This window comes from Nicotiana tomentosiformis, chromosome 7 (genome assembly GCF_000390325.3).
Source record: "Nicotiana tomentosiformis chromosome 7, ASM39032v3, whole genome shotgun sequence".
NCBI lineage: Eukaryota > Viridiplantae > Streptophyta > Magnoliopsida > Solanales > Solanaceae > Nicotiana > Nicotiana tomentosiformis.
The window spans coordinates 130531570-130603658 of NC_090818.1; positions in this window are offsets into that span (position 1 = coordinate 130531570).

The window sequence follows — 72089 nt, forward strand, 5'->3', positions numbered from 1 at the left end:
TTAGAGTCCCATGGGGTGGATTTTACTACTTTCCAGCTGGAGGGTAGGGCCCGTAGTTTGTGGCAGTCTTATCTACTTATCAGACCAACGGGTTCTCCTCCCATGACTTGGGACCAGTTTACACAGCTATTCTTGGACAAGTATATTCCACCCTCTTAGAGGGAAGAGTTGCGAGGTTAGTTCAAGCAGCTTGAGCAGGGTCAGATGTCAGTAATCAATTATGAGGCGAGATTCTCTGAGTTGTCTCGCCACACACTTATGATACTTCCTACTAACACAAAGAGAGTGCAGAGATTTGTTGCGGGGTTGCACCTTGGTATTCAGGCTAGTATGGACCGAGAGGTTTAGATAGGTATTGATTATCAGTTAGTAGTGGAGAATGCTCGGAGGATTGAGGGCTACCACTAGAGGGGTATAGGGCAGATGCAACAGTACAAGAGGACCCATTTCTCTGGAGAGTTTATAGGTGCCCCGGCTAGGGGAAAAGGTCAGTTTGGGAGGGGTTAGCCTAGCATGCCCACATATCCAGCACCACCATGTCCTCGGGGTGCTCCAACGCGACCCTATTTTAGTGCTATGCTAGAGAGTTCTTATCGCCCACCATCTCATCAGGGTTCTTCTAGTGCCTATTTCAGTGCTATGCCGGAGAGTTCATACCGCCCACCAGCCATCCATAGTTCTTCTAGTAGGTATTCAGGCCATCAGGATCAGACTTCAGGGCAGAAGTTAACAATACCGAGAGGTTGTTACGAATGCGGGGATCTGGGTCACATGAAGAGAACCTGTCCCAGACTTCGAGGCAAGGCAATACAGTAGGGTCATCAACCCATAATTGCAGCACCAGCCGTCCGACCACCCAAAGGTGGGGGACAGACGGGTAGGGGCTATCCTAGAGGTGGAGTCCACGCAGGGGGAGGTCATCCAGTTATTGTTCAGCCAGGTGGAGGCCCGTTAGCCGGTGCCCCAGCTAGATTCTATGCTTTTCCAGTCAGACCAGATGCAGTGGCCTCAGATGCCGTGATCACAAGTATTATTTCTGTCTGCGGTGGGGATGCTTTGGTATTATTTGATCCAGGGTCTACCTATTCATATGTATCATCTCTGTTTGCTCATTTCCTGGGTATTCCTCGTGAGTCCTTGGTTACTCTTATTTTTGTGTCCACTCTTGTGGGCGATTTTGTGGTTGTGGATTAGATCTATCGGTCCTGTGTGGTCACATTCTGTGGTTACGAGACTAGAGAGGACCTTCTGTTACTTTATATGACCGACTTTGAGGTCATCCTGGGCATGGACTGGTTATCCCCATATCACGCCATCCTTGATTGCCATGACAAGACTATTACCTTAATAATGCTAGAGTTGCCTAGATTGGAGTGGAAGGGTTCGTCTGTCAGTACATCTAGTCGGGTTATCTCTTTTCTGAAAGCTCGACATATGGTCGAGAAAGGTTATTTGGCTTATCTAGCCTATGTTCGGGATACCACCGCAGAGTCTCCGGCAATTGATTCAGTGCCAGTAGTCCGGGAGTTCGCCGTTATGTTTCCTTCTAACCTTCCAAGAATGTCACCAGATCATGATATTGATTTTTGTATTGACTTGGATCCAGGCACTCAGCCTATATCCATCCCACCGCATCATATGGCTCTGAAAGAATTGGAGGAGTTGAAGGAACAACTTGAGGAGTTGCTAGCGAAGGGGTTCGTTAGGCCGAGTATATCACCTTGGGGTGCACCCGTATTATTTGTGAAGAAAAAGAATGGGACTATGCGGATGTGCATTGATTACCGCCATTTGAACAAACTCACCATTAAGAACAAGTACCCGCTGTCGCGTATTGATGATTTGTTTGACCAATTGCAGGGTTCTAGGGTGTTTTCTAAGATCGACTTGAGATCGGGATACCATCAGTTGAAGATTCGGGACTCAGATGTTCCAAAGACTGCCTTCCGTACTAGATATGGCCATTATGAGTTTCTAGTGATGTCCTTCGGGCTTATATTGATTCCTTTGTTTATTGTGTTCATTGATGACATATTGATTTACTCACGTAGCATGGAGGAACATGAGAAACATTTGAGAGTGGTGCTTCAGACCTTGAGGGAACAGAAGCTATATGCTAAGTTCTCCAAATATAAGTTTTGGTTAGATTCTTTGGCATTCTTGGGGCATGTGGTATCAGGCGAAAGTATTAAGGTGGATCCCAAGAAGATTGAGGTGGTTCAGAGTTGGCCTCGTCCTACTTCAGCGACTGAGATTAGGAGTTTCTTGGGGCTAGCAGGTTATTATCGCCGATTTGTGGAGGGCTTATCATCCATTGCAGTACCTTTGAATAGATTGACCCAGAAGGGTGCTCCGTTCCGTTGGACCGATGATTATGAGGTGAGATTTCAGAAGCTCAAGACATCTTTGACTACAACACTAGTTCTAGTGTTGCCTTCCAGTTCGGGGATGTATACGGTGTATTGCGATGCTTCACGTGTTGTATTGGGTTGTGTATTGATGTAGGAGGGGCGAATTATTGCATATGCTTCACGTTAGCTGAAGCCCCATGAGAATAATTATCTTGTGTATGATTTGGAGTTGGCCGCGATTATTCATGCTCTTACGATCTGGAGGCATTATCTATATGGGGTGCCTTGTGATATTTACACTAATCACCGCAGTTTGCAACACTTGTTCAATCAAATGGATCTCAATTTGAGACAATGCAGATGGCTTGAGTTACTGAAGGACTATGACATCACTATTCTTTATCATCCGGGCAAGGCGAATGTGGTCGCGGATGCCTTGATCAGGAAGGCAGAGAGCATGGGTAGCTTGGCATTCATTTTGGCAGAGGAGATGCCACTAGCTTTGGACATTCACTCCTTGGCCAACAGACTTGTGAGGTTGGATATTTCAGAGCCCAGCCGAGTTCTTGCATGTGTTGTTGCCCAGTCTTCACTATTGGATCAGATCAAGGCTCGACAGTTTGATGATCCGCACTTGGCAGTTCTCAGGGAGACAGTACTATAGGGTGTTTCCAAGGAGGTTTCTATTGGCGAGGATGGTGTCCTGTGACTCCAGGGTCGCCTATGTGTTCCTAATGTCGATGGCTTGAGGGAGAGGATCCTAGAGGAGGCACACAATTCTCGATATTCCATTCATCCAGGTGCTACGAAGATGTATCGGGACCTGAGACAACATTATTGGTGGCGGCGGATGAAGAAAGACATAGTTGAGTATGTAGCTAGGTGCCTAAATTGCCAGCAAGTTAAGTATGAGCACTAAAGGCTAGGTGGCTTACTCTAGCAGATGACTATACCGGAGTGGAAATGGGAACGCATTACTATGGACTTCGTAGTTGGGTTGCCACGGACCTTGCGGAAGTTCGATGCAATTTAGGTCATTGTTGACAGTTGACCAAGTCAACACACTTCATTCTAGTTGCAACTACTTATACTTCAGAGAGGTTGGCCCAGATTTATATTCGGGAGATAGTTCGGTTGCACGGTGTGCTTATTTCTATCATATCAGACAGAGGCCCTCAGTTCACTTCGCATTTATAGAGAGCCGTACATGAATGAGTTGGGGACCCGTGTAGAGCTCAACACTGCATTTTATCCACAGACCGACGGGCAGTCGGAGCGGACAATCTAGATCTTGGAGGATATGCTCAGAGCATGTGTTATCGACTTTGGGGGACAGTGGGATCAGTTCTTGCCTTTGGCAGAGTTTGCTTACAACAATAATTATCAGTACAACATCGAGATGGCTCCATTTGAGGCTTTATATGGTCGATGATGTCGTTCTCTGATCGGGTGGTTTGAGCCCGGCGAGGCTAAGTTATATGGTACTGATTTGGTGAAGGATGCCCTGGAAAAGGTAAAGTTGATTCAGGAGCGACTTCACACAACACAGTCCATATAGAAGAGTTACGCTGATAATAGTCACGTGATGTATCATTTATGGTAGGCGAGAAGGTTCTCTTGAAAGTCTCGCCGATGAAGGGCATTATGAGATTAGGGAAGAAGGGCAAGTTGAGCCCAAGTTTGACTTTGGTCAACATTTTTAGTAAACGACCCCATAATCGGGATTTGATGATTCCAATAGGTTTGTATGATGATTTCAGACTTGGGCGTATGTTCGGATCGGGTTTTGGATGACCCGGGAGCGTTTCAGCGCCTAATAGTGAAAGTTGGTTCTTGAAGGTTTTAAAGGTTCTTTAAATTTGGTTTATAGCGGGTTTTGGTGATATAGAGGTCCAAACGGAATTTCGAGACAAGGAATAGTTCCGTAATTCCATTTAAGACTAGCACGTAAAATTTGGTGTCATTCCGAATAGTTTACGTACGTTTCGGCGCATTGGAAGTAAATTGAAGAACTTGAAGTTCTTAAGTTTGATTCAATTGGTTTTGGAGTGCGATTATTAGTCTTAATGTTGTTTCGGGCGTTCCGAGAGTTTGAGCGAGTCTGTTTTATGATTCAAAACTTGTTGGTATGTTCGAGCGGGGCCCCGGGGCTCCCGAGTGTCAATCGGACGAGGCTTGAACCAAGATGAGAATTTGGAGCAACAACTGATGCACCAGATCTATCAAAACCGTACCTGCGCTTTGTCAGCCGCAAGTGCGGGCCAAGCCTCGCAGAAGAGGCCAAAGGAGGGCAGCCCAAGTTCCGTAGATGTGGCCCATCCTTCGTAGAAGCGGGACAGTAGAAGCAGGTACCCGTCTGCAGAAGATGCCCCAGCCGGCCCAATGAATTTCGCAGAAGCGAACCCTTGTCCGCAGAAGCGAGGGCGCAAGTGCGGCCCGGTGACTGCAAGTGCGGAAATCGCTGGAGGCAGTGAGCCTCATTTATTACGGGTTATGACCATTTTATCACATTTTTTCTTCCACTCTTGGTCGATTTGAGAGCTTCTAAGGAGGGGATTTCGACCTAGCTTTGTGAGGTAAGTAATTTCTTCTAAATATGAGTTTAGTACATATATTATGGGTAGATTTCCACATGAAAATTGGTAGAAATCATGGGTTGAGATGAAAAAATACCTAGAGTTTAATAAAAATGAGATTTTACTACAAAAATGATTATGAAACTTAGTGAAAATCACATATTATGTTCCTAAGGTTATGGGTAACAACTTTCTTCAAATATTTTCGGAATCCGGGCGTGTGGCCCCGGGGGGCCCGGGGGTGAATTTTAGGAATCTTGCAATTTTGGTTGGGTAATCACTTTAATAGTGGAGATATGAACTTTTGAGCAATAGATTGATCGATTTTTATAATGTTTGGCTAGTTCCGAGTCGTTTGGCATCAAATTTGGAGGTTTGAGCGCATTATTGAATTGGGAAGTAAGCTTTGAGACGAGGTAAGTCTCTTTTCTAACCTTGTAAGAGGGAACTTATCCCATAGGTGAACTTAATTAATGTGTTGTTATTTGTGGGGGGCTAGGTACGCACGAAGTGACGAGAGTCCGTATGTAGCTACTATTCCTGTTTATGTCCGGGTAGTTCTTGGTTTACACCATGCTTTTGGACACCGTTATTTGATTATATTTGTTAACTGTATTAAATGGAAATGAGTTGAGAATTTTTAAGGATTTAAAAGCTTCAAGTCGAACCATCTTTATTTTGAAAAAAATCAAGGAAGGGTTATGATTTATTGATAAATTTATATTTGACTGCGTCACATGTATGATTCGCGAGCGGGGTAATAGATACATCTATGGTTCGCGCCGATCGACCCTCGGCAGTGCACATTTTACATTTTTGTTGTATCGGGCCGAACTTCCTTGATGGTATTCGTGTGTGATAATAGAACTAGAAGTTTTTTTCATAATCGGTATAAATTCATTGTTTGTGTGATCACATGTTTTAAAGGAAGGAAGTGATTCAAGCTCTTAAATATTTCTCAAGACTTTGTTCAGTTATTTCTTGTTCCGAGTCGGCGAGTCTTATTGTTGTATATCATGCTTAATTAGAATTTCATATTATCATGTTATTGGGCCTAGTAAGTGTCGGAGTCGACCCCTCGTCACTACTTCTTCGAGGTTAGACTAGATACTTACTGGGTACATATTATTTATGTACTCACGCTATACTTTTGTACTTAATTGTACAAGATCTGAGGCAGGTGCATCTGGTTACCAGTCTTGTGCGCAGATTTGATCCCCATCTCAAGACTTCACTGTGAGCTGCCTTCCGAGCCGTTCTGCAGCAGCTGGAGTCTCCCACTTACTTGTGACACCAGGTCTTGGCACACACGCTAGTAGACTTATGATTTTGTTTTTGGATTTGTTTACATGATTACGATTTGTATCTGTTTGCTTCCGTTTAATTATGTCACATTCGCAAATTTCTAAATCTCTTTAACAAATGAGGAAATGTTATCCACTTAGTACTTTATTTCAATCGGGAAACCATTAGTTTGATCAGTACTGGCTTGCTTAATAATGGTGTTGGGCGCCATCACGACCTAAGATGGAATTGGGTCATGACAGGCCCGCTCCACAAATAGAAAACATTTCAAATAACACAAAAATTCTCGTTTATAGTCAAGTGTTCCATTCGCAACTTTAAGTAGATGAATTTAACTTTTTACAATTCTTTTATCAACTTCCAATATGACTTAAGCAATTAACTCAACAAGTAGGAGTGCAAACATTTCGAGTATAGCATGGTATGGGTCCTAGACTACCCGGACGATAGCATAATTAGTAGCTACTTACGGACTCTCGTCACCTCGTACGTACATAGCCCCCACACGTAGGAGCACATATTAGTTATAGTTTACCTATGGGGTTAATTCCCTCTTACAAGGTTAGAAAAGAGACTTACCTCATTTCAAGGCCTACTTTCCGGTCCAAGATTTGTGCCTCACCCTCAATTTGGCGCCAAACGGCTCGAAACTAGTCAAATGTTATATGAAATAATTAATACATGCTTAAAAGTTCATACCCTAACTATCGAAATGATTTCCCAAGCCTATTTGCAAAAATCCTAAAACTCACCCCGGGCCCACATGCCCGGATTCTGAAAATGTTTGAAAATAATTGTTACCCATAACTTTATGAACTCAAATATATGATTTTTACTAAATTCCATAACAAATTTCGTGGTTAAATCTCATTTTATCAAAAACCTTGGTTTTCATTTAAACCCATGATTTTTCACTAATTTACATATTATTAGCTACCCTTAATCTATGTATTTAACTCAAGATTGGTAGAAATCACTTACTCCAAGTGATAAGTGAAATCCCCTCCTTAAAAGCTTCAAATAGCCCAAGAGTGAAAGAAAAATGTGATAAAAATGGCCTAAGTCCCGTATTAAATGAACCCTCACTGCCCAACGATTTTCACACCTGCGGTGCCTTGGCCGCATTTGCAGTCTCGCACTTGCGGCAATTGCCTCGCAGATGTGTTTTTCCCTCACCTGGCTTTACTCCGCATCTGCGGACAGAAGGGGCTGCTTATACGAGCCTAGCCGCACCTACAACCACAACTCTCGCACCTGCGGTCACGCAGGTGCGCCCAATCTTCCGCATCTGTGGTTCTGGGCTGCCCTCGATATTTCGCTTTTGGGGCTCGTGGCTCGCATCTGCGAGCCAGCACCTGCGGCTGACCAAGCGCATGTGCGATTATGATAGATCTGGGAGCTTCAACTGTTGTTCTAAGCTCCCAACTTGGCCCGAGCCTCGTTCAATAGGCACTCGGGGTCCCCGGGGCCCCGCCCGAACATACCAACAAGTTTAATATCATAAAACGGACTCGCTCAAACTCTTGAAATGTCCGAAACAACATTAACACTAAGAATCGCACCCCAAAACTCATTGAATCAAACTTATAAACTTCAAGTTCTTCAATTTACTCCAAATGCGCCGAAACGTACATAAATTACCCAGATTGACTCCAAATTTTGCGTGCAAGTCTTAAATGACATTACGGAACTATTCCCAATCTCGAAATTCCGTTTGGACCTTGATATCATTAAATCCGCTCCAGACCAAATTTAAAGAACTTCTAAAACCTTCAAAGAACCAACCTTCACTATTAGGCGCCAAAACGCTCCTGGGTCATCCAAAACCCGGTTCGAACATACGCCCAAGTCCGAAATCATCTTACGTACCTATTGGAACCGTCTAATCCCGATTCCTAGGTTGTTTACTATAAATGTTGACCGAAGTCAAACTTGGCTTTTTTAGCCAACCTTAAGGAACCAAGTATTCCGATGTCAACCCGAACCCTTTCAAATCCCGAACTAACCGTCCCGCAAGTCATAAAATAGTAAAAGCACGTACATGAAGTCTTAATTAGGGGAACGAGGTTCTAGAAAGCAAAACGACCGGTCGGGTCGTTACATTTTCCACCTCTTAAACAAACGTTCGTCCTCGAACGGGTTTAGATTCATACCCAGAGTGCTGAATAAGTGTGGATATCTTCTCCGCATGTCCTCCTCGGACTCCTAGGTCACCTCCTCGATTGGTTGGCCCCTCCACTGAACCTTTATCGCGGAAATCCTCTTGTATCTCAACTGACGATCCTGCCTATCAACAATGGCAACTGACTTTTCTTCATAACCTAGACTCTCATCTAACTGAATCGTGCTGAAGTCTAACACATGCGACAAGTGAGGATGATACCTCCAGAATATTGACACGTGGAAAACCTGGTGAACTCCCGATATACTGGGAGCAAATCAAGATCATAAACAACCTCCCAACTCGCCCCAACACCTCAAATGGGCCTATAAACCTTGGGCTCAACTTGCCCTTCTTTCCAAATCTCATAATCTCCTTCATCAGTGGGACTTTCAAGAGAACCTTCTCACCCACCATAAACGATAAATCATGTGCCTTCTGATCCGCGTAACTCTTCTGTCGGGACTGAGCTATGTGAAGCCGCTCCTGAATCAACTTTACCTTTTCCAAGGCATCCTTCACCAAATCAGTCCCTTACAACCTAGCCTCGCCGGGCTCAAACCACCCAATGGGGGAATGATACCGCCGACCATATAAAGCCTCGAATGGATCCATCTCGATGCTGGACTGATAGCTGTTGTTGTAAGCAAACTCGTCCAAAGGCAAGAATCGATCCCATTGCCCTCCAAAGTCAATCACATATGCTCTGAGGATGTCCTCCAATATCTAAACTGTCCGCTCCGACTGACCGTTGGTCTGCGAATGAAATGCTGTGCTGAGCTCTATGCGGGTCCCCAACTATCTCCTGGATATAAATCTGGGCTAATCTCTCTGAGGTATATGTAGTCATCACAGGAATAAAGTGTGCCGACTTGGTCAATCTTTCTACAATGACCCAAACTGCATCAAACCTCCGCAAAGTCCATGGCAACCCAACTATGAAGTCCATGGCGATGCGCTCACACTTCCACTCGAGTAAAGTCATCTACTGGAGTAGGCCTCCTGGACTCTGGTGCTCGTACGTAACATGCTGGCAATTTAAGCATCTAGCTATATACTCAACTATGTCTTTCTTCATCCGCCGCCACTAATAATGCTGCTTCAGGTCGCAATACATCTTCGTAGCACCTGGGTGAATGGAATATCGGGAACTGTGCGCCTCCTCTAGGATCCTCTCCCTCAAGCCATCGACATTAGGAACACATAGATGACCCTGGAGTCACAGAATACCATCCTCGCTAATAGAAACCTTCTTGGCACCACCCTATAGTACCGTCTCTCTGAGAACCGCCAAGTGTGGATCATTAAACTGTCGAGCCTTGATCTTCTCAATTAGGGAAAAATGGGCAACGACGCATGCAAGAACTCGGCTGGGCTTCGAAATATCCAACCTCATGAGTCTGTTAGCCAAGGACCGAATGTCCAAGGCTGGTGGCCTCTCCTCTGCTGAAACGAATTCCAAGCTACCCATACTCTCTCCCTTTTTGCTCAAGGCATCCGCGACCACATTTGCCTTACCCGGATGATAAAGAATAGTGATGTCATAATCTTTCAGTAACTCAAGCCATTTGCGCTACCTCAAATTGAGATCCCTTTGCTTGAACAAATGCTGCAAGCTGCGATGATCAGTGTAAACCTCACAAGACAACCCATAAAGGTAATGCCTCCAGATCTTAAGAGCATGAACAATCACGGCTAACTCTAGGTCATGCACGAGGTAATTCCTTTCATGAATCTTCAGCTGACGCGAAGCATATGCAATAACTCGCCCCTCCTGCATCAGTACACAACCCAAACCAACGTGTGACGCGTCGTAATAAACTGTATACATCCCCAAACCAGAAGGCAACACTTGAACCAGTGCTGTAGTCAAAGCTATCTTGAGTTTCTGAAAACTTGCCTCACAATCCTCGGACCAACGGAACTGAGCACCCTTCTGGGTCAATCTAGTCAAAGGTGCTGCAATAGATGAAAAGCCCTCCCCAAACCGGCGATAACAACCTGTTAATCCCAGGAAAATCCTGATCTCAGTCACCGATGTGGGACGAGGCCAACTCCGAACTACCTCAATCTTCTTGGGATCCACCTTGATACCCTCGCCTGATACTATATGCCCCAAGAATGCCACAGAATCTAACCAAAACTCACACTTGGAGAACTTAACATATAGCTTCTGTTCCCGTAAGGTCTGAAGCAATACTCTCAAATGCTGTTCATAAGGCTGGCAAGTGGGCCGGTCCAGGATCGTGACCGGCCCAGGATCGTAACCCATGTGGGTAGTGGGCCTAAACGGGCTGAACCGTTTAAGACCGGGACCGGGGGAGGTGGGCCTGACAAGTAGGCCGGTTCTTATCTTGAGGTCCGCGAGACCGGACCGGTCCTAGCGGGCCTAAACGGTCCCAAATGGTCCCAAATGACCATAATTTTTTAAAAACAATCTCCCCGTTTGGGCATTTAAAATCTAGCCGCTCTGCCAAAATAGCCGTTGGCTATTTATAAAATAGCCATTTAACCCCCCTCCCCCCAACTTTGTTTTAACCCCAAACTTTTTATAATTATACTTTTCCCTATTTTTAACTATATATACCTCCTCATTCTTTCATTTTTACTCATAAAATCATCAATCTCTCTCTAATTTTCTTCTATAGTTGCTTACTTTATTGTTACAATTTGTGAAAAATTGTGAAGTTGGTGAATTGAAGTCTTCAACGATAATTAATTTTCAACAAGTTGTTCGTCAATACGGTAAACTCGTTCCAACTCTTAAGTTTTAATATTATAATTTTGTTTGTTTTATTTACTTTGTATTGCTTGATTAATTAAGATGGCTTATTCCTTAAAAACAATGTGTAGTAAAAATAAGGGAAAATCCAAGAGTCGTGAATCTAGTGGCCAATCTGTTCCTCCTCCATGTCACTACCCAAAATCCCAACCTGTCGTGATGACACCTATCTCGATACTAGGCAAGCCGATAATTTCGATAAACCACAATTCCTCTTAAGTTTAAAAATGCAATAATTTAATACAATACAAAATCTCACAAATACTGACATGAACACTCCCCAAAACATGGTGTCACTGAGTACATGAGCATCTAATATGAATACAAGTCTAGAAAATACGGTCTATAATAGTCTGAGACCAAATATAGTAAACAAGGAGATAGAGAAAGAGAAATAAGGTCTGCGGAACGCGACAGCTACCTCAAATTCTCCTGAAAACCAACTGCGCGAAATGATCAGCACCCGCTATATCCGGGAACACCTGGATCTGCACATGAAGTGCAGGGTGTAGTATGAGTACAACCAACTCAGCAAGTAACAATAATAACTAAGGAACTGAAGCAAATGACGAGCTACACAGTTATAGTTCACTTTCAGTAATTCCAGTAAAGAATAAACATGCTTTCAAATCCGGCAGTTTAAGTCAAATCAATTTTATACAATTCAATTTTATGTAATCCGGATATAAAATCTTTCAGAAATTTCACAGTAATGACAAATAGCAACCAAGTGGTATCCCAGGGTTTCATACCCTCAGGACCAGATTTAAAATTGTTACTTACCTCAAAACGTGAAATTCTTTACTCTGCTATGCCTTTGCCTCACAAATCGGTCTCCGAATACCTTGAATCTAGTCACGAATAATTCTTTTCGGTCATTAAAATTTATTGGAATTAATTCCATAAGAATATACTAATTTTCCATAAAAATTCGAAATTTAGCTCAAAAATCGCCCGTGGGGCCCACATCTCAGAACTCGACAAAAGTTACAAAATCCGAAAGCACATTCAACCACGAGTCTAACCATACAAATTTTATCAAAATCCGACCCCAAATCGACCCTCAAATCTACAAATCTTATTTTCAAATTTCTAAGTTCCAATCTCTGATGTAATCTAGTCGGATTATTCGATGATAATATAATATTATGGAGTAGAAATGATTACAAGGGACTTACCTCAAGTTTTTCTTGAAAATCTATCATAAATTGCCTCTCCTCAATCTCCAATTTGTCAAAAATGGCGAATGGGACCAAGTCCCTACTTTATAATTCTGCCCAGACTGCCTCGGTTCTGCTTTGATCTTGGCCTTCGATCGAGATCCTCGATCCTGGGCCGCGATTCTGACCCTCGATCCTGGCACTCGATCATATCCCTCGACCCTAGCCTTCGATCTTGTCTTCAACCCCGATCTTCGATCGTGGCCCTCGACCATGAGCTCGATCGTGGCTTCGATCCTGATTCTCGACCCTGCCTTCGATCGTGGCCCTAGACCCTGGGATAGATCATGGCTTGAGATATTTGAGAGGCATCGACCTCCACCATGTAGTGGTGCTGAGTTAGCGAATACCCAAGGTTTTCTGGATAAGTATCAGCGGATGCTTCGGACATAGGGTATTCTAGAGACCAGTGGGGTCTCATTCACTACTTTTCAGTTTTCTGGGGTTTCCTTCAGATGGTGGGAGTCTTATGAGAGTTGTAGGCCAGTCGGTGCAGCACCCCTTACCTGGAAGCAGTTCTCCGATCTATTCCTGGAGAAGTTCGTACCTCATTCCCGCAGAGAGGAGCTGTGCAGGCAGTTCAAGCAGCTTCGTCAGGGCAATATGTCCGTGACACAATATGAGATGAGATTTTCAGAATTGGCCCGTCATGCTATCTGGTTGATTCCCATAGACAGGGAATGGATGAGGAGGTTCATTGATGGCCTCACTTTTCAGCTACAATTACTCATGACTAGAGAGAGAGTGTCTGGTGCTACTTTCGATAAGGTTGTTGACATTGCTCGTCAGATTGAGATGGTTCGCAGCTAGGAGCGGGTTGAGAGGGAGGATAAGAGGCCTCATAGTTCCGGTGATTTCAGCGGTGTTCCTTCAGGGGGTCAATTTTACCGTGGTAGGGTCCGTTCTTACAGACATGCCCAGGCGGTTCGTCCAGCTCATCGTGGTGCATCAGCTAGACATGGTTCTTACAGTGCTCACTCAAGCTAGTCTTCATTCAGTTTACTACCAGCGCAGAGTTCTCATCATGCCTCATCTAGTCAGGCTTCTACAGGTAATTCTTCGGGTTATCACTAGCAACAGTTCCGTCAGATGAGGGGTTGTTTCAAGTGCGGAGAATTGGGTCATTTAAAGAGAGATTGTCCTGGATTGTTGAGTGGGGCTCCACAGCAGAGTTCTCGACTAACAACACCAGCACCAGTAGTTACACCACCTCCCAGCCAGCTCGGGGTGGGGGTCATGCAACTAGGGGTCGCCCAAGAGGGGGAGGCCGGTCAGGTGGCGGTCAGACTCGATTCTATGCTTTTCCTGCTAGGCCAGATGTTGTTGCTTCACATACAGTAATCACAGGTATTGTTTCAGTGTTCCATAGGGAGGCTTCTATATTATTTGACCCTGGTTCCACTTATTCATATGTATCATCATATTTTACTCATTATTTGGACATGCCCTGTGCGCCCTTAGTTTCACCTGTTTGTGTATCTACACCTGTGGGTGATATTATTACTGTGGACTTTAGGTCATGACAGGTCGAGATAGGTGCCATCACGACAGGTTGGGATTTTGGGTCATGACAAGTTGGTATCAGAGCCAGGTTACATAGGTCTTATGAGTCATGAGCAGGTTTAGTAGAGTCTTACGGATCGGTACAGAGACGTCTGTACTTATCTTTGAGAGGCTGTAGAACCCTTAGGAAAATTTCACTTTCTTGTATTCTGTCGTGCGAATTTGTAGATTTTTGAAACTAAATTTCTGCTATTCTATTCTCTTACAGATGGCGAGGATACGTATTACCGGATCGGACGGTCAGCCACCAGTTAGGGCCGTGAGAAGTCGGGGTCGTGGTAGAGGCCGGGGTTGAGGTAGAGGTTGAGGTATAGCTCATACCATAGTTGAGCCAGCACCTGTAGTACCACCAGTTGCTCCAGCTCAGGAGCATATTCCGAGTATAGCTGAGCCAACAAGATTAGCTCAGGCACCAGCTGTGCCCATTGAGATTCCAGGCCTTCTGAAGACTTTGGTCCAGATATTGGCAGCCTGCACTGGTCTTGCTCAGATGGTTTCGGCTCAGGCCGCACCTGCCACTTCTCAGGCCGGGGGAGGTACTCATAGCCCAATTACATGTACTCCAGACCAGGTAGTGCAGGGACTTCAGATACCGGGGGCACTACCAGCCCAGCCGGTTGCTGCTGCCTCAAGCCCCGGTAATTCCTGTTATGGCAGATGATGAGTAGAGGAGACTTGAGATATTTGAGAGGCATCGACCTCCACCATTTAGTGGTGCTGAGTCAGAGGATGCCCAGGGTTTTCTGGATAAGTATCAGCGGATGCTTCGGAGAGCGGGTATTCTAGAGACTAGTGGGGTCTCATTCACTACTTTTCAGTTTTCTGGGGTTTCCTTCAGATGGTGGGAGTCTTACGAGAGGTGTAGGCCAGTCGGTGCAGCACCCCTTACCTGGAAGCAGTTCTCTGATCTATTCCTGGAGAAGTTTGTGCCTCAGTCCCGCAGAGAGGAGCTGCGCACGCAGCTCGAGCAGCTTCGTCAGGGCAATATGTCCGTGACATAATATGAGATGCGATTTTCAGAATTGGCCCGACATGCCATCTGGTTGATTCCCATAGACATGGAACGGATCAGGAGATTCATTGATGGCCTCACTATTCAGCTGCGATTACTCATGACTAGAGAGAGAGAGTGTCTGGTGCTACTTTTGACGAGGTTGTTGACATTGCTCGTCAGATTGAGATGGTTCGCAGCCAGGAGCGGGTTGAGAGGGAGGATAAGAGGCCTCGTAGTTCCGGTGATTGCAGCGGTGTTCCTTCAGGGGGTCAGTTTTACCGTGGTATGGGCCGTTCTTACATACACGCTCAGGTGGTTCGTCCAGCTCATCGTGGTGCATCAGCTAGACATGGTTCTTACAGTGCTCACTCAAGCTAGTCTTCATTCAGTTTACTACCAGCGCAGAGTTCTCATCATGCCTCATCTAGTCAGGCTTCTACAGGTAATTCTTCGGGTTATCAGGAGCAACAGTTCCGTAAGATGAGGGGTTATTTTGAGTGCGGAGAATTGGGTCATTTAAAGAGAGATTATCCTAGATTGTTGAGTGGGACTCCACAGCAGAGTTCTCGACCAACGACACCAGCAGTTACACCACCCGCCCAGCCAGCTCGGGGTGGGGGTCAGGCAGCTAGGAGTCGCCCAAGAGGGGGAGGCCGGTCAGGCCCGATTCTATGCTTTTCCTGCCAGGCCAGATGTTGTTGCTTCAGATGGAGTAATCACATGTATTGTTTCAGTGTTCCATAGGGAGGCTTCTATATTATTTAACCCTGGTTCCACTTATTCATATGTATCATCATATTTTGCTCATTATTTGGACATGCCCTGTGCGTCCTTAGTTTCACCTGTTTGTGTATCTACACCCGTGGGCGATATTATTACTGTGGAATTTGGGCCGTGACAGGTCGAGATAGGTGCCATCACGACAGGCTGGGATTTTGGGTCATGACAAGTTGGTATCAGAGTCAGGTTACATAGGTCTCACGAGTCATGAGCAGGTTTAGTAGAGTCTTCCGGATCGGTACGGAGACGTCTGTACTTATCTTTGAGAGGTTGTTGAACCCTTAGGAAAATTTCACTTTCTTTTATTCTGTTGTGTGAATTTGTAGATTCTTGAAACTAAATTTCTGCTACTCTATTCTCTTATAGATGGCGAGGACACGTACTACCGGATCGGACGGTCAGCCACCAGTGCCACCAGTTAGGGCCGCGAGAAGTCGGGGTCGTGGTAGAGGCCGGGGTCGAGGTAGAGGGCGAGGTATAGCTCGTACCACAGTTGAGCCAGCACCTGTAGTACCACAAGTTTCTCCAGCTAAGGAGTATATTCCGGGTATAGCTGAGCCGACAAGATTAGCTGAGGCACCAGTTGTGCCCATTGAGATTCCAGGCCTTCGGGAGACTTTGGCCCAGATATTGGCAGCCCGCACTGGTCTTGCTCAGGTGGTTTCGGCTCAGGCCGCACCTGCCATTTCTCAGGCCGGGGGAAGTACTCATACCCCAGTTGCATGTACTCCAGACCAGGTAGTGCAGGGACTTCAGATACCGGGGGCACTACCAGCACAGCTGGTTGCAGCTGCCTCAGGCCCCGGTAGTTCCTGTTATGGCAGATGATGAGCAGAGAAGACTTGAGATATTTGAGCGGCATCGACCTCCACCATTTAGTGGTGCTGAGTCAGAGGATGCCCAGGGTTTTCTGGATAAGTGTCAACGGATTCTTCGGACAGCGGGTATTCTAGAGACCAGTAGGGTCTCATTCACTACTTTTCAGTTTTCTGGGGTTTCCTTCAGATGGTGGGAGTCTTACGAGAGGTGTAGGCCGGTCGGTGCAGCACCCCTTACCTAGAAGCAGTTCTCCGATCTACTCCTGGAGAAGTTAGTGCCTCAGTCCCGCAGAGAGGAGTTGCGCAGGCAGTTCGAGCAGCTTCGTCACGGCAATATGTCTGTGACATAATATTAGATGAGATTTTCAGAATTGGCTCGTCATGCTATCTGGTTGATTCCCACAGATAGGGAACGGATCAGGAGATTCATAGATGGCCTCACTTTTCAGCTGCGATTACTCATGACTAGAGAGAGAGTGTCTGGTGCTACTTTCGATGAGGTCTTTGACTTTGCTCATCAGATTGAGATAGTTCGCAGCCAGGAGCGGGTTGAGAGGGAGGATAAGAGGCCTTGTAGTTCCGGTGATTTCAGCGGTGTTCCTTCAGGGGGTCAGTTTTACCGTGGTAGGGGTCGTTCTTACAGACACGCTCAGGCGGGTCGTCCAGCTCATCGTGGTGCATCAGCTGGCCCTGGTTCTTACAGTGCTCACTCAAGCTAGTCTTCATTTAGTTTACTACCAGTGCAGAGTTCTCATCATGCCTCATCCGGTCAGGCTTCTACAAGTAATTCTTCGGGTTATCAGGAGCAGCAGTTCCTCAGATGAGGGGTTGTTTCGAGTGCAGAGAATTAGGTCATTTAAAGAGAGATTGTCTTAGATTATTGAGTGAGGCTCCACAGCAGAGTTCTCGACCAACGACACCAGCACCAGCAGTTACACCACCCGCCCAACCAGCTCGGGGTGGGGGTTAGGAAGCTATGGGTCGCCCAAAAGGGGGAGGCCGGTCAGGTGGCGGTCAGGCCCGATTCTATGTTTTTCCTACCAGGCCAGATGGTGTTGCTTCAGATGCAGTAATCACAGGTATTGTTTCAGTGTGCCATAGGGAGGCTTCTATATTATTTGACCCTAGTTCCACTTATTCATATGTATCATCATATTTTACTCATTATCTGGACATGCCCTATGAGTCCTTAGTTTCACCTGTTTGTGTATCTACACTTGTGGGCGATATTATTACTGTGGATCGTGTGTATCGGTCGTGTGTGGTAACTATTGGGGAACTGGAGACTAGAGTTGATCTCTTATTACTCGGTATGGTTGATTTTGATGAAATCTTGGGTATGGATTGGTTGTCTCCATGTCATACTATTCTGGACTGTCACGCAAAAATTGTGACGTTGACGATGTCAGGGTTGCCAAAGGTTGAATGGAGAGGTTCTCTAGATTTTGTTCCTAGCAGGGTAATTTCTTATTTGAAGGTCCAACGTATGGTTGATAAGGGATGTCTGTCATATTTGGCCTTTGTGAGAGATGTTGATGATGATAAACCTATTATTGATTCAGTACCATTCGTGTGAGACATTCTGGATGTATTTCCTGCAGACCTGTCGGGTATGCCACCCGATAGGGATATTGATTTCGGTATTGACTTGGTGCAGGGAACTCAGCTTATTTCTATTCCTCCATATCGCATGGCACCAGCTGAGTTAAAAGAATTGAAAGAGCAACTTCAGGAACTCCTTGAAAAGGGTTTCTTAGGCCTAGTGTGTCACCTTGGGGTGCACCGGTTCTATTTGTGAAGAAGAAAGATGGTACTATGCGGATGTGCATCGATTATAGGCAGTTGAACAAAGTTACAATCAAAAATAAATATCCCTTGCCACGTATTGATGATTTATTTGACCAGCTTCAGGGTGCGAGGGTGTTCTCCAAAATTGTTTTGAGATCTGGGTATCACCAGTTGAAGATTCGAGATTCGGATATTCTAAAGATGACATTCAGAATTCGTTATGGCTACTATGAATTTCTTGTAATGTCTTTTGGACTAATCGATGCCCCAGCAACATTTATGCATTTGATGAATATTGTATTCCAGCCATATCTTTATTTATTTATAGTGGTATTTATTGATGATATTCTGGTGTACTCGCGTAGCCAGGAGGAACATGCAGCACTTGGGTATTGTATTACAGAGGCTGATGGAGGAGAAACTTTATGCCAAATTCTCTAATTGTGAGTTCTGGATTAGTTTAGTGGCATTCTTGGGACATATAGTGTGCAATGAAGGAATTAAGTTGGATCCGAAGAAAATAGAGGTAGTTCAGAATTGGCCCAGACCATCTTCAGTTACTAAGATTAGGAGTTTTCTCGACTTGGCCGGCTATTATCATCGCATCGTGGAGGAATTCTCATCTATTGCATCGCCTATGACTAAATTGGCCCAGAAAGGTGCTCCATTCAGGTGGTCGGATGAGTGTGAAGAGAGCTTTCAGAAGCTCAAAATATCTTTGACTACAGCTCCAGTATTGGTGTTGCCTACAGGTTCAGAGTCTTATACTGTGTATTATGACGCGTCGCGTATTGGTGTCACAACACCAAATTCCCTCCGTAGGATGTCGTGATGGCACCTAGTCTCTAAGACTAGGTAAGCCTATCAATGCGGAATAATAATAAATATATGAAATAAATAAACTACAATTCAAACAATTTCAACTCCCAAAAACCGGTAGAAATAAGTCACAAGATTCTAAGAATTTATTCTCTATGTCGCTATACATCAGAGTCTAAAGCAAATAAGGAAGACAACATAGTAAGATAGAAGGGGACTCCGGAGTCTGCGGACGCTGGCAGATATACCTCGAAGTCTCCTCATACAGCTAGTTTATTGATGCCTGGTCTGATAAGGTGTACCTGGATCTGCACAAAAAGATGTGGAGAAGCGTAGTATGAGTATACCACAGTGGTACCAAGTGCCAAGCCTAACCTCGGTAGAGTAGTGATGAGGTCAGGTCAAGCCCTACTAGAGAATAAATAATGGCATGCTAAATAATTGCATAGAGTAGTGCCACCAGAAACTGCTCTACCAACCTTCATTCAATCCGTCATAACTTTCTGTACAAATGTCCAAATAATGAATGGTTTAATTTTCTGGAAACTAGAATCAGACGACTACAACTTTATGTTTTGAAAATTTTCTGCTTCCTTATGAAATGCGAGATATAAGCTTCCAAAATTGGCTCCACGCACCAGAAAGTTTTGGCAAAATTTCTGCAACAGAAATTCCCAACACTCTTTGTCCGAAATCCATTCTGTTTACCTTCCGAAATCCACCCAAGACCCTCGGGACCTTAACCAATTATTCCAACATATCCCAAAATACCATACGGACTTAGTCGAGGCTTAAAACCACATCAAACAACATCAAAACGACGAATCGCACCTCAAATCAAAATCTATGAACTTTAAACTTTCAAATTCTATATCTTGTGCCGAAACACATCGAATCAATTCGGAATGACTTTAGATTTTGCTCACAATTCATAAATGACATAACATACCTATTCCAATTTCCAAAATTGTATTCCGACCTCAATATCAAAAAGTCAACCTCCCGGTCAAACTTCCCAAAAAATCAACTTTTGGCATTTCAAGTCTAATTCTACTACGAACTTCCAAATAAAATTCTGAGCACGCTCCTGAGTCCAAAATCACCATACGGAGCTGTTGAAATCATCAAAATTCTCTTCCGGGGTCTTTTGCACATAATTTGACATCCAGTCACTATTTGAACTTAAACTTATAATTTTTCATCAAAATTCCATATCTCGGGCTAGGGATCTCAGAATTTGATTCTGGGCATACGCCTAAGTCCCAAATCACGATACGGACCTATCGGAATAGTTAAAACACTGATCCGAGTCCGTTTGCTCAAATGTTGACCAAAGTCAACTCAATTGAGTTTTAAAACTTTAATTCATATTTAATCCATTTTTCACCTGAAAACTTTCTAGAAAATTTTACGAACTGCGCACACAAGTTGAGGAATGATAAATAGTGCTTTTTGAGGTCTTAGAAACTAAAATTAATTATTAAATTTAAAGATGACATTTTGGGTCATCACAATTTGTCTCGGCGCAGTGCTGATGCAAGATGGTAGAGTGATTTCCTATGCATCCAGACAGTTAAAGGTACATGAGAAGAATTATCCAATCCATGATCTTGAGTTAGCAGCCATTGTTCATGCCTTGAAAATTTGGCGGCATTACTTGTACGGTGTCCAATATGAAGTATATACCGATCATCGGAGTCTACAACATTTGTTTAAACTGAAAGATCTTAACTTGCGGCAGCGAAGGTGGTTGGAGTTTCTTAAGGATTATGATATCACCATTCTCTATCACCCTCGGAAAGGCCAATGTGGTGTCCGATGCCTTGAGTCGTAAGGCAGAGAGTTTGGGCAGCTTAGCATACTTATCGGTAGCAGAGAGGCCTTTAGCCTTGGATGTTCAGGCCTTGGCTAATCAGTTTGTTAGATTGGATGTTTCCGAGCCGAATCGAGTTTTGGCCTGTGTGGTTTCTTGGTCTTCTTTATATGAATGCATCAGAGAGCTCCAGTATGATGATCCACATCTGCTTGTCCTTAAGGACACGGTTCAGCACGGTGATGACAAAGAAGTCACTATTGGAGATGACGGTGTATTACAGATGTAGGGCAGGCTATGTGTGGCTAATGTAGATGGTTTGCGTGAGTTGATTCTCCAGGAAGCTCACAGTTTGTGGTACTCTATTCATCCAGGCGCCGCGAAGATGTATCAGGATTTGAGGCAGCAGTATTAGTGGAGGCGGATGAAGAAAGATATAGTTGGGTTTGTATCTCGGTGTTTAAATTGTCAATAGGTAAAGTATGAACATAAGAGGCCAGGAGGATTGCTTCAGAGACTTGAAATTCCGGAGTGGAAGTGGGAGCGTATTACCATGGACTTCAAAGTTGGGCTCCCACGGACCTTGAGAAAGTTTGATGTTGTTTGGGTGATTGTAGATCGGCTAACCAAGTCAGCACATTTTATTCCAGTTGGTACTAAGTATTCTTCGGAGAGGTTGGCTGGGATTTATATTCGCGAGATTGTTTACCTACACGGTGTGCCGGTGTCCATTATTTCATATCAGGGTACGCAGTTTACCTCACAGTTTTGGAGGGCAGTGCAGCGAGAATTGGGCACACAGGTTCAGTTGAGTACAGCATTTCACCCTCAGATGGACGGACACTCCGAGCGCACTATTCAGATATTGGAGGATATGCTACGCGCTTTTGTCATTGATTTTGGGGGTTCTTCGGATCAATTTATGCCACTCGTACAGTTTGCTTACAACAATAGCTACCAGTCAATCATTCAATTGGCTCCGTATGAAGCTTTATATGGGAGACGGTATCAGTCTCCGGTGGGTTGGTTTGAGCCTGGTGAGGTTAGAATATTGGGTACTGACTTGGTTCAGGAGGCTTTAGAGAAGGTCAAGGTGATTTAGGAACGGCTTCGCACGGCGCAGTCTAGGCAGAAGAGTTATGCCAACAGGTAGGTCCGCGATATTAATTACATGGTTGGGGAGAAGGTTCTGCTCAATATTTCACCCATGAAGGGTGTGGTGAGGTTCGGGAAAAGGTCAAGTTGAGCCCTCGGTATATTGGGCCTTTTGAGATACTTAAGAAAATTGAGGTGGTGGCTTATGAACTTGCTTTACCACCTAGTCTATCAGGTGTTCATCCAGTGTTCCATGTATCCATGCCCCGAAAGTATGTCGGGGATCTGTCTCATATTCTGGATTTCAGTACAATACAGGTGGACGGTAATTTGACTTATGATATGGAGCCGGTGGCTATTTTAGACCAGCATGTTCGAAAGCTGAGGTCAAAGAGCATAGCATCAGTGAAGGTGCAGTGGAAAAGTCAGCCAGCCAGGGAAGCTACTTGGGAGATTGAGCAGGAGATGCGGAGCAAATATCCACACTTATTTGAGACTCCAGGTATTATTCTAAACCCGTTCGAGGACGAACGTTTGTTTAAGAGGGGGAGAATGTAACGACCCGGCCGGTCATTTTGAATATTATGACCACATTCCCTCATTTATTTCTCAATTTATGCCTTGCAATTGATTTATGACTTATCGGGTTAGTTGGTTCGGGTCCGGAAGGAATTCGGAATGAAATGAGACATTTAGTCTCATAATTGAAAATTTAAGTTATAAAGGTGGACCAGATATCGACCTATCTATAAACGACCTTGGATTTGAATTTTTATGATTCTAATAGCTCTGTATGGTGATTTTGGACTTAGGAGCGTATCTAGAATATTATTTGGAGGTCCGTAGAGGAATTAGGCTTGAAATGCCTAAAGTTTAATTTTTGGGAAGTTTGACAGAGGGGTTGACTTTTTGATATCGGGGTCGGAATCTAATTCTGAAAATTGTAATACCTATGTTATGTTATTTATGACTTGTGTGCAAATTTTGAGGTCAATCGGACTTGATGTGTGCAAAATTCGTATGATTTTTTAGGACTTGTTGGTATATTTGGTCGAGGTCCCGAGGGCCTCGGGTGAATTTTGGGTGGTTAACGGATCAATAATTGAACTACAACAGCTGCTGCAATTTCCTTCTATTGGAAATTTCTTCTACCAGAATCGAGCCCAGAAAATCGAGCCCAGAATCGAGCCCAGGGTCGAGGGCCACGATCGAAGGCAGGGTCGAGGATCAGGATCGAAGCCATGATCGAGCCCAGGGTCGAGGGCCACGATCGAAGGCAGGGTCGAGGATCAGGATCGAAGCCACGATCGAGCTCAGGGTCGAGGGCCACGATCGAAGACAAGGGTCAAAGATATGATCGAAGGCCAGGGTCGAGGGCCATGATCGAGCGCCAGGATCGAGGATCTCGATCAAAGGCCAAGATCGAGGCAGAACCGAGGCAGTATGGGTAGAAATATAAAGCAGGGACTTGTTTACTGTATTTGGTCTCAAACTATTATAGACCGTATTTTCCAGACTTGTATTCATATTAGATGCTCATGTACTAAGTGACATTAGGTTTTGGGGAGTGTTCATGTCAGTATTTGTGAGATTTTGTATTATATTAAATTATTGTATTTTCAAACTTAAGAGGAATTGTGGTTTATCGAGATTATCGGCTTGCCTAGTATCGAGATAGGCGCCATCACGATAGGTTGGGATTTTGGGTCGTGATAAGTTGGTATCAGAGCCAGGTTTCATAGCTCTCACGAGTCATGAGCAGGTTTAGTAAAGTCTTGCAGATCGGTACGTATACGTCTGTACTTATCTTCGAGAGGATGCAGAACCCTTAAGAAAATTTCACTTTCTTGTATTTTGTCGTGCGAATTTGTTGATTCTGGAAACTAAATTTCTACTATTCTATTCTCTCACAGATGGTGAGGACACGTACTACCGTATTGGATGGTCATCCACCAGTGCCACTAGTTAGGGCCGCGAGAATCCGGGGTCGTGGTAGAGGTCGGGGTCGAGGTAGAGGTCGAGGTGTAGCTCGTACCATAGTTGAGCCAGCACCTGTAGTACCACCAGTTGCTCCAGCTCAGGAGCATATTCTGGGTATAGCTGAGCCGACAAGATTAGCTCAGGCACCAGTTGTGCCCATTGGCATTCCAGGCCTTCAGGAGACTTTGGCCCAAATATTGGCAGCCTGCACTGGTCCTGCTCAGGTGGTTTCAGCTCAGGCCGCACTTGCCACTTCTCAGGTGTCCATCCAGTGTTCCATGTATCCATTCTCCAAAAGTATGTCGGGGATCCGTCTCATATTCTGGATTTCAGTACAGTACAGCTGGACGGTAATTTGACTTATGATGTGGAACCGGTGGCTATTTTAAACCGGAAGGTTTGAAAGCTGAGGTCAAAGAGCATAGCATCAGTGAAGGTGCAGTAGTGAGGTCAGCCAGCCGGAGAAGGTACTTGGGTGATTGAGCAGGAGATGCAGAGCAAATATCCACACTTATTTGAGACTCCAGGTATTATTCTAAACCCGTTCGAGGACGAACGTTTGTTTAAGTGGGGGAGAATGTAACGACCCGGCCGGTCATTTTGAATATTATAACTCGTTCCCCCATTTATTTCTCAATTTATGCTTTGCAATTGATTTATGACTTATCGGGTTAGTTGGTTCGGGTCCGGAAAATTCGGAATGAAATGAGACACTTAGTCTCATAATTGAAAATTTAAGTTAAAAAAGTGGACCGGATATGGACCTATGTATAAACGACCTCAGATTTGAATTTTTATGATTCCTATATCTCCGTATGGGGATTTTGGACTTAGGAGCATATCCAGAATATTATTTGGAGATCCGTAGAGGAATTAGGCTTGAAATGCAGAAAAGTTTAATTTTTGGGAAGTTTGATCGAGGGGTTGACTTTTTTATATCGGGGTCAGAATTCGATTCTGAAAATTGTAATACCTCTGTTATGTCATTTATGACTTGTGTGCAAAATTTGAGGTCAATCGGACGTGATTTGATAGGTTCCGGAATCAGTTGTAGAAATTAGAAATTTCAAAGTTTATTAGCGTTGTTTGAGGTGATTTAAGGATTCGACTTAGTTCGTATGATGTTTTAGGACTTGTTGATATATTTGGTCGAGGTCCCGAGGGCCTCGGGTGAGTTTCGGATGGTTAACGGATCAATAATTGAACTACAACAGCTGCTGCAATTTCCTTCTGTTGGAAATTTCTTCTGCCAGAATTGAGCCCAAATAAATTGAGCCCAGGGTCGAGGGCCACGATCGAAGGCAGTCTCATCATCTGCCATAACAAGAACTACCGGGGCCTGAGGCAGCTGCAACCGGCTGGGCTGGTAGTTCCCCCGGTATCTGAAGTCCCTGCACTACCTGGTCTGGAGTACATGTAACTAGGGTATGAGTACCTCCCCCGGCCTGAGAAGTGGCAGGTGCGGCTTGAGCCGAAACCACCTGAGCAAGACCAGTGCAGGCTGCCAATATCTGGGCCAAAGTCTCCCGAAGGCCTGGAATCTCAATGGGCACAGCTGGTGCCTGAGCTAATCTTGTCGGCTCAGCTATACCCGGAATATTCTCCTGAGCTGGAGCAACTGGTGGTACTACATGTGCTGGCTCAACTGTGGTACGAGCTATACCTCGACCTCTACCTCGACCCCGGCCTCTACCATGACCCTGACTTCTCGCGGCCCTAACTGGTGGCACTGGTGGCTGACTGTCCGATCCGGTAGTACGTGTTCTCACCATCTGTAAGAGAATAGAATAGCAGAAATTTAGTTTCTAGATTCTACAAATTCGCAAAACAGAATACAAGAAAGTGAAATTTTCCTAAGGGTTCTACAACCCCTCAAAGATAAGTACAAACGTCTTCGTACCGATCCACAAGACTCTACTAAACCTGCTCATGACTCGTGAGACCTATGTAACCTGACTCTGATACCAGCTTGTCACGACCCAAAATTCCAACTTGTCGTGATGGCACCAATCTCGACCTGTCACGACCCAAAGTCCACAGTAATAATATCGTCCACAGGTGTAGATACACAAACAGGTGAAACTAAGGACGCACAGGGCATGTCCAAATAATGATCAAAATATGATGATACATATGATTAAGTGGAACCAGGGTTAAATAATATAGAAGCCTCGCTATGGCACACTGAAACAATACCTGTGATTACTGCATCTGAAGCAACAACATCTGGCCTAGCAGGAAAAGCATAGATTCGGGTCTGACCGCCACCTGACTGGCCTCCCCCTCTTGGGCGACCCCTAGCGGCCTGACCCTCACCCCGAGCTGGCTGGGCGGGTGGTGTAACTGCTGGTGCTGGTGTTGTTGGTCGAGAACTCTACTTTGGAGCCCCACTCAACAATCTAGGACAATCTCTCTTTAAATGACCCAATTCTCCGCATTCGAAACAACCCCTCATCTGACGGAACTGTTGCTCCTGATAACTCGAAGAATTACCTGTAGAAGCCTGACCGGATGAGGCATGATGAGAACTCTTCGCTAGTAGTAAACTGAATGAAGACTAGCTTGAATGAGCACTGTAAGAACCATGCCTAGATGATGTACCACGATGAGCTGGACGAACCGCCTGAGCGTGTCTGTAAGAACGGCCCCTACCACGGTAAAACTGACCCCCTGAAGGAACACCGCTGAAATCATCGGAACTACGAGGCCACTTATCCTCCCTCTCAACCCGCTCTTGGCTACGAACCATCTCAATCTGACGAGCAATGTCAACAACCTCATCGAAAGTAGCACCATACACTCTCTCTCTAGTCATGAGTAATCGCAGATGAAAAGTGAGGCCATCAATGAATATCCTGATCCATTCCCTATCTGTGGGAATCAAACAGATAGCATGACGAGCCAATTCTGAAAATCTCATCTCATATTGTGTCACAGACATATTGCCCTGACGAAGTTGCTCGAACTGCCTGCGCAGCTTCTCTCTGCTGGACTGAGGCATGAACTTCTCCAGGAATAGATCGGAGAACTGCTTCCAGGTAAGGGGTGCTGCACCGATCGGCCTACAACTCTCGTAAGACTCCCACCATCTAAAGGAAACCCCAGAAAACTGAAAAGTAGTGAATGAGACCCCACTAGTCTCTAGAATACCCGCTGTCTGAAGCATCCACTGACACTTATCCAGAAAACCCTGGGCATCTTTGGACTCAGCACCACTAAATGGTAGAGGTCGATGCATCTCAAATATCTCAGGTCTCCTCTACTCATCATCTGCCATAACAGGAACTACCGGGGCCTGAGGCAGCTGCAATCGGCTGGGATGGTAATACCCCCGGTATCTGAAGTCCCTGCACTACCTGGTCTGGAGTACATGCAACTGGGGTATGAGTACTTTCCCCGGCTTGAGAAGTGGCATGTGCGGCCTGAGCCGAAACCACCTGAGCAAGACCAATGCAGGCTGCCAATATCTGGGCCAAAGTCTCCCGAAGGCCTGGAATCTCAATAGGCACAGCTGGTGCCTGAGCTAATCTTGTCGGCTCAGCTATACCTGAAATATGCTCCAGAGCTGGAGAAACTGGTGGTACTACAGGTGCTGGCTCAACTGTGGTACGACCTCGACCTCGACCTCGACCGCAGCCTCTACCACGACCCCGACTTCTCGCGGCCCTAACTGGAGGCACTGGTGGCTGACCATCCGATCCGGTAGTACGTGTCCTTGCCATCTGTAAGAGAATAGAATAGTAGAAATTTAGTTTCAAGAATCTACAAATTCACACAACAAAATAAGTACAGACGTCTCCGTACCAATCCGCAAGACTCTACTAAACCTGCTCATGACTCGTGAGACCTATGTAACCTGACTCTGATACCAACTTAACACGACTCAAAATCCCAACCTGTCGTGATGGCACCTATCTCGACCTATCATGACCTAAAGTCCATAGTAATAATATCGCCCACAGGTGTAGATACACAAACAGGTGAAACTAAGGACGCACAGGGCATGTCTGTGGGAATCAACCAGATAGCATGACGAGCAAATTCTGAAAATCTCATATCATATTGTGTCACAGACATATTGCCCTGACGAAGTTGCTCGAACTGCCTGCGCAGCTCCTCTTTGCGGGACTGAGGCATGAACTTCTCCAGGAATAGATCGGAGAACTGCTTCCAGGCAAGGGGTGCTTCACTGACCGGCCTACACCTATCGTAAGACTCTCACCATCTGAAGGAAACCCCAGAAAACTGAAAAGTAGTGAATGAGACCCCACTAGTCTCTAGAATACCCGCTGTCCGAAGCATCCGCTGACACTTATCCAGAAAACCCTGGGCATCCTTTGACTCAGCACCACTAAATGGTGGAGGTTGATGCATCTCAAATATCTTAAGTCTCCTCTGCTCATCACCTGCCATAACAGGAACTACCGGGGCCTGAGGCAGCTGCAACCGGCTGGGCTGGTAGTACCCCCGGTATCTGAAGTCCCTGCACTACCTGGTCTGGAGTACATGCAACTGGGGTATGAGTACTTCCCCCGGCCTTAGAAGTGGCAGGTGCGGCCTGAGCCGAAAACACCTGAGCAAGACCAGTGCAGGCTGCCAATATCTGGGACAAAGTCTCCCGAAGGCCTGGAATCTCAATGGGCACAGCTGGCGCCTCAGCTAATCTTGTCGGCTCAGCTATACCCGGAATATGCTCCTGAGCTGGAGAAACTGGTGGTACTACAGGTGCTAGCTCAACTGTGGTACGAGCTATAACTCGCCCTCTACCTCGACACCTGCCTCTACAACGACCCCGACTTCTCGCGGCCCTAACTGGTGGCACTGGTGGCTGACCGTCTGATCCGGTAGTACGTGTCCTCGCCATCTGTAAGAGAATAGAATAGCAGAAATTTAGTTTCAAGAATCTACAAATTCGTACAACAGAATACAAGAAAGTGAAATTTTCCTAAGGGTTCTACAACCTCTCAAAGATAAGTACAGACGTCTCCGTACCGATCCGCAAGACTCTACTAATCCTGCTCATGACTCGTGAGACCTATGTAACCTGACACTGATACCAGCTTGTCACGGCCCAAAATACCAACCTGTCGTGATGGTACCTATCTCGACCTGTCACGGCCCAAAGTCCACAGTAATAATATCGCCCACGGGTGTAGATACACAAACAGGTGAAACTAAGGACGCACATGGCATGTCCAAATAATGAGCAAAATATGATGATACATATGAATAAGTGGAACCAGGGTCAAATAATATAGAAGCCTCCCTATGGCACACTGAAACAATACCTGTGATTACTGTATCTGAAGCAACAACAACTGGCCTGGCAGGAAAAGCATAGATTCGGGTCTGACCGCCACCTGACTGGCCTCCCCCTCTTGGGCGACCCCTAGCTGCCTGACCCCCACCCCGAGCTAGCTGGGCGGGTGGTGTAACTGCTGGTGCTGGTGTCGTTGGTCGAGAACTCTGCTGTGGAGCCCCATTTAACAATCTAGGACAATCTCTCTTTAAATGACCCAATTCTCCGCACTCAAAACAACCCCTAATCTGATGAAACGGTTGCTCCTGATAACCCGAAGAATTACCTGTAGAATCCTGACCGGATGAGGCATGATGAGAACTCTGCGCTGGGAGTAAACTGAATGAAGACTAGCTTGAGTGAGCACTATAAGAACCATGTCTAGCTGATGCACCACGATGAGCTGGACGACCCGCCTGAGCGTGTCTGTAAGAACGGCCCCTACCACGGTAAAACTGACCCCCTGAAGGAACACCACTGAAATCACCGGAACTACGAGGCCTTTTATCCTCCTTCTCAACCTGCTCCTGGCTGCGAACCACCTCAATCTGACGAGCAATGTTAAAAACCTCATCGAAAGTAGCACCAGACACTCTCTCTCTAGTCATGAGTAATCGCAGTTGAAAAGTGAGGCCATCAATGAATCTCCTGATCCGTTCCCTATTTGTGGGAATCAACCAGATAGCATGACGGGCAAATTCTAAAAATCTATTCTCATATTGTGTCATGGACATATTGCCCTGACGAAGCTGCTCGAACTGCCTACGCAGCTCCTCTCTACGGGACTGAGGCACAAACTTCTCTAGGAATAGATTGGAGAACTGCTTCCAGGTAAGGGGTGCTGCACCGACCGGCCTACACCTCTCGTAAGACTCCCACCATCTGAAGGAAACCCTAGTAAACTGAAAAGTAGTGAATGAGACCCCACTAGTCTCTAGATTACCCGCTGTCCGAAGCATCCGCTGACACTTATCCAGAAAACACTGGGCATCCTCTGACTCAGCACCACTAAATGGTGGAGGTCGATGCCGCTCAAATATCTCAAGTCTTCTCTGCTCATCATCTGCCATAACAGGAAGTACCGGGGCCTGAGGTAGCTGCAACCGGCTGGGTTGGTAGTGCCCCCGGTATCTGAAGTCCCTGCACTACCTGGTCTGGAGTACATGCAACTGGGGTATGAGTACTTCCCCCGGCCTGAGAAGTGGCAGGTGTGGCCTGAGCCGAAACCACCTGAGCAAGACCAGTGCAGGCTGCCAATATCTGGGCCAAAGTCTCCCGAAGGCCTGGAATCTCAATGGGCACAACTGGTGCCTCAGCTAATCTTGTCGGCTCAGCTATACCCGGAATGTGCTCATGAGCTGGAGAAACAGGTGGTACTACAGGTGCTAGCTCAACTGTGGTATGAGCTATACCACGCCCTCTACCTCGACCCCGACCTCTACCACGACCCTGACTTCTCGCGGCCCTAACTGGTGGCACTGGTGGCTGACCGTCCGATCCGGTAGTACCTGTCCTCGCCATCTGTAAGAGAATAGAATAGTAGAAATTTAGTTTCAAGAATCTACAAATTCGCACAACAAAATACAAGAAAGGGAAATTTTCCTAAGGGTTCAACAACCTCTCAAAGATAAGTACAGACGTCTCCGTACCGATCTGCAAGGCTCTACTAAACCTGCTCATGACTTATGAGACCTATGTAACCTGACTCTGATACCAACTTGTCACGACCCAAAATCCCAACCTGTCGTGATGGCACCTATCTCGACCTGTCACGGCCCAAATTCCAAAGTAATAATATCGCCCACAGGTGTAGATACACAAACAGGTGAAACTAAGGACGCACAGGGCATGTCCAGATAATGAGCAAAATATGATGATACATATGAATAAGTGGTACCAGGGTCAAATAATATAGAAGCCTCCCTATGGAACACTGAACCAATACCCGTGATTACTGCATCTGAAGCAACAACATCTGGCCTGGCAGGAAAAGCATAGAATCGGGCCTGACCGCCACCTGACCGGCCTCCCCCTCTTGGGGTACCCCTAGTTGCCTGACCCCCACCCCGAGCTGGCTGGGCGGGTGGTGTAACTACTGGTGCTGGTGTCGTTGGTCGAGAACTCTGCTGTGGAGCCCCACTAAACAATCTAGGACAATCTCTCTTTAAATGACCCAATTCTCCGCACTATAAACAACCCCTAATCTGACGGAATTATTGCTCCTGATAACCCGAAGAATTACCAGTAGAAGCCAGACCGGATGAGGCATGATGAGAACTCTGCGCTGGTAGTAAACTAAATGAAGACTAGCTTGAGTGAGCACTGTAAGAACCATGTCTAACTGATGCACCACGATAAGCTGGACGAACCACCTGAGCGTGTCTGTAAGAACGGCCCCTACCATGGTAAAACTGACCCCCTGAAGGAACACCGCTGAAATCACCAGAACTACGAGGCCTCTTATCCTCCCTCTCAACCCGCTCCTGGCTGCGAACCATCTCAATCTGACGAGCAATGTCAACAACCTCATCAAAAGTAGCACCAGACACTCTCTCTATAGTCAAGTGTAATCAAAGCTGAAAAGTGAGGCCATCAATGAACCTCCTGATCCGTTCCCTGTCTGTGGGAATTAACCAGATAGCATGATGGGTCAATTCTGAAAATCTCATCTCATATTGTGTCATGGACATATTGCCCTGACGAAGCTGCTTGAACTGCATGCGCAGCTCCTCTCTGCGGGACTGAGGCACGAACTTCTCCTGGAATAGATCGGAGAACTGCTTCCAGGTAAGGGGTGCTGCACCGACTTGCCTACACCTCTCGTAAGACTCCCACCATTTGAAGGAAACCCCAGAAAACTAAAAAGTAGTGAATGAGACCCCACTAGTCTCTAGAATACCCGCTGTCCGAAGCATCCGCTGACACTTATCCAGAAAACCCTGGGCATCCTCTGACTCAGCACCACTAAATGGTGGAGGTCGATGCCTCTCAAATATCTCAAGTCTCCTCTGCTCATCATCTGCCAAAACAGGAACTACCAAGGCTTGAGGCAGCAGCAACCGGCTGGGCTGGTAGTGCCCCCGGTATATGAAGTCCCTGCACTACCTAGTCTGGAGTACATGTAATTGGGCTATGAGTACCTCCCCCGGCCTGAGAAGTGGCAGGTGCGGCCTGAGCCGAAACCATCTGAGCAAGACCAGTGCAGGCTGCCAATATCTGGGCCAAAGTCTTCTGAAGGCCTGGAATCTCAATGGGCACAACTGGTGCCTGAGCTAATCTTGTCGGCTCAGCTATACCCGGAATATGCTCCTAAGCTGGAGCAACTGGTGGTACTACAGGTGCTGGCTCAACTATGGTACGAGCTATACCTCAACCTCTACCTCGACCCCGGCCTCTACCACTACCCCGGCTTCTCGCGGCCCTAACTGGTTGCTGACAGTTTGATCCGGTAGTACGTGTCCTCGCCATCTGTAAGAGAATAGAATAGCAAAAATTTAGTTTCAAAAATCTACAAATTCGCACGACAGAATACAAGAAAGTAAAATTTTCCTAAGGGTTCTATAGCCTCTCAAAGATAAGTACAGACATCTCCGTACCGAACCGTAAGACTCTACTAAACCTGCTCATGAGACCTATGTAACCTGGCTCTGATACCAACTTGTCACGACCCAAAATTCCAACCTGTCATGATGGCACCTATCTCGACCTATCACGACCCAAAGTCCACAGTGATAATATCGCCCACAGGTGTAGATACACAAACAGGTGAAACTAAGGACGCACAGGGCATGTCCAGATAATGAGCAAAATATGATGATACATATGAATAAGTGGTACCAGGGTCAAATAATATAGAAGCCTCCCTATGGCACACTGAAACAATACCCGTGATTACTGCATCTGAAGCAACAATATCTGGCCTGGCAGGAAAAGCATAGAATCAGGCCTAATCGCCACCTGACCGGCCTCCCCCTTTTGGGCGACCCCTAGCTGCCTGACCCCCACCCCGAGCTGGCTGGGCGGGTGGTATAACTGCTGGTGCTGGTGCAGTTGGTCGGGAACTCTGCTGTGGATCCCCACTCAACAACCTAGGACAATATCTCTTGAAATGACCCAATTCTTCGCACTCGAAACAACCCCTCCTCTGACGGAACTGCTGCTCCTGATAACCCGAAGAATTACTTGTAGAAGCCTGACCGGATGAGGCATGATGAGAACTCTGTGCTGGTAGTGCACTGAATGAAGACTGGCCTGAGTGAGCACTATAAGAACCGTGGCTAGCTGATGCACCACAATTAGCTGGTCGACCCGCCTGAGCGTGTCTGTAAGAACGGCCCCTACCACGGTAAAACTGACCTCCTGAAGGAACATCGCTGAAATCACCGGAACTACGAGGCCTCTTATCCTCCCTCTCAACCCGCTCCTGGCTTCGAACCATCTCAATCTGACGAGCAATGTCAACAACCTCAACAAAAGTAGCACCAGACACTCTCTCTCTAGTCATGAGTAATCGCAGCTGAAAAGTGAGGCCATCAATGAACCTCCTGATCCGTTCCCTGTCTTTGGGAATCAACCAGATAGCATGACGAGCAAATTTTGAAAATCTCATCTCATATTGTGTCATGGACATATTGCCCTGACAAAGCTGCTTGAACTGCCTGCGCAGCTCCTCTCTGCAGGACTGAGGCACGAACTTCTCCTGGAATAGATCGGAGAACTGCTTCCAGGTAAGGGGTGCTGCACCGACTTGCCTACACCTCTCGTAAGACTCCCACCATCTGAAGGAAACCCTAGAAAACTGAAAAGTAGTGAATGAGACCCCACTAGTCTCTAGAATACCCGCTGTCCGAAGCATCCGCTGACACTATCTAGAAAACCCTGGGCATCCTCTGACTCAGCACCACTAAATGGTGGAGGTCGATGCCTCTCAAATATCTCAAGTCTCCTCTGCTCATAATCTGCCATAACAGGAACTACCGAGGCCTGAGGCAGCAGCAACTGGCTAGGCTGGTAGTGCCCCCGGTATCTGAAGTCCCTGCACTACCTGGTCTGGAGTACATGTAATTGGGCTATGAGTACCTCCCCCGGCCTGAGAAGTGGCAGGTGCGGCCTGAGCCGAAACCATCTGAGCAAGACCAGTGCAGGCTGCCAATATCTGGGCCAAAGTCTTCTGAAGGCCTGGAATCTCAATGGGCACAGCTGGTGCCTGAGCTAATCTTGTCGGCTCAGCTATACCCGGAATATGCTCCTGAGCTGGAGCAACTGGTGGTACTACAGGTGCTGGCTCAACTATGGTACGAGCTATACCTCAACCTCTACCTCGACCCCGGCCTCTACCACGACCCCGGCTTCTCGCGGCCCTAACTAGTGGCTGACAGTTTGATCCGGTAGTACGTGTCCTCGCTATCTATAAGAGAATAGAATAGCAAAAATTTAGTTTCAAAAATCTACAAATTCGCACGACAGAATACAAGAAAGTGAAATTTTCCTAAGGGTATTACAGCCTCTCAAAGATAAGTACAGACGTCTCCGTACCGATCCGTAAGACTCTACTAAACCTGCTCATGACTCATGAGACCTATGTAACCTGGCTCTGATACCAACTTGTCACGACCCAAAATCCCAACCTGTCATGATGGCACCTATCTTGACCTGTCACGACCCAAAGTTCACAGTGATAATATCGCCCACAGGTGTAGATACACAAACAGGTAAAACTAAGGACGCACAGGGCATGTCCAGATAATGAGCAAAATATGATGATACATATAAATAAGTTGTACAAGGGTCAAATAATATAGAAGCCTCCCTATGGCACACTGAAACAATACCCGTGATTACTGCATCTGAAGCAACAACATCTGGCCTGGCAGGAAAAGCATAGAATCAGGCCTAACCGCCACCTGACCGGCCTTCCCCTCTTGGGCGACCCCTAGCTGCCTGACCCCCACCCCGAGCTGGCTGGGCGGGTGGTGTAACTGCTGGTGCTGGTGCTGTTGGTCGGGAACTCTGCTATGGAGCCCCACTCAACAACCTAGGACAATATCTCTTGAAATGACCCAATTCTCCGCGCTCGAAACAACCCCTCCTCTGACGGAACTGCTGCTCCTGATAACCCGAAGAATTACCTGTAGAAGCCTGACCGGATGAGGCATGATGAGAACTCTGTGCTGGTAGTGCACTGAATGAAGACTGGCCTGAGTGAGCACTATAAGAACCGTGGCTAGCTGATGCACCACGATTAGCTTGTCGACCCGCCTGAGCGTGTCTGTAAGAACGGCCCCTACCACGGTAAAACTGACCCCCTGAAGGAACACTGCTGAAATCACCAGAACTACGAGGCCTCTTATCCTTCCTCTCAACCCGCTCCTGGCTTCGAACCATCTCAATCTGACGAGCAATGTCAACAACCTCATCAAAAGTATCACCAGACACTCTCTCTCTAGTCATGAGTAATCGCAGCTGAAAAGTGAGGCCATCAATGAACCTCCTGATCCGTTCCATGTCTGTGGGAATTAACCAGATAGCATGATGGGTCAATTCTGAAAAATCTCATCTCATATTGTGTCATGGACATATTGCCCTAACAAAGCTACTTGAACTGCCTGCGCAGCTCCTCTTTGCGGGACTGAGGCACGAACTTCTCCTGGAATAGATCAGAGAACTGCTTCCAGGTAAGGGGTGCTGCACCGACTTGCCTACACCTCTCGTAAGACTCCCACCATCTGAAGGAAACCCCAGAAAACTGAAAAGTAGTGAATGAGACCCCACTAGTCTCTAGAATACCCGCTGTCCGAAGCATCTGCTGACACTTATCTAGAAAACCCTGGGCATCCTCTGACTCAGCACCACTAAATGGTGGAGGTCGATGCCTCTCAAATATCTCAAGTCTCCTCTGCTCATAATCTGCCATAACAGGAACTACCGAGGCCTGAGGCAGCAGCAACTGGCTGGGCTGGTAGTGCCCCCGGTATCTGAAGTCCCTGCACTACCTGGTCTGGAGTACATGTAATTGGGCTATGAGTACCTCCCCCGGCCTGAGAAGTGGCAGGTGCGGCCTGAGCCAAAACCATCTGACCAAGACCAGTGCAGGCTGCCAATATCTGGGCCAAAGTCTTCTGAAGGCCTGGAATCTCAATGGGCACAGCTGGTGCCTGAGCTAATCTTGTCGGCTCAGCTATACCCGGAATATGCTCCTGAGCTGGAGCAACTGGTGGTACTACAGGTGCTGGCTCAACTATGGTACGAGCTATACCTCAACCTCTACCTCGACCCCGGCCTCTACCACGACCCCGGCTTCTCGCGGCCCTAACTGGTGGTTGACAGTTTGATCCGGTAGTACGTGTCCTCGCCATCTATAAGAGAATAGAATAGCAGAAATTTAGTTTCAAAAATCTACAAATTCGCACGACAGAATACAAGAAAGTGAAATTTTCCTAAGGGTTCTACAGCCTCTCAAAGATATGTACAGACGTCTCCGTACCGATCCGTAAGACTCTACTAAACCTGCTCATGACTCATGAGACCTATGTAACCTGGCTCTGATACCAACTTGTCACGACCCAAAATCTCAACCTGTCATGATGGCATCTATCTCGACCTGTCACGACCCAAAGTCCACAGTGATAATATCGCCCACAGGTGTAGATACACAAACAGGTGAAACTAAGGACGCACAGGGCATGTCTAGATAATGAGCAAAATATGATGATACATATGAATAAGTGGTACCAGGGTCAAATAATATAGAAGCCTCCCTATGGCACACTGAAACAATGCCCGTGATTACTGCATCTGAAGCAACAACACCTGGCCTAGCAGGAAAAGCATAGAATCTGGCCTAACCGCCACCTGACCGGCCTCCCCCTCTTGGGCGACCCCTAACTGCCTGACCCCCACCCCGAGCTGGCTAGGCGGGTGGTGTAACTGCTGGTGCTGGTGCCGTTGGTCGGGAACTCTGCTGTGGAGCCCCACTAAACAACCTAGGACAATATCTCTTGAAATGACCCAATTCTTCGCACTCGAAACAACCCCTCCTCTGACGGAACTGCTGCTCCTGATAAACTGAAGAATTGCCTGTAGAAGCCTGACCGGATGAGGCATGATGAGAACTCTGTGCTGGTAGTGCACTGAATGAAGACTGGCCTGAGTGAGCACTATAAGAACCGTGGCTAGCTGATGCACCACGATTAGCTTGTCGACCCGCCTGAGCGTGTCTGTAAGAACGGCCCCTACCACGGTAAAACTGACCCCCTGAAGGAACACTGCTGAAATCACCAGAACTACGAGGCCTCTTATCCTTCCTCTCAACCCGCTCCTGGCTTCGAACCATCTCAATCTGACGAGCAATGTCAACAACCTCATCAAAAGTATCACCAGACACTCTCTCTCTAGTCATGAGTAATCGCAGCTGAAAAGTGAGGCCATCAATGAACCTCCTGATCCGTTCCATGTCTGTGGGAATTAACCAGATAGCATGATGGGTCAATTCTGAAAAATCTCATCTCATATTGTGTCATGGACATATTGCCCTAACAAAGCTACTTGAACTGCCTGCGCAGCTCCTCTTTGCGGGACTGAGGCACGAACTTCTCCTGGAATAGATCAGAGAACTGCTTCCAGGTAAGGGGTGCTGCACCGACTTGCCTACACCTCTCGTAAGACTCCCACCATCTGAAGGAAACCCCAGAAAACTGAAAAGTAGTGAATGAGACCCCACTAGTCTCTAGAATACCCGCTGTCCGAAGCATCTGCTGACACTTATCTAGAAAACCCTGGGCATCCTCTGACTCAGCACCACTAAATGGTGGAGGTCGATGCCTCTCAAATATCTCAAGTCTCCTCTGCTCATAATCTGCCATAACAGGAACTACCGAGGCCTGAGGCAGCAGCAACTGGCTGGGCTGGTAGTGCCCCAGGTATCTGAAGTCCCTGCACTACCTGGTCTGGAGTACATGCAATTAGGGTATGAGTACCACCCCCGGCCTGAGAAGTGGCAGGTGCGGCCTGAGCCGAAACCACCTGAGCAAGACCAGTGCAGGCTGCCAATATCTGGGTCAAAGTCTCCTGAAGGCCTGGAATCTTAATCGGTACAGCTGGTGCCTGAGCTAATCTTGTCGGCTCAGCTATAACCGGAATATGCTCCTGAGCTGGAGCAACTGGTGGTACTACAGGTGCTGGTTCAACTATGGTACGAGCTATACCTCAACCTCTACGTCGACCCCGGCCTCTACCACGACCCCGACTTCTCGCGGCCCTAACTGGTGGCACTGGTGGCTGACCGTCCGATACGGTAGTACGTGTCCTCGCCATCTGTAAGAGAATAGAATAGCAGAAATTTAGTTTCAAGAATCTACAAATTCGCACGACAGAATACAAGAAAGTGAAATTTTCCTAAGGGTTCTATAGCCTCTCAAAGATAAGTACAGACGTCTCCGTACCGATCCGTAAGACTCTACTAAACCTGCTCATGACTCGTGAGACCTATGTAACCTGGATATGATACCAATTTGTCACGACCCAAAATCCCAACCTGTCATGATGGCACCTATCTCGACCTGTCACGACCCAAAGTCCACAGTAATAATATCGCCCACAGGTGTAGATACACAAACAGGTGAAACTAAAGACGCACAGGGCATGTCCAGATAATGAGCAAAATATGATGATACATATGAATAAGTGGTACCGGGATCAAATAATATAGAAGCCTCCCTATGGCAGACTGAAACAATACCTGTGATTACTGCATCTGAAGCAACAACATCTGGCCTGGCAGGAAAAGCATAGAATCAGGCCTGACCGCCACCTGACCAGCCTCCCCCTCTTGGGCAACCCCTAGCTCCCTGACCCCTACCCCGAGCTGTCTGGGCGGGTGGTGTAACTGCTGGTGCTGGTGCCGTTGGTCGAGAACTCTGCTGTGGAGCCCCACTCAACAACCTAGGACAATAATTCTTGAAATGACCCAATTCTCCGCACTCAAAACAACCCCTCATCTGACGGAACTGTTGCTCCTGATAACCAGAAGAATTACCTGTAGAAGCCTGACTGGATGAGGCATGATGAGAACTCTGCGCTGGTAGTAAACTGAATGAAGACTGGCCTGAGTGAGCACTATAAGAACCATGTCTAGCTGATGCACCACGATGAGCTGGACGACCCGCCTGAGCGTGTCTGTAAGAACGGCCCCTACCACGGTAAAACTGACGCCCTGAAGGAACACCGCTGAAATAACCGGAAATACGAGGCCTCTTAGCCTCCCTCTCATGTCTAAAATCACCATACAGAGCTATTGGAATCATAAAAATTCAAATTCGAGGTCGTTTACACATAGGTCCATATCCGGTCCACTTTTCTACCTTAAATTTTCAATTATGAGACTAAGTGTCTCATTTCATTCTGAATTCCTTTCGGACCGAACCAACTAACCTGATAAGTCATAAATCAATTGCAAGGCATACATTGAGCAATAAATGGGGGAACGAGTTTATAATATTCAAAACGACCGGCCGGGTCATTACACTCCATTTCCCCCGGCTCCCCGACCCAAACCTATTACCCGTCCTACACTTGCTATTCTTGATAGCGATAATAGTTTATTATAATTTACCGAGAGTCAATTTTGTCATAATATTGCACCCAGTGAATAATTAAACCATGAATATATGAATGCTCTTTATGGTAATCCAACTATTGATGAAAATGATGATGAATAAATAGATTTTGATAAAACGCAACCGGATGACGATACACCCACCATTCCAACTCCTGAAGTTAACCCAACTAATAATAATCCAAATGATGCCCCGTCTGACCCTCCTGTTACTGCCCCTACTCTTTTTAGACAACCTTCTAAACGGACAAAAACAACTGTTGTTTGGCCATTTTTTACTCAACTAAGATAAAAAAATAGGGCTAAGTGTAAAACTTATGGCAAAGAGTTAGCTTTTAAATATGTTGGAGGTCGGGGAGGGAGGGGGAGGGGACGAGAAGTTTTACTAGACACATATTGCTACACCCTCAAGATAAAGTTTGATATTTTCGTATGAAAGCTTTGGCCGAGGGGACAAGTGTACCTAGTCAGACTGACCTTAGTACCGGGTCCATAATTTCAACTGGGAATTAACACTGTTATTGGGGGTATTTTATATTATGATCTAAAAAAAGATCGGGAAGAATTGGTAAAAATGGTTACTGTTATGTGCTTACCCTATAGTTTTCGTTCTAATCCTCACTTTGTGCATTATATTAGAAAAGTTTTTAATCCTACTTATAAAGGTTTTCCTCGCACAATCGTAAAGAGCGATATTTATAAATATAAACATGAATACGAACAATATTTGCGCTATTTATTTACTCATATAAATTATCGTGTTGCTATTACAATTGATATTGGTAGAAGTGGTAATGACTGTGATTACCTTACTGTTACCAGTCATTGGATTGATGATGATTAGATAATGCAAAAGCGCATTATTACTTATAGAATAATTAATTCACGTCACACAGGGCAATTTATTTCTAGCACGGTTACAGATATTTGTAGATATTTTTGCATTAGTGATAAAATAATGTCAGTTTTAATGGATAATGCTACTAGTAACACAAATGCCACTACACTAAGTCTTGCATTTAGTAACATTTTTCATGTTAGATGTATTTCTCATATTTACCATTTAATTGTGGGTGATGGTATGAGAATTTTAAATGTTGAAATTGAAAAGGTTAAAATGGCTCTTAACTGGCTTTTTTATTCAAACCGTAGAAGTCGACTTAGAGAATATTTTAAAAGATGCGATGAATTTGGCCTAAGAGAAAGAAAGGTTCCTAAACCTTGTCCAACTAGATGGAATTACATGTATGAAAGTTTAGTTGTTGCATATGAATATAGAAACCCAATAAACTCAACGTTTAATGCTCATGTAAGTGATGATGATGAGCACCTTACAAATGTGGATTGGGCTAATGTTAAAATGCTTGTAAACTTTTTAGAAAAATTTCATATTGCTATAAATAAATTTTCTGGGCAATATTATCCTACTATTTCTAACTGTTTAGTTTAAATTGCAGAACTTGCAAATTTGTTTGATAATTTTTCAGAGGGTGGGGAAATTTATCAACTTGCTATTGATTCTATGAGAAAAAAGTTTAAAAAATATTTTTTCCTATTCCCTCTATTTATGGTGTTGCCGCCTTGTTAAATCCTACTATGAAATTAGGAGGTCCTTAATTTTGGTATGAAACTATTTATAATGGTTTAACACTTGAAGATGAGGAGTTGTCTAAACTTCCGGACGCAATAGCCTCAATTAAAATAAATGTTCAAACTATTTATAATCCTTATCAAGTTGCATTAGATCATGCTAGACCAAATGTTCCAACTCCTTCTTCTTCTAGTTCTCAATCATCTAAAAGAACTATGGGAGTAAGAGCACTTAGTGCTTGGGCAGGGTTCAGGGGTTCTCAAGGTTCTAGTACTAGTGGTTTTTCACAACTAAATGAACTTGAAGTTTATTTGTCACATGGAATTGAGGAAGTGAATCCCGACGACTCCTTTAATATTTTGGAATGGTGGAAGGACAAAGAAAAATACTTTTCAATTCTTTCAAGGATGGCCCGAGATATTTTAACTATTCAAGATTCAACAGTGGCATCAGAGAGCGCTTTTAGTCAAGCAAGACTTCAACTCGGTGATTATAGAACGTCTATGAGGGAGAGCTTGGAAAAATCAGTATTTTTCAGAGATTGGATCCGTTCGGAAAGAAGAAATTTTGGACTTGCTGAATCACAACTAGAGGTAGACGAAGCATACGAAGAAATGCTAGCTGAACTTGCTGAGGATATTGCTTCTCCCAGAAGCGGTGATGACCAAGCTTCTTTTCTGCCACCACCAACGTAAATTCCTCCGGACCTTGAAGGATTTATGAAATTTGAAAGAGATACCATGTAACTTGTATAAACAAAAATTAATATGTAACTTGTATTTTTGGCACATCTTGATTAATTTCTTTTTCTTCTGAATGGTGGTATTAACACCTTGTTGTGCTCATTCCATAAGGGGAGGAAGACTAAGAAAGATATTGCCATATTTTTTTAGTGCTATAATAAAATTATAACGCATTGCTTTGAATATCTCTTTACAATATTTTGGTCTTTAAATTTGAATTAAACAATTTAGGTCACAATTCTATAATATAATTTACAAGGAATTGCCTTAGATATTTTTATTACCATTTTTTTCTCTAACTTCTATAAATTAAAAAAAAATATAAAGTATGCATTGGGCCCACTTAGACCTGGTACCGACCCACTTAGTTCGTGGGCCCGATCCCGGGTCGATTCCTACAAAAAGCCCGTGAATCCCAAGCCCACGAAGCCCGTTTAAGTTGGGACCGGGCCCACTTAGGACCGGCCCTCGAAGCCCACTTAGGCCCGGGCCCGACCCACATGCTAGCCATAGCTGTTCGTGCTCCTCCATGCTACGTGAGTAAATCAAGATGTCATCAATGAAGACAATAACAAAGGAATCAATATAAGGCCTGAACACCCTATTAATCAGATCCATAAACGCCGCTGGGGCATTGGTCAAGCCGAAGTACATCACTAGAAACTCATAATGGCCATATCTAGTACGGAAGGCAGTCTTCGGAATATCTGAGTCCCGAATCTTCAACTAATGGTACCCCGATCTCAAGTCAATCTTAGAAAACACCCTAGCACCCTGCAACTGGTTAAACAAATCATCAATACGCGACAACAGGTACTTGTTCTTAATGGTGACTTTGTTCAACTGGCGGTAATCAATGCACATCCACATAGTCCCATCTTTCTTCTTCACAAATAATACTGGTGCACCCCAAGGTGATACACTCGGCCTGACGAACCCCTTTGCTAGCAACTCCTCAAGCTGTTCCTTCAACTCCTTCATTTCTTTCGGAGCCATATGGTATGGTGGGATAGATATAAGCTGAGTGCCTAGAGCCAAGTCAATACAGAAATCAATATCACGATCTAGTGGCATGCCTGGAAACTCCGAAGGAAACACATTGGCGAACTCCCGAACTACTAGCACTGAATCAATCGTCGGAGACTCTGCAGTAGTATCCCTAACATAGGCTAGATAAGCCAAGCAACCCTTCTCGACCATGTGTCGAGCCTTCATAAAAGATATAACTCGACTAGATGTACTGACAGATGAACCCTTCCAGTCTAACCTCGGCAGCACTGGCATCGCTAAGGTAACAGTCTTGACATGGCAGTCAAGGATGGTATGATATGGAGATAGCCAGTCCATACCCAGGATGACCTCAAAATCGGTCATATCAAGCAACAGAAGATCCGCCCTAGTGTCATATCCACAAAATGTAACCACACAGGACCGATAGATCCGATCCACAACAACAGAATCGCCCACAGGAGTGGACACATAAACAGGAGTACCCAAGGACTCACAAGGAATATCCAGAAAATGAGCTAATAGGGATGACACATACGAATAGGTAGATCCTGGATCAAATAATATTGAAGCAGCCTGATGTTTGGCATATTTCGATATGTGTTGATGTTACTTTGCCCATGTTTTAACCACTTCTTGATGTTATTTAATCTTTAAAACGCCCAACATGGTGTAATTATTGGTTTGATGACTAATTAAGTTATGTGTGACGATTTAAGGTGTTCGGAGTGCAAAATATGAAGAAAAGGTGGTTTAGCCAGAGGAAGAAGGGTTGGATGCGTCGCATCCAACCTAGGAAAACATCATCCTGCATGCAACCTTAGCAGTGAAGTTGGGCCATAGCGTTCGCCATCGCGTGCGAAACTGGGAAGTAGAAGAGAAGGCTGGATGCGTCGCGTCCACCCTCGCATGCAAAGCTGAGAAATAGAGGACAAGGTGGATGCGTCGCATCCACCTTCGCAGGCAAAAATTGAAATGGAGGACAAGGTGGATGTGTCGCATCCACCTTAGCATCAATCCCTGAAGCCGATTTGGACTAGGAATAGGAGAGCTTTGGCCCACGACTTTTGTACGCAATATATAAGCTAAAAACGCCTCTTTTAGGTTATCTAACATAGTGGGAAGGGGGAAAAGCCACGACAAAGCTGTGGAGGCCGGAATTCATCAAGTTTCATCTTTCTCCCACCAAACTTAGTAATTTTTATGTTTCTTTATATGATTTGTTGTTTGGCTACCATGTCTATGTGGAGCTAAACTTCACATTCTAGGGTTGTGGTTCTTTCATGACTATTGTTATTCGGATATTGATTTTGACTTCTTGATTTATCATATTAGTTTATTTATTCAATCTTGCACTTAATTATTTAATTGCTTGATCACCAATTGAATATTATCTACGAATCTAGAATTGAACTCGAAAGTGGGAATTCTATATTGCATATAGGATTGAGTAGGGCAAGTTCTTGAACTCGGGCATCGGGGAACGGATTCGTGGTTAGGATAGACATATACCTAATTGCCTTGCTTGGTTGAATTACAGGAATTATAAATGCGTTCTTGTTGATTCTCACTCCATAGACATATAGGCGTTAAGTTAGCTGGAATAGGCGAGTAAGAACTCGACAGATTCTTATGAGCAATATTAACCCTGTCAACCAATAAGCTAGATAAATTAGTCGGTCGATTCAATTGAAGAATACAATAGGATTGTTAGATAGACCATAACCCTAGATCGTTTTCATTACATTGATATCATTAAAATCTGCTCTTTCTCTGTTCAAAGTTTATTATTTATATTTTTCTTATTTAATTAGTTGGAATAAAATATTTTTAGATTTAATTCTTGTTTAGATAATTAGGATAGTCTAATTTAGTTAATAGCTAATCATAAGTCCTCGTGGGTTCGACATCCGACTTTTAGTCACTTTATTACTTGACGACCGCGTATACTTGCGTGAGTGTGTTTGGTCGCAACAAGTTTTTGGCGCCGTTGCCGGGGACTTAGAAATTTGCTATTTTTCTAGATTAGACATTTTTTTTATCTATTCATGTTTTTTTTATTATTTTATTTTAGTTAGTATTTTTTATTTATTTTAGCATGGCATCTTGGAATAAAAATTGTTCGAATGATGGTTATTCTTATTTTGATGATCCTTGTCCATATTGTGGAGGACCCCACTGGTGGAAAAATTATCAGAATGTTCCCAGGAGCGAGTTGTGCGCACAATCTCAATCCTTTGAGTGGAATATTTGTAATATGTGTGGTGGTCAAGATGGCCATTGGGATGGTTGTCCTAATTTTGTTCATCCTTCTCTGAGCCCTTATTATGATCTTTCTAATGATATTTCTGAGTTTGATAGGGGCAATGAAGTGCAGGATATGGAGCCTGATGCATATATTAGGGATATTCTGAGGCAAGTAGCAGAGCAACAGGATGAACTCAAAAAAGATATGAAAAGAATGAGGGCAGCAATCACAAGAATGAAGGCCAATATGGAAGAATTGAATGAAGAGAGCGAGTACCAGCAAGAGAAAATTTTTGAAAAAGAGGAGATTTTGAGCCAAACTTGGCCGGCAGAACAGGCTGAAAAGTTAGAAATATATGAAGCTCAACATGAGGAACTTACTGATGGGATGAGACACTTTATAGAGGGAAGATCTAAACTGGGACAAGGGATCTATAAATTTGTCACTACTATTCACGACTTGCAAGATAAATTAAATGCAAAGGTTGTTGCGTCTATCGCCCAACAAAATAGTAATGAGTTGTCAGAAGCTGAAAAGGAGCTTATACGCCAAATTGAGGAGCTAAAAGTGGAGAGCCAATCATTCGAGCATATTTCTGTTGATGATGCCCATGTTGAGAAAAGTACACTAGAGCCATGCGAGGTAGCAGATAATGTTATATTTGAAGACTCTAATGTGTGCACATATGAGGATATAAATAGTAATACAATTCTAAAGTTGGGGCGTGTTGGTCCTCATTCTAAACATTTTTTGACATTGTATTTGGATGATGACATGGAAATCGAGTCATCTAAGCCTTTGGAGGAGTCAATGGAAGAGGAACATGATGCCTATATTTTTGAATTTGTCATGCCAAAAAGCAAAAAATACATTTCTCATCTAAAGGCCGAGAAGTGTAGAGTGAAAAATTTATTACTTGGCCTGGTTATCTTTGTAGCCCCACCACTGGAGCATAGCCGCAAACTGGATGCCATGTTAGGGGCTCAATTCATAAGTTCGAGGTGGAGGCAAAAAGTGGTTCACGTCGTGCCGCTACGTTAAATCAGGCGCTTGTTGGGAGGCAACCCAGCGTTACTGCTTTCTTTTATTTTTGTTCACTTTTTATTTTATTTTATTTTTATTATTTTGTAGTATTTATTTTTGTTTTGTAGGATTATGAGCATAGGAAGCAAAGCCATTAGAAGAGTGCAAAAGCGAGCTAGATGGTGAGGACTAAGTGTGGGGTGCCCACACAAAGGACGATGCCTGGGGAAGTCTGAGTACCTCGTGAGCCGCTATTGCTTCGGCCTTTGGCCTACCAGGGAGTCTCGTTTACCCTCTTATTATTTATAATGTGCATTGAGGACATTGCAAAATTTTAAGTGTGGGGTGAGGAGATCGTTTGGATGAGTTTCTGTGCTATTTTAGCTTAGTTGTAGTACTCATTCTTAAGTGTAGTAGCTTTTGTGAAAAAAAAAAAGAAATATATATATATATATATATATATATAGTATCTTTGTAGATAGTAATAATCCCCTGTGGTTTTTCTTTGTGCCTCGGTTCTTTTCCATGGGATGTAGTTTGAACCGGGTAATTTTGTTTTCTTTTTAGAGTAGAGTAGGAATGTAGGGAATAAAAGGAGGAAGAATGATGAACCTAGGTGACCTTGACTTGGTTGATAATGGCATATTTAGGCTTTTACATATGTAATATCTTCCCTTCTCACTCTGAAATTATTGATGATGCCTTGTTAAATTGGATAGCATGTTTTGTGGCGCCTATTTCTCATTTTCTTGACTTATGTTCACCTTGTGTTTAATACTTAATATCTCGTTGCTCCGTGAATACTTGCATTGCTTGAGAGTCGGAATGTGATCGTCCTTAGTGAGTCATGTGCCATGTGTGGTGAGGTTTTTTGTGTTGTCCATGTAGTGTACTTGTGTCTAGAACTTGCCCGGTATGTGAGTTGAAGCGAAATTTTAGGTGATGCTCGGTTTGAAAAATGATTTTAGGCTTTCTTTGATCTTTTTGAGCTTATTGCTTATCACAAATAAAATCTATCCCTAGTTAACCCTTTTGAGCCTGTAGACCTTTTATTTGGTACCCACATTACAAGCCTATACCCTTTTTATTCTTAATTGATATTGTTTTGATCCTTTTACCTCTTAAAGCACTTTAATTGTTAGATGAGCGCTAAAAGAAGTAAGAAGGGACTAAGTGTGGGGTGACTTTTGAGTGGAACCAATGAAAGAAAGAAGGGTGCACTTATTTTGTAAAATAATACACCACTAGCGGAAATTGAAAGAAAGAAAAATATAAATGAATAAATTGTTGTCTTGTTCTTGCTAGTGGGTATGAACTAAAGTAGTGCTTAAAGAAAAAGGGACTGTTTTGGGGGTGATATTGTTTGTGAAATTGAAGTGGGGTTGAAGAAAAAAAATGCTTAAAGTAATTTTGTGATGTATTAAAGTGCTTAGGAGGGTGAGTCACTATTCCTTAAATATATCCTACCCGTCCCTTAGCCCACATTACAACCATGAAAAAGTCCTAATTGATTTTAGATCGAGCGAGCTTACATTAGTAGAGATTTACATTAAGGGCAAGCCTATGGTACTAATTTCATGCATGTGACTTCTTTGTGAGAGTGAGCGATTTTCTTTGATATATGTGAGTCATTAAAATATATTTGATCATGAGATTCGAATGTGTGGATTGAACTCGCTCTCTTGTTCTTGTTGTGAGGGCACATGGTTTCACGAGGGATAGGTAACGTTATTAGACTTCTCTATGATGTTGGGTGTTCAAGCCATGAGTGCATAGTGACATTGAGTCGGTTTTTGAGGTTAGGATTGTTGTGAGCATGTTGTCTTTGTTCGAATATTTTTAAAGAAGGGCATAAGAAAAGGGAAGTATGTGATGCATAGCCTAGAGCCTAATTGTTGCAAATAACCACGGTCATAGGTGCAGTGTGCTTTGAATGATAAGAGCTTAATTTTATTTTGTCTACTATAGTGATGGTTTGTTCGAGGACGAACAAAGGTTTAAGTGTGGGGTAGTGATGTTTGGCATATTTCGATATGTGTTGATGTTACTTTGCCCATGTTTTAACCACTTCTTGATGTTATTTAATCTTTAAAACGCCCAACATGGTGTAATTATTGGTTTGATGACTAATTAAGTTATGTGTGACGATTTAAGGTGTTCGGAGTGCAAAATATGAAGAAAAGGTGGTTTAGCCAGAGGAAGAAGGGTTGGATGCGTCGCATCCAACCTAGGAAAACATCATCCTGCATGCAACCTTAGCAGTGAAGTTGGGCCATAGCGTTCGCCATCGCGTGCGAAACTGGGAAGTAGAAGAGAAGGCTGGATGCGTCGCGTCCACCCTCGCATGCAAAGCTGAGAAATAGAGGACAAGGTGGATGCGTCGCATCCACCTTCGCAGGCAAAAATTGAAATGGAGGACAAGGTGGATGCATCGCATCCACCTTAGCATCAATCCCTGAAGCCGATTTGGACTAGGAATAGGAGAGCTTTGGCCCACGACTTTTGTACGCAATATATAAGCTAAAAATGCCTCTTTTAGGTTATCTAACATAGTGGGAAGGGGGAAAAAGCCACGACAAAGCTGTGGAGGCCGGAATTCATCAAGTTTCATCTTTTTCCCACCAAACTTAGTAATTTTTATGTTTCTTTATATGATTTGTTGTTTGGCTACCATGTCTATGTGGAGCTAAACTTCACGTTCTAGGGTTGTGGTTCTTTCATGACTATTGTTATTCGGATATTGATTTTGACTTCTTGATTTATCATATTAGTTTATTTATTCAATCTTGCACTTAATTATTTAATTGCTTGATCACCAATTGAATATTATCTACGAATCTAGAATTGAACTCGAAAGTGGGAATTCTATATTGCATATAGGATTGAGTAGGGCAAGTTCTTGAACTCGGGCATCGGGGAACGGATTCGTGGTTAGGATAGACATATACCTAATTGCCTTGCTTGGTTGAATTACAGGAATTATAAATGCGTTCTTGTTGATTCTCACTCCATAGACATATAGGCGTTAAGTTAGCTGGAATAGGCGAGTAAGAACTCGACAGATTCTTATGAGCAATATTAACCCTGTCAACCAATAAGCTAGATAAATTAGTCGGTCGATTCAATTGAAGAATACAATAGGATTGTTAGATAGACCATAACCCTAGATCGTTTTCATTACATTGATATCATTAAAATCTGCTCTTTCTCTGTTCAAAGTTTATTATTTATATTTTTCTTATTTAATTAGTTGGAATAAAATATTTTTAGATTTAATTCTTGTTTAGATAATTAGGATAGTCTAATTTAGTTAATAGCTAATCATAAGTCCTCGTGGGTTCGACATCCGACTTTTAGTCACTTTATTACTTGACGACCGCGTATACTTGCGTGAGTGTGTTTGGTCGCAACACAGCCCTACCGCAAACAAAGATAATACATGTGATCACGACATCTGAGGCCACTGCATCAGGTCTGGACGGAAAAGAATAAAATCTGGCTGGAGCGCCACTTGGCTGGCCTCCGCCTGCCTGACCTCCACCTCTGGGACAAACTCTACCCACCTGCCCTCCGCCTCTGGCGGCCGGATAGCTGGTGTGGCTACTAGAGCTGTAATCATAGGCTACTGGCCCTGCTTCACTGCCTTTCCCCGAAGCCTGGGGAAAAATCTCCGCATATGACTAAGATCCCCGCACTCAAAACAACCTCTCGACGCGGTGATCTGCTGCCCTGAAGTCTAACCCTGATGACCTGAATACCCACCGTAAGAACCTTGAATAGCTGGTGGGCGATATGAAATCTCTGGCATGTCACTGAAGTAAGCACTAGAAGAACCCTAATGACCAGGGTACCCACTGGAAGGACCCTGAATAGCTAGCAGTCGGTAAGAACTCTTCGCCCTAGCACTGAAATAGGGTCGCGCTGGAGCACCCCGTGGAGGCGGCAGTGCTGGATATGGGGGACTACTGGGCTGACCCCTTCTGAAATGACCTCTGACCCTAGCTGGGGAACCTCTGAACTCCCCGGAGTAACGGACCCTCTTGTCCTGCTGCATATGCTCCCTACCCATCTGGCGATAGCCCTCGATCCTCCGAGCAATCTCCACTACTAGCTGGTAGGAAGTCCCCATATATACCTATCGAGCCATACTAGACTTTATACCCGAGTGCAACCCCGCAACAAACCTCTGCACCTGCTCCGCCTCAATAGGGAGTATCATGAGTACATGGCGAGATAGCTCAGAGAACCTCGCCTCATAATCAGTCACGGACATCTGACCCTGCTGGAGCTGCTCAAACTGTCCAAGAATAGGCGTGTGAAATGGTACCAAGTCATGGGAGGAGAATCTGCTGGTCTACCAAGAAGATAAGACTGCCACCACCTACGTGCTCGGCCCTCCAACTGAAAGGTAGTGAAATCCACCCCGTGAGACTCCAATATCCTCATGTTGTGAAGTCTGTCCTTTCACCTATCAATAAAGTCCTGAGGATCTTCGTGTCGCTCACTCCCAAAGACTGGAGGGTGAAGCCTAGTTCATCTGTCTAAAAGCTTCTACGGCTCGCCGGCCACAGCTAGTCTAGGCTCAGGTACAACTGTTGTGACTGGCTGGGCTCCGCCCATGGGGAGAGTGCCCGAGGTATGATATACAGCGGCTGCATGCCCAGGAGCCTGAGCGGTAGGATTTGTGCTCCCCCTCCCGCCAGAGAGGTGGCGTGGTCGGCTGGAAATAAACCAACCTGAGTCATAGTGTCCATGACTGCCGAGGGTCGAACGACACGAACCATAGATGCGTCTATCTGCTACCGAGGTGTTCGGCCAGCTACACAAATAGAAAACATTTCAAATAACACACAAATTATCATTTATAGTCAAGTGTTCCATTCGCAACGTTAAGTAGATGAATTTAACCTTTTACAATACTTTTATCAACTTCCAATATGACTTAAGCAATTATCTCCACAAGTAGGAGTGCAAATATTTCGAGTATAGCATGGTATGGGTCCTAGACTACCCGGACGATAGCATAATTAGTAGCTACGTACGGACTCTCGTCACCTCGTACGTACATAGCCCCCACACGTATGAGCACATATTAGTTATAGTTTACCTATGGGGTTAATTCCCTCTTACAAGGTTAGAAAAGAGACTTACCTCGTCTCAAGGCCTACTTTCCGGTCCAAGATTTGTGCCTCACCCTCAATTTGGCGCCAAACGACTCGAAACTAGTCAAATGTTATATGAAATAATTAATACATGCTTAAAAGTTCATACCCTAACTATCAAAATGATTTCCCAAGCCTATTTGCAAAAATCCTAAAACTCACCCCCGGGCCCACGTGCCCGGATTCCGAAAATGTTTGAAGAAAGTTATTACTCATAACCTTATGAACTAAAATATATGATTATTACTAAATTCCATAACAAATTTCGTGGTTAAATCTCATTTTATAAAAAACCAAGGTTTTCACTTAAACCCTTGATTTTCACTAATTTACATATTATTAGCAACCCTTAATCTATGTATTTAACTCAAGATTGGTAGAAATCACTTACCTCCAAGTTCTAGGAAAAATCCCCTCCTTAAAAGCTCTCAAATTGCCCAAGAGTGAAAGAAAAAATGTGATAAAAATGGCCCAAGTCCCGTATTAAATGAACCCTCGCTGCCCAACGATTTTCGTACCTACGGTGCCTTGGCCGCATCTGCAGTCTCACACCTGCGGAAATTGCCTCGCAGGTGTGTTTTTCCCTCACCTGGCCTTACTCCGCATCTGCGGACAGAAGGGGTCGCTTCTGCGAGCCTAGCCGCAACTGCGACCACAGATCTCGCACCTGCGGTCACGCCGGTGCGCCCAATCTTCCGCATCTACGGTTCTGGGCTGCCCTCGATATTTTGCTTCTGTGGCTTGTGACTCACATCTATGAGCCTGCACCTCCGGCTGACCGAGCGCAGGTGCAATTATGACAGATCTGGGAGCTTCAGCTGTTGCTCTAAGCTCCCAACTTGGCCCGAGCCTCGTCCGATCGGCTTTCAGGGACCCCCGGGGACTCACCCGAACATACCAGTAAGTTTTAAATCATAAAACGGACTCGCTCGAACTCTCGGAATGCCCGAAACAACATTAAAACTAAGAATCACACCCCAAAACATATTGAATCAAACTTATATACTTCAAGTTCTTTAATTTACTCCAAATGTGCCGAAACGTACTTAAACTACCCGAATTGACACCAAATTTTGCGTATAAGTCTTAAATGATATTACAGAACTATTCCCGGTCTCAGAATTCCATTTGGACCTCGACATCACCAAAACCCGCTCCAGAACAAATTTAAAGAACTTCTAAAACCTTCAAAGAACCAACATTCACTATTAGGCACCAAAACGCTCCCCGGGTCATCCAAAACCCGGTCTTAACATACGCCCAAGTCCGAAATCACCATATCTACATATTGGAACCATCAAAATCCCGATTCTGAGGTCGTTTACTCAAAATGTTGACCGAAATCAAACTTGGCTTTTTAGCTAATCTTAAGGAACCAAGTGTTCCGATTTCAACCCGAACCCTTCCAAATCCCGGACTAACCGTACCGTAAGTCATAAAAAAGTAAAAGTACGTATGGAAAGTATTATTTAGGGGAATAAGGTTCTAGAAAGAAAAGTGACTGGTCGGGTCGTTATAGTGTATGTAGTATGTATTAATATATTTTGCCATGATAAAGAAGCACTCCCATGATTTCGACAATGAAGGTTTTCTCCTATCATGAAAAATAACATTTTCTTTGCCATAATCTTGTCTTTTTTACATGAAAAAAAACTTTGAGAAGCCAAGAAAAAGGAAATGAGGCTAGAATCGAAAAAAAAACCCAGGGAAGCTCCTTTATCTCCTTTTACTTTTAGTTTATTTATCATGAGGACATGACATTATTTAAGCTTGGGGATAGAGGAATATGTTTATTATATAGCGTTTCTTCTAAGTTTTTTTTTTCTGTTAAACAAAAAAGGGTAAACAAAAATCTATGTTACAACTGAAAAATGTATTTTTAGTAAAATTATAAAAATAATAAATAAAAACTGAAAAATAAAATAAAATTTGAGTTGCCTTATTCCTAAGGCAACTTATTTCATGTACTTCCATGGATTTCTTGTTCGGTTCTTTGCCATGGTCGTAATATTTTGAACCGAATTTTGTTTTAGGAATTTTAATTGTTTTAATTTGTTTTGGTAAATAAGTTGGCTAAACTTGATTTAACTTGATAAGCATGAGACTTAGAAAAGATGAATTTGATTAAGTACCATTCAGGGGTTTTAAGATTGCTTTTCTAAGCTCATACTTACTTATTGGTGATTGAAATCATAGTTTTCGTTGGTCCCAAGTGCATTGTTCGGTTAGCTCATATTGTCTAGTTCTCTTGCTTACTTGAAAATCTAGAACTTGCCTTGAATGTGGTTCGAGGCAAAATTCTAGATAGATCTTTGATTTGAGAAATGAAAGTAGGCTTTTTTTGTTGAGCTAGAGCCTAAATTAACCTACCTTGATGATATTTATCCCTAGTTAGCCCAGTTGAGCTCAAATAAATATCTCTTATTTTGTTGGTCGCCAAGCTTTAACCCTTTGCCTGTTTGTTATTATGACTTGTTATTTGTTCACCCAATTCCCTTTTGGGCACTTTAAGAGTTGATCTAAATATAAAAATCTAGGATTGAGGTGTAATTGTGAAAAGAATTGGTGAATCAATAATTATTTGAACTTGTCGATCTTTTGAAATGTTGCCATGAAAAAAAAATTAGTTGCTTCCGAAATTCAAAAAAAACAAATGTTGGCAACACCATTAATCTTTTTTTGAAAGGGATGAAACAAAACAGAGGTTTATTATTTAAATGAGATGAAAGGCAATTGTACCTGAATGATAAAATAAATGTATAGTGCCTATAGGGAATTTAAGTTACTATTATCTATAGTTATCCTACCCATCCCTAAGCCTACATTACAACCTTGCAAAAGTCCTACATGATCTTAATTCAAAGACTCATATATTAGTGGAGAACCACATAATAGTCAAGCTTATGGCAATTTCAGTAGTTTGAGGTACTTCTTTATTGAGAGTGAGCGAATTTTTCTATTCATGCCCTTCTATGTTATTTATCTATATATTATGTGATATATGAGCATCTCTCTTCATCTAGTGAGACACACTTTTGATTATAAAATATTGTGATTTCCATTCTCAAAAGGTGAATTTGAATACGATTAAAGGTTGTTTAAACTGGTATATAGGTCTTACTTAATTCTCTTCTGTCAAAACTTCTCATGATTTTGCTTAAAGTGTTTAGTTACTATATTTATTTGCTTCCTTTGCTCGAGGACACGCAAACGTTTAAGTGTGGAGGAATTTGATAAGAAATAAATATCATGTATAAATTTAGTTATTATCTTTAAAGTTTAGTAGTAATATTTTTACTTTCTTTGCATTGAAATAGTTAACTAATGAAAAAGGGAAATGATTGACCTTGGAGAAATCCGGACACAAAGAGCTAAATTTTACAATGAAGATTCATGGTGTTGAAAAAAGAAAAGAAAAGATATGGAAGAGAGGAGCACGTATCTTGACTTGAGAATTGGATTTGTAAAAGCATTTGGATTGTATTAATTATGAGGAGAAAAGGGACCCACATACCTAAGGTCTTTCTTCACTATACAAATTAAAAGAAAAAGAAATAATAAATAATAAAAAAGAGGAAAAACATCCCATGTGCTACTGCTAACTTGGAGAAATTGGCGTGAATTCATTTTTTAAATCCAAAGTAACTTGAAATGTATTAATTATGTTGAAATGTATTAACTGCAAGTTAGCTGTTGTGCTTTGGAAAGATTGCCTTGGGCAAATGAAATACGCGGTGCATGGTAAGAATTCAATAAGTTATATAATCGTGTTTGGTGCAGTGTGTAGTGATTGATACAATGTTCTTATGTTGGAAACAGGCCTGGTGGAGAATTTCAGATGTTGGAATTTGACTCTAAGGCTTACTTGACTAAATAAAGGGGAAGATCTTCAGATTGGCTCATGCTAATGTGCTCAACTGAGTTGTGGTAGTATGGGTAGGTGCACAAGGTGTTAAACGGTGATTTCAAACAACTCCAGAAAAGTTCTTAGCACGTTCAAGGACGAACATATGTTTAAGTGGGAGAGAATGTAATGACCCGACCGATCGTTCTAAGCTCTAGCGTGTCGTTTGGAAGTTTGAGGCCATGAGTAGCTTCACTTAAGGTATTATGACTTGTACGTGCAGTCGGAATTGAATTTCGGGAAGTCCGGAGTTGATTTAGAAAGAAAATTCTCATTTCGGAAGCTTTAAGTTGGAAGAATTTACTATGGTGTGATTTTGAGTAAACGACCTCGGAATCGGGATTTTAAGGTTCCAACAGGTTTGTATGATAATTTTAGACTTGGGCGTATGTCCGGATCGAGTTTTGGATGACCCGGGAGCGTTTCAGCGCATATTGTGGAAAATTGGCATTTTGGAAGGATTTCATAAATTTGGGTAGAAGTACATTTCAATGTTATCGATGTCCGTTTTTGGGATTCTGAGCCTCGGAATAGCTCCGTATGGTGATTCTGGACTTAGGAGCGCGTCCGGAAGTGGACTTGGAGGCTCGTAGGTCATTTCGGGGTCATTTAGTGAAAAATGGAAATTTGAAGTGTTTGGAGAGTTTGACCGACTTTTTGATATCGGGTTTGTATTCCGGTTCCGAAAGTTGGAGTAGGTCCATAATATCATTTAAGACTTACACGCATAATTTGGCGTCATTCCGAGTTGATTTGGTAGGAATCGGACGCGCGGAAGTATTTTTAGAAGTTTTTTGAGTTCATGAGTTAATCTATTCGTTTTGGCGTCGAATTTGTGGTTTTTGATGTTATTTTACTATTTCGATCGCTCAAGCGAGTTTGTATGATGTCTTTAGACTTGTGTGGGTATTTGGTGTGGATCTCCTAGGGCTCGGGTGAGTTTCGGACATTCGGGAGGATAAGAAAAACTTTAGTTTTTCTGGTGTTTCTTGGCAGCTGTTGTAGGTCTCGCAAATGCGAGAATGTGTTTGCATTTGCGAACCTCGCATTTGCGAGGAAGGCTTCGCAATTTCGAAGAAGCCTGAGCTAGGAAGTGTTCGCATTTGCGACCTTGGCAGTGGGAGCCCAGGTTCGCAATTGCGACCTTGGCAGTGGGAGCCCAGGTTGGCATTTGCGATGAGTTTGTCGCATTTTCGAACCAGGTGTCGCAAATGCGACATAGGAGACCTGTGCACAACTCTATTAAGTGCTGGACTTAGGCCATTAACTCATTTTCTTTCATCTCTTGGGCGATTTTGGAGCTCTTGGATGGGGGTTTTCACCTAGTACTTTTAGGTATGTAATTTCTATAGAACATGAGTTAAATACATATATTATGGGTATATTAACATGTAAAAATTTGGTAAAATCAAAGGTTTAGATGAAAACCTAGGTTTTGGATAAAAATGGGATTTGACCACGAAATTGGTTATGGAATATAGTAAAAATCATACACTTGAGTTCGTGAGGTTATGGGTAACAACTTTCTTCAAATATTTTCGGAATCCGGGCATGTGGGCCCGGGGGTGAATTTTTGAAATCTTACATTTAGGGTTGGGTAATTACTTTAATAGTTGGAATATGAACTTTTGAACATGTATTGATTAGTTTATATACTATTTGATTAGTTTTTGATTGTTCGGCACCAAATTGAGGGTTTGAGCATAATCTTGGACCGAAAAGTAGGCTTTGAGGCGAGTTAAGTCTCTTTTCTAACCTTGTAAGGGGGAATTAACCCCACAGGTGAATTGAATTAAAATGTGCTTCTATTTGTGGGGACTACGTACGCACGAGGTGACGAAAGTCCGTACATAGATACTAATTGTGCTATTGTACGGATAGTCTAGGACCCATATCATGCTACACTCACAAATGTTTGTACCCTACTTGTTAATTTAATTGCTTAAATCTTATTGAAACTTGATAAAGGAATTGTAAAAGGTTAAACTTCATTTTCTTGACCGTTAATGAGAATTTGGTATTCCCTTGAATAATTGCCCCTTAATAAATCTTGAATTGGTTGTTGTAAATGTATTTTCTCTTTTGTGGAGTGGGCCGAATGCCTCAGTAGCAGATAGATGCATCTATGATTCATGTCGTTCGACCCTCGGCAGTGCACAGTTTAAATATTATGTTGGATAGGGCCGTACGACCTCGACATAATTTGTGCATGATAAATCTTTGGAACCAACTATAATTGATATTTCTTCTTTGGCTTGAGATATAAATTATTAAATGACGAGAATAAATTTGGAAAACTTTCCTATTAATAAAAGAATTGTCCACTCACTTCTTGTTATTGAGTTCACAGTTGTTTCATACAATACATGCTTAAGTATAATATTGGTATTTATTGTTAGCCCATAGTAAGTGTCGGAGTCGACCCCTCATCACTACTTCTTCGAGGTTAGACTAGATACTTACTGCGTACGCATTGATTTACATACTCATACTACACTTGCTGCACATTTTTGTGCAAGTGCATAGATGTCTAGCAGACTTGTGGGTGCAGAGGTGCGTCCATTTCGAGGACTTAGGTGAGCTGCATCCCATGTTGCGAATTCGCAGCACACAGAGTCTCCATCAAAGTTAACTAACCTCTCCTGTCTAATTGTACTTTCAGACTGTCACGACCCAAAACTAACCCTTGTCGTGGAACTAGGCAAGCCGACTCATTTCCAAAACAAATTGATATTTTCATTTTAAAGAAAATTTCAAGGTTATTTAACATAAACCTTCATTTAAAGAGTTCAAATCAAAGAAAAATAAAAGTGCGGAAAAGAAAAGCCCGACATCAGGGTGTCACTAGTCATGAGCATATACTACAATCTATCTAACAATATCAAGGCTAACTCAGCCCAAAAAATAGCTAAATACAACTAGAGGAAGATAAGAGGGAGAAGAGCAGGGGCTGTGATCGCCAAACAGCTACCTTGCTATCTCCAAGAAAATCTCCAACCAGAACACTCAATAACTGCTACCGTGTCTAGCTACACCTGGATCTGCACACAAGGTGCAGGGAGTAACGTGAGTACGCCAACTCAGTAAGTAACAACAATAAATAAAGACTGAGCAGTAGTGACGAGCAATAAAACATATAATGTTCATATCAGGAAATCTCAGTAAAATACCACATGCTCTTAAAAATTAAGATTTGAATCAAACATCTCGTTTAAACCCAGTTCCAGTAAAAATCATTTTAAAGAAATTTTTCCAACAGTTTTTCAAACAAAGGCTCAATGCAAAGGTGAGCAAAAATGATGAAATCATAAACAGCCCCTCGGGCAAACCTCACAGTCACTCATGCCACTCGAGCATACCTCACAATCACTCTTGCCACTCAGGCATACCTCACAATCACTCTTGCCACTCGGGCATACCTCATAATCACTCTTGCCTCCCAGTCACTCAGCACTCGGCACTCGCACTCAGTAGGTACCTGCGCTCACTGGGGGTGCGTACAGACTCCGGAGGGGCTCCTTCAACCCAAGCGCTATAATCTACATGGACAACTCACGTGCGATAATAATAAAGTATGCTACAGGCGGGCAGCCCCGATCCACACTCAACCTCACAAATCAGGCCCTCGGCCTCACTCAGTCATAAAGTATGTTGCAGGCGGGCAGCCCCGATCCACACTCATCCTCACAAATCAAGCCCTCGGCCTCACTCAGTCATAAAGTATGCTGCAGGCGGGCAGCCCTGATCCACACTCATCCTCACAAATCAAGCCACTCGGGCATTTCAGTAAAACAGGGCAATCGGCCCAAAACATTTATATGCATTAAAATAGAGTCATAAAACTGAGTTATGCGGTAAATAAGTATAAACATGACTGAGTATAGATTTTCAATCGAAAACAGTGAGAGGGTGGTAAGAAACAGTCCATAAGGGTCCAAACAGCTTTGGCGCAAGGCCCAAATATGGCATTCAACCCAATTTACAGAAAAGCTTTCTAAAACATATAAGTATCAATTGTTTCAACAAAGTATGCAACTTTACAGTTGCTACGGGGAGGACCAAGTCACAAATCCCCAACAGTGCACGCCCACACGCCCGTCAACTAGCATGTGCGTCACTAAAGATAGTAGAATGATACAAAATCCGGGGTTTCATACCCTCAGGACTAGATTTACAATCGTTACTTACCTCAAAACGTGAAACTTTTTACTCTGCTATGCCTTTGCCTCGCAAATCGGCCTCCAAATGCCTCGAATCTAGTCACAAATAATTCGTTTCAGTCAATAAAATTCATTGGAATTAATTCCACAAGATAATAATGATTTTTCCATAAAAATCCAAAAATTAGCTCAAAAATCGCCCGTGGGACCCACGTCTCGGAACTCGACAAAAGTTACAAAATCCAAAATCTCATTCAACCATGAGTCTACCCATACCAATTTTATCAAAATCCGACCTCAACTCGACCCTCAAATCTACAAATCTTATTTCCAAATTTCTAAGTTCCAATCTCCGATTTACACCTCAAAATCATGTAATCTAGTCGGATTATTTGATGGTAATTCAATATTATGGAGTGGAAATGATCACAAGGGACTTACCTCAAGTTTTCCTTGAAAATATATTAAAAATCGCCTCTGCTCAAGCTCCAATTTGTCAAAAATGGCAAATGGGACAAAGTCCCTGTTTTTATAATTCTGCCCAGGCATCCTCGGTTTTGCCTGGATCTTGGCCTTCGATTGAGGTCCTCGATCCTGATCCTCGGTCCTGGCCTTCGATCCTGGTTCTCGATCATGGCCCTCGACTCTGGGCTCGATCATGGCTTCGATCGTGGCCCTCGACCCTGAACTCGATCATGCCTTTGATCGTGGCCCTCGACTCTAGGCTCGATCATGGCTTCGATCGTGGCCCTCGACCTTGAGCTCAATCTGGGCTCAATTTCTGGGCAGAAGCAATTTCCAACAGAAGGAAATTGCAGCAGCTATTCTAGTTCAATTTTATTTTATCCGTTAACCATCCGAAACTCATTTGAGGCCCCCGAGACCTCAACCAAATATACCAACAAGTACTAAAACATCATACGAACTTAGTCGAATCCTCAAATCACCTCAAATAACGCTAAAACCATGAATTACACCCCATTTCAAGCCTAATGAACTTTGAAATTTCTAATTTCTACAAACAACTCCGGAACCTATCAAATCACGTCCGATTGACCTCGAATTTTGCACACAAGTCCTAAATAACATAACAGAGGTATTCCAATTTTCAGAATCGTATTCCGACCCCGATATCAAAAAGTCAACCCCCACATTAAACTTCTCAAAAATAAATTTTTTGGCATTTCAAGCCTAATTCCTCTACGGACTTCCAAATAATATTCCGGACACGTTTCTAAGCCCAAAATCACCATACGGATCTATTGGAATCATCAAAATTTAAATACGAGGTCGTTTACACATAGGTCCATATCCGGTCCACTTTTCTAACTCAATTTTTCAATTATGAGACTAAGTGTCTCATTTCACTCCGAGTTCCTTTCGGACTCGAACCCACTAACCCGATATAACATAATATAGTTGAATAACACAAAAAGAAGTATGAATGGGGAAAATGGGGTTATAAATCTCGAAACGACCGACCGGGTCGTTCCATCCTCCCCCTCGCAAATCGGCCTCCGAATGCCTCGAATCTAGTCACAAATAATTTTTTCAGTCAATAAAATTCATTGGAATTAATTCCACAAGATAATAATGATTTTTCCATAAAAATCTGAAAATTAGCTCAAAAATCGCCCGTGGGGCCCACATCTCGGAACTCAACAAAAGTTACAAAATCCGAAAGCCCATTCAACCACGAGTCTACCCATACCAATTTTACCAAATTCTGACCTCATCTCGACCCTCAAATCTACAAATCTTATTTCTAAATTTCTAAGTTCCAATCTCCGATTTATACTTCAAAATCATGTAATCTAATCGGATTATTCGATGATAATTCAATATTATGGAGTAGAAATGATCACAAGGGACTTGCCTTAAGTTTTTCTTGAAAATATATCAAAAATAGCCTCTGCGCAAGCTCCAATTTGCCAAAAATGGCAAATGGGACGAAGTCCCTATTTTTATAATTCTGCCTAGACATCCTCGGTTCTGCCTCGATCTTGGCCTTCGATCGAGGTCCTCGATCCTGGTCCTCGGTCCTGTCCCTGGATCCTGGTTCTCGATCCTGGCCCTCAATTATGTCTTCGATCGTGGCCCTCGACTCTAGGCTCGATCATGGCTTCGATCGTGGCCCTCGACCCTGAGCTCGATCATGCCCTCGATCGAGGTCCTCGATCCTGGTCCTCGATCCTGGCCCTCGATCCTGGTTCTCAATCTTGGCCCTCGATTATGTCTTCGATCGTGGCCCTCGACTCTGGGCTCGATCATGCCTTCGATCGTGGCCCTCGTCTCTGGGCTCGATCATGGCTTCGATTGTGTCCCTCGACCCTGAGCTCGATCATGCCTTCGATCGTGGCCCTTGACTCTGGGCTCGATCATCGATTCGATCGTGGCCCTCGACCCTGAGCTCGATCTGGGCTCGATTTCTGGGCAGAAGCAATTTCCAACAGAAGGAAATTGCAGCAGCTGTTCTAGTTCAAATTATTTTTATCCGTTAACCATCCGAAAATCCCCCGAGGCCCTCGGTACCTCAACCAAATATACCAACAAGTCCTAAAACATCATACGAACTTAGTCGAATCCTCAAATCACCTCAAATAACGCTAAAACCATGAATTACACCCCATTTTAAGCCTAATGAACTTTGAAATTTCTAATTTTTACAAACAACTCCGGAACCTATCAAATCACGTCCGATTGACCTCGAATTTTGCACACAAGTCCTAAATGACATAACAGAGGTATTCCAATTTTCAGAATCGTATTCCGACCCCGATATCAAAAAGTCAACCCCCACATTAAACTTCTCAAAAATAAAATTTTCGGCATTTCAAGCCTAATTCCTCTACGGACTTCCAAATAATATTCCGGACACGCTCCTAAACCCAAAATCACCATACGTATCTATTGGAATCATCAAAATTCAAATGCGAGGTCATTTACACATAGGTCCATATCCGGTCCACTTTTCTAACTCAATTTTTCAATTATGAGACTAAGTGTCTCATTTCACTCCGAGTTCCTTTCGGACTCGAACCCACTAACCCGATATAACATAATACACAACATAATGCATGTCCCTCATCCTCACCTGTACGGAAACACCCACCGTGCCATGAACTAATGATAATTTAAAGCATGATAATATAAATGAAATGGCACGGCATCACCCTTCGTTCTTTTACTCACAAATGATATGGCACGACATCACCCTTTGCTTTTACTCTCAATAATATGGCACGACATCACCCTTCGTGCTTTTACTCTCAATAATAAGGCACGACATCACCCTTCGTGCTTTTACTCTCAATAATATGGCATGGCATCATCCTTCGTGCTTTACACTCTTCCTTACCAAGCATATGTATATCAATGACAAACAAGGAAAGAAGCATAAATAACATCAAGGAGAGTGTTTAAACGAATATTCCAAATGAATCCCAATCACAACTTTCCAAGCCAACAATAGTTCAATAAACCCACAAGAACCTTATTATTAAAGTATTTCAACAAATCTCACGAATGATCTACAACACGAGTATAAAATCTAGTATCTCAAGAATATCGGTCGTAGCAATGTATTAATGATTACGCATAGTAATGATCGAATTAGACACATCAATGTATTCTCAGAATTCTATCAAATTTGATCAAGTTATAATAAGCTAAGTCTTAGCTTCTAACATTTAATACTATGTTCTTAGTATCTAGGAGTCAAGTAAGGCATGAAGCAAGAAGGTCACGTGATTCTACAAGACACAATTTATAATATAATTTACCCCCGAGCATGGTTAACCCTGGCACATGCATATATGCTCGTCACCTCATATATGTATCACCCCCGCAAATCAATAGTAGGAAAAAATTCCTTCAACAAAGTTAGGCAAGACACTTACCTCAATTCGGCTAACTCAATACTCAATTTAGCTATTTCCTTTACAAATTCACGTCAGCTCGGCTCAATCTAGCCAAAGACGACTTAAATACATCACACAATACAAGGGAAAACAATTTCAATTAATAAAGTTGTGACTTTTATATAATTTCTAAAAAGTCAACAAAAGTCAACCCCCGGGCCCGCCCAGTCAAAACCCGGGTCCAAGGGTAGGTCTTGACTACCCATAGCCTCATGAGTCCAAATATGTATTTTGTTTCCAAATTCGAGTCCTATTCGACTCTCAAATCCTAAATTTTTATTTTTTAAAGTTTTGACAAAATCCCCAAATATTTCCCTAGATTCTCATGAATTTGATGTTAAATCTTATGTAAAATCATGAAATGTAGTGGAGAATTGATTAGAGGTACTTACCCAATGATTTGGTATGAGAATACCTTCACAAAATCGTCTCCCATCGAAGCTAAGGTTCAAAATATAACAAAATAAAGCTAAGTCTCGGAATTCTCAGCTATATGCAAGCTGCAGATGTCGCATTTGCGACATGGGGTTCGCAAATGAGAACCCCGTAAATGCGAACAACTAATCGCAGAAGCGAAGTTTTGAAATTCTCTGCTGCCTTCGCAAAAGCGACCAAAAAGGTCGCAAATGCGAACACTGGTCCTTTGCAAAAGTGACAAGTTGGTCGCAAAAGCGAACTAACCCCGCCCAGGCCTTTATCGCAAATGTGATGCTGAGTCAGCAAATGCGAACTCAACAGGCTTCGTAAAAGCAGAAAATTCTTCGCAAATGCGATTCCTTTCCCCAGCAGCCCAGATTCGCAAATGCGAGGCTGCTTCACAATTGCGATAGTCGCATTTGCGACAAAAACATCGCATATGCGATGGCACCAGTACCAACACTTAAAATCATGAAAAATCATTCTGGATCCAATCTGAAACTCACCCGAGCCCTCTAGGCTCTAAACCAAATATGCAAACAAGTCTAAAAACATTATACGAACTTGCTCACGCGATCAAATCGCCAAGATAACACCTAAAACTATGAATTGTGCACCAAATCAAAAGAAATTTTCAGGAAAACTTTAAAGCTTCTATTTCAACAACCGGACGTCCGAATCATGTCAAACCAACTCTGTTTCTCACCAAATTTGACAGACAAGACATAAATATAGAAATGAACCTATACCGGGTTTCGGAACCAAAAATACGGATACAGTATCAACAATTTCAAATATCGATCAAACCTTTAGATTCATTAAGCCTTTAAACTTTCAAATTTCAACAAAATGTGATAACTCGAGCTAGGGACTTCCGAATTCGATTCTGAGCATATGCCCAAGTCCAAAATCATGATACGGACCCATCGGGACCGTCAAAATACGGATCCTAATCTGTTTGCTCAAAACATTAACCAAAGTCAACTCAAATGGGTTTTAAGGCAAAGATTTCATATTTTTATCAGTTTTTAACATAAAAGCTTTCCGAAAAATACTCAGATTGTGCACACAAATTGAGGAGGGATAAATGAGGTATTTGAGGCTTCGAAACACAGAATTAGGTTCTAAAACATAAGATGATCAATCGGTTCATCACATAATACATCATGCGGGGATACGCGTGCCCTCAAACTACAGAGAAATGTACAAGTGCTCAAAATGACCAGTCGGGTCGTTACAGTGGTACCTGACTTTGCCAAACATTTTTACAATGAATCAGTAATCAACAGATCATCTTTATATTTATCTGCAATGTCATTCAACAAATCAATTTGAAAACAAGATGATGATGACTCATCTTCAAGATATTTCATTATTTTCTGCATATCAAAAATTACTCTTTCCCCATCAACTCGCAAAATTAGTTGTCCTTGATGGACATCAATTATTGCTCTTCCTGTTGCAAGAAATGGTCTACCTAAAATCAATGGTACCTCAGTATTTTCTTCCATTTCAAGTACTATAAAATCTATTGGGAATATAAACTTATCAACTCTAACAAGGACATTTTCTAGTATTTCTTTCGGTTTTTTAGTACTTTGAAATGGAAGAAAATACTGATAACCAAGTTTTTTTGGAAGCTTATTTTGAAGTATAGCACTACATTTTTCTGTAAGCTTAACCACTGAAACTTCTTCCAATTTTCTTTTACTTGACAAAATTTCTTTAAGAAATTTAGCATATGACGGCATTTGCTTCAAAGCATCTGTAAAAGTTATGTTAATGTAAAGCTTCTTTAAAATTTTTAAAAACTTTGAGAATTGTTTGTCAAGCTTTTCTTTTTTTAGCTTTTGGGGAAAAGGGAGGGGTATAGAAAGGATTTGTCATCAATTCATTTTTTTGTACCTTGTTTCCTTTATCTTTTTGTTCTTTTAGAAGTTCAGAGTCTCTTTTATTCTCACCTTCATTTACCTGTTCCAGTTCTTGTGGTTTTCCTTGTCTATCTGCATATGGATCATCAAGAGTTTTACCTGACTGCAGAGAGATGGCTTTGAGGTGTTCCTTTGGATTTTTCTTGATGGCTGAATTTTGACTTTCAACCTTCTCGTCAGTAGCCTTAGTGAATTTGTACATAATGTCTTATAGGCTTTGCCGATGAGCTCTATGGGGCTGTTGTTGATATTGTTGAAAATCTTGTTGCCCTCTATTTTGATTATGAAAACCAGGGGGTCCCTGCACCTGTTGCTTTTGATTGAAAAAACATTGAGGATTTTCAGCACCATTTGGGTTACTCCATTGGAATCCCGGATGTTTTTGTGCCATGAGACTACCGAATGGGTAACTGGTTCTATAACCAATAACATTTACTTATTCTTCATGTTGTGTTGAAACTTGTCACTCATGATTGGGATGATTACCTCCACAAACGTTACAATTCTCATGTTGAGATGATGATTGAGTATTTATCTGAAAGGCCTCAACTTTTTGTGTCAGAGTTGCAATTTGTTGCGCTAATGAATTACAAGCTGATAAAAATGAGATTTTAACCACTAAAATGGTTATGGAATGGGATAAAAATTGTATATTTGAGTTCTTAAGGTTATGGGTGACAATTTCCTCTGAAAATTTCCGGAATACGGGCACGTGGGCCCGGGGGTAAATTTTAGGAATTCTTCAACTTGGGTTTGGTAATCACTTTAATAATTAGGATATGAACTTTTGAGCATGTATTGACTGTTTTATATAATATTTGACTAGTTTCAAGTCGTTTGGCACCGAATTGAGGGTTTAAACACAATCTTGGACCGAAAAGTAGGCTTTGAGATGAGGTAAGTCTCCTTTCTAACCTTGTAAGAGGGAATTAACCTCATAAGTGAATTTAATTAATATGTGCTTCTATTTGTGGGGCTACGTATGCACGAGGTATGAGAGTCCGTACGTAGCTACTAATTATGCTTATGTACGGGTAGTTTTAGGTTTACACCATGCTTTGTTGACACCGTTAATTGATTATGCTTACTAATTGTCTTGGATAGAGCTGAGGTTGAGGATTTCAATATTTTAAAAGTTTTTGGTTGAATTTTTTGTTTTGGAAAGAGTTGAGGGATATTGTGATAACTTGAGAAACCTATGTTCAACCGCGTCCCAAGTATATTTCGCGAGCGGGGTAAATTTCCACTACTCTCATGGGAACGGGTCGTTCGCCTCAGCAGGTTAATAGATGCATCTATGGTTCGTGCCGTTCGACCCTCGGCAGTGCACACAGTATATGTATATGTATTTTGGATTGGGGTCGTACGTCCTCGGCATAATTCGTGCGTATTAATACTGGGAGCCCAATTATAATTGATATTGTTTCATTGGCTTGAGAGGTTAAATGGTTAAATAAGGGAAATTGATTTGGTACTTACTATCAGTGAAAGGATTTTTTTTTTTTTATTCCTTGCTTCCGAGTTCTATTGTCATTTACATATCCCATGTTTAATTATAATTTTATGTATTTTATTGTTGGCCCATAGTAAGTGTCGAAGTCAACCCCTCGTCACTACTTCTTCGAGGTTAGACTAGATACTTACTAGGTACATGTTGTTTATGTACTCATGCTACACTTCTGTACTAAATGTGCAGGATATGAGGCAGGTGCATCTGGATATCAGTCTGGCACGCATCCTTGACTACTACGAGACTTTGCGGTGAGCTGCCTTCCGAACCCGTTCTGCAGTAACCGAAGTATTTCTTTTGCTTTATTTTTTGTCTATTTCATCTCAGACAGTAGGGTAGTATTATTTTGTATATTCTACTAGTAGCCCATACACTTGTGACACCAGGTCTCGGAGATTTATGCTAGTAGACACTTAATGGTTTTGGGTTATTTTACTTATCTCACTTGCTTTAAAAATTTGATCTCTCATTTTTATTAAACTCTTACTTCTTATTTACGCATAAACTTAAAATCAACTGTTTCAAATCTTTAAAGGTGAGGATCACAAAGTTAGTTCACGGTTTGCTTGTCTAGGGGTAACGTTGGGGGCCATCACGGCATATAGGAGAAATTGGGTCGTGACAACATATTCTGGGTATAATCAGATACCAATTGCTCCAGAGGATCAGGAGAAAACCACATTCACATGCCCCCAAGGTACGTATGCTTACAGAAGAATGTCATTTGGACTATGTAACGCTCCTGTTACATTTCAGCATTGCATATCGGCAATTTTCTCAAATATGACTGAAAAGTTTCTTGAGATCTTCATGGATGATTTCACACTTTTTGGTAAGACATTTGAAGATTGTCTCTATCATTTAACTTTGTAGCTTAAAAGATGTGAAGAGACAAATCTAGTTCTTAACTGGGAGAAATGACACTTTATGGTAACAGTGGGAATTATTTTAGGACATAAACTTACTTCTAATGGAATAGAAGTTGATAAGGCTAAAATTGATCTTATAGCAGGATTACCTCATCCTACCACCGTTAAATATATTAGAAGTTTCTTAGGCCATGCAGGTTTTTATAGAAGGTTCATAAAAGATTTTTCAAAAATTGCAAAACCTCTGACTAACATATTGATGAAAGATGTGAAGTTTGTATTTTTAGATAATTGCAGAAAGGCATTTGAGATTCTCAAGAAGCAGTTGACTAATGCTCCAATAGTTGTTTCTCCTAATTGGAGCCAACCATTTGAAATAATGTGTGATGCAAGTGATCTAGCAGTTGGAGCGACATTGGGACAAAAGAGAGACAATATTTTCAGGCCTATCTACTACGCCAGTAGAACCCTCAATGAAGCTCAAAAGAATTATGCCACAACTGAGAAGGAGAATTTGCATTTGACAAATGTATTTGCATTTGACAAATTTCGGTCCTATTTGATAGGAACGAAGGTTACAATATTTACTGATCATGTTACTTTAAAGTACCTCTTAGCAAAGAAAGATGCTAGACCCAGATTGCTAAGATGGATACTTCTTTTGCAAGAATTTGATCTTGAAATAAGAGATAGGAGAGGTTCAGAAAATTAGGTAGCTGACCATTTATCACGTTTGGAAAATCCTCAAACGGAGACAACATATATCAAGGAGGAATTTCCCGATGAGCATATTTATACAATCGCAATAGTTACAAATCAGACACCTTGGTTTGCTGACATTGCCAACTACTTAGTTGGAGGATGGATCCCAAAAGATTTGTCTTACGAACAACGAAAAAAACTCAAAAAAGAAATAAGATATTATTTTTGGGAAGATCCTTAAATTTTGTGCAGATGTCATGATTAGGAGATGTGTACCAAAAAAAGAGATGAACAATATCCTAATTGTCCCGACCCAAAATCTAATTAGTCGTGATGGCACTTAACCCAACCTAGCATGTGCGTCACCTCAACACCAAACACATAGCATGTAATTCGGGGTTCATACCCTCAACACCAAGTTTAGAAGTGTTACTTACCTCGAAGAATCCAAATTCCAATACCGAGCAAGCCAAGCGATGCTCCAAATATACCATCTTGCGCGTACCGACCTCCGAACGGGTCAAAACTAGCCAAAAGAAACTCAAATACATCAAATAATGCCAAAGGAAACAAACCCAATCGATAAAGGTCGAATATTTAATCAAAAGTCCAAAATCGGCCAAAAATTCCAACCCGGGCCCACACCTCAGAACCCATTAAAACTCACAAAATCTGATAACTCATTCAATTACGAGTCCAACCATACTAATTTCACTCAAATCTGACTCCGAATCGATGTTCAAAACTCAAATTCACTTTATGAAACTTTAGGCTAAAACCCCCAATTTTCTCTTTTGGAACCCTCAATCAAATGCCAAAAATGTGTAGAGAACACTTACCCCAGTCCACATGGTGAAAATTGCTTCAAGAAATGCCTCAATCAGAGCTCTATAGCTCCAAAAATGGAAAAATGGTTGAAACCCTCGAAATAGAGTACTATATACTTCTGCCCAGGCATCCTCCTACACGAACGCGGAAAACCCATCGCGTACGCGATAAACAAAATTAATCTGCCACCAAATTACTCAATGCGTTCGCGGCACAAACCTCTCGAACATGATGCACATAGGAGATGTAATTGTGCGAACGCGGTAGACACCACGCGAACGCAAAAAAGAAGGCCATCGACTGCCCAAATCAATCAAACACACTACGCGAACGCGATGCTCACTCCGCAGCAACCTACGCGAACGCGTCTGAGAACTCGTGAATGCGAAGAACAACTTGACCCCATCCATCAAACAACCTTACGCGATCACGATCCTTGCTCCGCGATCGCGATTAAGAAAACCAGATACCCTGAGCTCTGCAGAACCAGCAATGCAAAATGAAGGAAAAATAGTCTTAAATCAATTCGAAACATGTCTGAGCCCCTCGGGAACCCGTTCGAACATACCAACAAGTCCCAAAACACAACATGGACTTACTCGAGGTCTCAAATCACACATAACAACAACGAAACGATGAATTGCACCTCAAATCAAATTTGATGAACTTTAAACTTTTCCAACTTCCATAACTCGTGCCGAAACATAGCAAATCAACCTGGAATGAACCCAAATTTTGCACACAAGTCCCAAATAACAAAGCTATTCCAATTCCTGAAACCACAATATGGACCCAATATCCACAAAGTCAAGTCTCGGTCAAACTTATGAACTTTCCAAACCTTTAAATTTCCAATTTTTGCCAATTAGTGCAGAAACCTTCTAGAAACATCCAAATGTAAATCCGGGCATATTCCCAAGTCCAAAATAACCATCCGGACCTAACGGAACCATCCAAACTTCATTCCGGGGTCAAATTCACAAAAATCCAAACTTGGTCAACTCTTCTAATTTAAAGCTTCAATTGTACTATAACATAGCCTAAGCATGATTTCTAAAATGATTTATAGTCAAATTTCTTCAACACATAGAGAGCATATAGCTAACAACAAGTTATTCAACTTTACAGTTTAACGGGACGGACCAAGTCACAATCCCCTAGGTGCACGCCCACACGCCAATCACCTAGCATGTGCGTCACACCTCCAAAACAATCACATGACACAAAATCCAGGGTTTCATACCCTCAGGACCAGATTTATAATTGTTACTTACCTCAAAATGTGAAATTCCTTACTCTGCTATGCCTTTGCCTCGCGAATCGGCATCCGAATGCCTGGAATCTAGTCATAATAATTCGTTTTAGTCAATAAAATTTATTGAAATTAATTCCATAAGAAAATACTAATTTTCCATAAAAATACAAAATTTAGCTCAAACATCGCTCTTGGAACCTGTCAAAAATTACAAAATCCGAAAGCCCATTCAACCACGAGTCTACCCATACCAATTTTACCAAAATCTGACCTCAACTCGACCCTCAAATCTACAAATCTTATTTCCAAATTACTAAGTTCAAATCTCCGATTTACACCTCAAAATCATGTAATTTAGTCGGATTATTCGATGATAATTCAATATTATGGAGTAGAAATGATCACAAGGGACTTACCTCAAGTTTTCCTTGAAAATCTATCAAAAATCGCCTCTCCTCATGCTCCAATTTGTCAAAAAGGGCGAATGGGACGAAGTCCCTGCTTTATAATTTTGCCCAGACAACCCCCAATTCTGGGCCTCGATCTTGTCCCTCGGTCATGGCCCTCGCCCCTGGCCTCCGATCTTTCCTTCAATCGTGGCTTCGATCCTGGGCCCTCGATCCTTGCCCTCGACCCTGGCCTTCGATCCTGCCTTCAATCGTGGCTTCGATTCTGGCCCTCGATCATGGCCCTCGACCCTGGCCTTCGATCCTGACTTCGATCGTGGTTTCGATCATAGCCCTATTCTGGGCACGATTCAGGGCTCGATTCTGGGAGATGGAATTTGCAGCAGAAGGAAATTGCAGCAGCTATTTTAGTCCACTTTTTGATCCGTTAACCATCTGAAATTCACCCGAGGCCC